Source organism: Gossypium raimondii, chromosome 11 (genome assembly GCF_025698545.1).
Source record: "Gossypium raimondii isolate GPD5lz chromosome 11, ASM2569854v1, whole genome shotgun sequence".
In the NCBI taxonomy this organism is placed as follows: Eukaryota; Viridiplantae; Streptophyta; class Magnoliopsida; order Malvales; family Malvaceae; genus Gossypium; species Gossypium raimondii.
In genome coordinates this window covers 10,182,670-10,254,758 of record NC_068575.1, presented here as the reverse complement: position 1 = coordinate 10,254,758, position 72,089 = coordinate 10,182,670, and the positions used below count along the sequence as shown (strand labels likewise).

The window sequence follows — 72,089 nt, the reverse complement described above, 5'->3', positions numbered from 1 at the left end:
AATTGACATCAGTTTAATTCAAACGTTCATCACTTACCCCAACCCTCAAACAATTTCGGCTACGATTCAACAAGAGGAGATCCCCGTTCTTCACGATTTGTTGTTGCCAAAACCCAAAAATTAAACTAACGAAAAAGAATAACATCTTTAGAACAACATTAAAAGAAAGCCCCCTCTTAACTTGAGCAAAACCTTACCACCACTTACAATAACGCATGTAAACAATGAGCTGAAAGCACCAAAATTAATAGGGGGACGAACATAAAAAGAACAAGAAAAGAGAAATTGACAGAAAAGTGGAGAAACAAAAATCGACGTCAAATTTTTGAAGAGGATGAGAAAAAACTAATTAAAATTTGAAAAAGAAAAATAAAAAGATATCTAACATATCCCCTATTTTTCTTCCACTAACCCACTAACTCACAATCACCTCAGAATCTCGGTTACTTCCAACCTCTAATAGACACCAGAAACAAAAATTAACACCCTCGCCAACGCAAGGGTTCGAACACAAGACCCCCACCACACCAACTCCTTACCATTCGAACCAACAGGCTCTTTCTGATAAAAATTAACAGATAATTTTATATAATCCCACTCAACAAGGGTAAGGTTTGGATCTAAAAAAATAACAAAATTATCAAATGTGATTCTTAAACCCAAGACCTCATACACACACCTAGCACACTTAACTACTGTAGCAAATACACATTTGTGTCAGATATTTACAGATACAGAAATAAATTATTCAGGGCGTTACATGGGTCTTCTTTTTTTGCTTGGAAAAAACTCTTAATTTATTAATTTTTGGTATTTAACTATTTTGCTAATCAAGCTAATCCATTCAAGCGTTGTTGAATCTCTGTTGTGCTTTGGATAAGTGTGTTGTTTGGTTATTTTGACAAGATTATTGTTGGGTATACGTTAATTGAGTATTTTGTAATCTTTGGTAATTTTGGTTGTTGAGTAATCTTTCAAGGGAGGTGATTTTTGGTTTGACTTTTTGATTTTATTGTTACTGGTGTTCTTCTAGGATAGGATTAAAGGGCACTTGGTGTTCCTCTGGCGACTTAGGTGTTGTTAAGTTGCTGATTTCGTTCAGGAGTAAGTGGTTTTTACGTCAAGGTTAAGGGTTGTTCATTAATTAGTTTGTGTCAAATGCTTATTTCTGTATCGATATCTAGTTGTTAATCGAGGAGATTTGATGTCATATATAGGTTTGGGAGTGCGCTTTTTTAGTGGATTATAAGATTTATCATAAGGTGTGCATTTCTACGTCGAAACCCTACAAATATATCTGAAAAATTTGGAAAAAAAGCCCAAGAAATTCAAAGATGTTCTTCGTCACACGGCCGTATAGTAGACTGTGTGGCAGACTATGTGCACCACATGCCCGTGTCTTAGACCGTGTGCAATTACATGGGCCCATGTAAGCCACACGGACTGGTCATCTGGGCCATGTGAAGCCACACAGGCGTGTGTTTCATTTTTTTTGGAATTTTCATTTAGGGTTGACTTAGCCTGTAATTCGTAATTAAAACTTCGTAGGGTCCATTTTGCTTTAAAAAAACCTGAAATGAGATATATGTGTTGATACGTTCGGTATGTGAGTTACATGTATGATATATGTGTCGATAATTTTGAAAGCATGACTAATTGTGTAAAGTATATGTGACATTCGTATTTTGTTATCTGTTTTAATATGATATCTTACTTGACTATGTGATATGTATGTATGCTATTATGACTTTGCATAAGCATTGGGGTGGGTTTTGATTATGGAGGAAGTGTTTTCAAGCAGTATTACTGCAATTTTGGTGGTTAAACCACAATATATGTTTAGCAGCTCAGCTGCACATTATGAGTGGCATACCACCACGACCAGTGTGATTGAATGGATGAATTCATGTAACCATATTTGTGTGGTTGGTTGGACTGAGTTGGTGTGTAGCAGACAAGGGTAGGATTTGTTCTGATATGATATGACATTTTGATATGATATATATTTTGGAAATATGCTACTCTGATTTGATTTATGTTTTTGGTATTGTGTCATTCTGATTTAATATTCACATATGTGAACATTATAAGTAAAATTATGTGTTGGTGTTTATGTTTGTGTATGTTATAAGGAAATTCTATTTTGTGGGCCAAGACACACACTAGGCTTCTAGCTCACTCGATTGTTTAATACGTTTTAGGTAATCTTCTAACTTAGGACCGGACAACGTGCAAGAGCTCAGGTTGTTTTCTCAGTTAAATAAAAATGGTGATTTACATTGGTAATATTTTTGGACTTTTGGGACTGTAATTTTTTTGGGGATTTTTTTGGTTTTTTTAATTTGTCGATATTTGATATTTTCGAATGTAAAATAGAAAAATCACACGAGTTAACAAAATGGATTTCAATTTTCAAAATTAAAACTTTGGAAATTTTCGCTTCAAAGATTAATAAATCTCTTAAGTGTTTTACTGTAAATAATTAAATGGATTTTAGCGAATATTTGCCTTAGTTTTGGAAACAACATCAATATTTTTTTTAAAACACACGATTTTGAATTCAAATTCTGGGTTGAGATAAGTGATATTGGACTTAAGTTTTACTAACATTTGTGAGAGTTTTACCAAATTTTATGTTTTCGAAATGCACACTAAGTTTGATTAAATCGTAAGTTTTTAAACGGGTTAATGTTATTCCTCAAGATTCGGCTATAGCGTCTAGCCCAGGTTTGGAGTGTTACATAAGCCAACTGATAATCATCAACATTAAGTGCATTTGGGGACTGTGAGAGCCTCATGGCTATAGTTGGGTGTACGACATGACTAATAGGACCATGCCTTCATCGGTATTGTATACAACCTTGATTCAATAAATACAGTCTCTCGTTTGCTATGAACCAAGTCATATAACTATCTGAGGCTAGAAGTAGTCTTGGTTGCTGAACTTAGTCACCACCAATAGACACCGATCATTCCACATATTAACCTCGGATGGTACAATCTTCAATCCAAGGTTTATCTATTTCTCCTAGTCACTTTGTGCATATCATCCATGTTGAATAGATTAGAAGGGGCATATGCTCAAACCCAAACTAACGCATAACATGATCAGGGTGCTGCCACTCTCTTATGCTACACTTCACTTCTAGCTTAAACCCACGTTGAAATAATTCAAACAACCTCTTCATCCACATACGGCATCCATTAGAACTGTAAACCATAATTTTTTTTTTTTGTAAAAAATCACATAAAAATAATTGCTAACTATAATACTATACAACATAAACATAGACTATTTACCTCTTCTTTTGAATCTTAATCCAATTCCATCTTGTATGCGACCACCTCTTTACCTTAATTATTGCGCCTAATGGGGAAAATCCAATCACTGTAGCAACATTGTAAATATGTTAAGGCATGGTTTATAAATAAATACAAATTTTAAAATTTTAAAATATATTTAAATAATTCAATACTAACCATATCACAAGTGGGAATTGATAGACAATACTACTCAATGGAATTAAGAAATGTATTCTAATATATGTCTAATTCTGCAATAACAAAGCCATCCAATCCTTGATAAAGTAGGTTCATAGTTAAGGACATCTTTCGATATAAATGTGCCAGTACAACAAATCCCTAACTATATCCTTCTACAGTAGATAAATCATGTAGTAAAAACAGGTAATAACAACTAATCCTATTGCCAAATTTATCAGGCATTAGTATGGTCCTAATGAGCTTCAGAATTAATGTTCGGGTGGCATATTGCACATCTATGTCCTCCACAACCACTGGTAAAACTTTAGGGAACTTGTCTAGCCATGTATGTACAATGAATGAACCAACGATTTTACCCTCCAGAGGAATTGCTCCAATTAAACCATCATAAACAGTAGTCAAGGTCTGTTTAGTATTCCCTACTACGACCATCCCATCAATAGATAACCCATGTATGTTTGCGACGTCTTCGAAAGTGATAGTACACTCTCCCCACGATAGGTGAAAAGTATGTTTCTCCGCTCGCCATCGTTCCATCAACGCAACAATCAACTCTGGGAAAATTGTGCATGACCTCAAGTTTAAAACACATCTGAACCCGACAACATGCAAATATTCACGTATTCCATCATCTACCAAACCTAAATCAAGCTGAGACTAGCCTTGATTACAAAGGATGTGATCAACAGGATGTCAACTTATTTAATCAATCAATTCAGTAAAATTTTAAATTTATTATTAAAATCTTATAACTATTGAATTAAACTTATCGCATTCTGCATATCATTAGACACGTGCGACAATCTTATCAATGTCATACCCACAGCCTATTGTGCATAAACCAAAAAACATTAGAAATAAATTTCCAAACCCTATACTCTAAACATATATATCATAATACCAAATTCAATAACATACTACATTCAATAATTACTTAAAATACACATTTTCCATCACACACTTAATCACTTAACATAATAACCTTTAACCAAAATTTTTGTAACTTAGAAAAACACTATGGAAATTTATATACCAATAAATTTGTTTGTAGAATATTTTCTCATATTTACTACATGTATATAATAATATTTATTTTATTTAAACATATAATAACCTTATTTCATCATTATTCACTGATTACTAAATAACTACAATAATCACATTCATCAATAACATATGATTTATACACATTTTCAAATGACAATAAACATATAATTGTTAACAAATTATAATTTAAAATAAAATTATATCGATTGGTGAGACATGTACCTTATTAATTCAATTATTCTAAACCTTAAAAAATTAAAATATGTTATCTACTAAATTATATTGAACATAAATTCTAATTGAAAAATATTTTTTCTCAAAAACTAACTTTTTTGGATTGTAAAACAAAAAAATGGATTTTTTTGGGATGGTTTTAGAGTTTTGAAAGTGGTTTAAGTTTCAAATTTTGGGTATTTTTGGGGGAATTGGTTGACTTTTTTTTTCTATTGATTGTCGATTTGGGAGATTGAGGAAGTGGGGGAGAAAGGATTTGGGAGTTTAGAAGTGGGGGTAGAAAAGGATGATGTGGCGTAGGGGATAAAGAAGTGGGGTATAAAGGGTATTTATAGGATGAATGGGTGGGATGACTTCTATGGGGATGGGTGGCGATTGGCTTTAATTGCACACCCATCCCCAAATCATCAGTCGCCAAGATGATTTGGTAGAACTCGCGTCGCCAAGTACCCTAAATTGGTATGTTGATTGTCGATTTAAGATATCAAGATGCCATGTCTGTTTCAGACACATTAGTTGCATTAGTTTCAACCCAAATTGTCAGTACCATGTCGATTTGGGATTTCCATGCATCACACATTATTTTGGTAAAATATAACCCATATCATTCTAGTAAATAATCATTTTTTCTATATTATTCCAGAAAAAAAAAGGAATACAAATCATGTTTGTTTTTTCATGAATGAAACTTCATTATAAAATACTAACTAGAGATACATCCAAGCCCACGTGGAGGTGTTTCAAAAAATTGGGTACTACCTTCGTTATTAACAACCATTTTAGCTAGACTATCAACTCCTTTATTGAAATCTCTAGAAATGTACTGAATCAACCAATGAGTCAATTTAGGCACACGAAGATTAATTCTTCTAACCAAAGCGGAATTTGACACCTTTGTAGCACTCCCCTGAATAGCTTGAACCACCTCTTGACTGTTAGAGACGATTAATACCCTATCGAAACCCCTATCCATAGTTATCGTTAAGCCTTCCAAAATGCCCCATAATTTGGAATCGAGAACTAAACATATACCTACACACCTATTATACCAAAGAATCCAACCACCCTAACTATCATGATGAATTCCCACAATCGTGGCAAACTTAATTTCCTCTTTTACTGCTCCATCAAAGTTTAATTGAAGCCAATTCCCAAGCTTGGATATTACTATTATTGGAGCTTGTTGATTGAAGACATTTACCTTAAGAGTTGAAGTGTATTGTTTAGCCCAACTGAAGGAGATTTTAATTAACTCCTCGATATTTCATGTTGTGTTTTGGAAAATAAAGAGGTTTCAGTTTTTCCAAATACGCCAAGCTACCATACTAAAAAACATTGCTAATCTACCTCGTCTAATTTCATTTCATGATAATTCTGAAGGTTGCTTGAAATCCAATTATGCAGAACACTTCAAAAAAAAAAAGGAAACATGTTTGTTCTCTGGAATAATATGTTTCCAAGTGTCCTTAGCAGCAGGACAATCACAAATGTCGTGCATAATGTCTTCATATTCATTGCCACATATACCACAAGAACCATCTAACCTAATTCCTCTTTTCACGCGCTCAGAATTAGTAAAAATATGCCTTTTAAGAATGAGCTAAATAAAATATCAAACTCTATGAGGGCCTTGAAACTTCCAAAGTAATTGCCATATGCCATTCTTAAGATTCCAGTTCTCTTTCCTAATCCTCCAATATGCGCTCTTGATTGAAAAGGAACCATTTGAGTTTCTTGCCCAAGTAATCCTCTCCGAGCCAACTTCTAACTGAGATAAAAGAATACCCATAATACGTTTAACCACGTCCTTCAACACCCATAGGCGAAATAATTTGAGGTTCTAAAGCCCATCATCCGTAACCATTTCACTCAACATGTTTTCCCCTTTCATATTTGAATGATATAGAATATGATTTAACAATGGGCTACAATTTGGGATCCAATGGTCTCCCCAGCAATTGATGAATTACCATCTCCAACTGACCATAAAATATTCTCTCTTAGCAATGGTCATTATTTAGAAAGACTTCTCAAAAGAAAAGAACAACATTCTTGAGTTAAGGATTTAGGTAGACCATTAAAGATTCTATACTTCAATCTGAGCACTCAAACCCATAAAAAATCCAAATCGAAAACAATATTGAATCTAAGTTTCATTAAGAATGAAGTATTCTGGTATTCTAGTCTCATAAACCCAAAGCCTCCATTAGACCTTGGTTGAAAAATAGACTCCCAACTAACAAGCGTCATCTTCCTTTCCCCTTTGGATGTTCCCCAAATAAATTGTCTAACCAATTTCTCAATCTCTTCACATAGACCTTTCGGTATCCTCATCGATTGCATGAAGTAGCTTGGTATCGTTAACCACACAGACTGAGCAAGTGTGGCCCTGCCAACTAAAGATAGTTCCAGTTTTACAATTTAATTCGAACCCGATCAACAATGCACCTCAAAGTACTATTAGTCACTCTCTTATGAAGGAGTGAAATTCCTAAATAAGAATTAAGTTTTTTTACCCTATTAAAATCCAGTATGTCACAAAGGATCTTCCATGATTCTTCACTAACTCCTTTAGAAAAAAAGATGTTAGATTTCCCTGCATACACCCAGTGGCCAGAGAAATTATAGAAATCTTTTAGAATTCCCTTCAACAATCTAGCTTGATTTTCGTCTGCTTTTCTAAATATGATCAGGTCATCTGCAAAACACAAATGAGAGATAGCTAGACTTGAGTGACTAAAGTGGATAGGTTGCCACTGGTTCTTTTGAATTGTCGAATGTATGATGTGGCCAAGCTAATCCATACATAAGAAAAATAAATACGAGGATAAAAGGAACCCCTAGCGAATGCCTCTGGCCGATTTGAATTTCAGGGAAGGAACACCATTCTAGAGAATCTGCATAGTAGAATTAGAGATAGAAGACATAATAACATTAATTACGAGATCAGGATTACCTTCAACTTTAAGAGAAGCCTCAATAAAATCCCAACGAACTGGATCATATGCCTTCTCCAAATCAATATTCACAGCCATCCATTTCCTATTTTTTGATTGCTTCTTATCGAGTGAATGACTTATTGTGCTACAATGATATTATGTGTAATATTGTGACCTGCTATAAATCTCGCTTGTTCCTGCGTAAGCATTCTCGGAAAAACTAACTTAAAATGATTAGTTATGATCTTCATAACCAATTTATATAAGACCAAGCACAAGCTGATGGGCCTAAATTGGGAAAAATTTTCAAGGGCATGAACCTTAGGCAAAAGAACAACTAAAGTGTTGTTTAAATTTGAATCAGTTTTTTTTCCATCAAAGATCTTTTTAACCCAACTACAAACGGAACTACTAACGTGCTCCCATTGGCTTTGGGAAAATAAGGAATGAAAATCATCACTCCCTGGACTTTTAAGGGTGCCATGTCAAAAAGAGCACATTTGATCTCTTCATTTGTGACTACCATACCCAAAAACTGTACGTCCTCTTGAGATAAAATAGGAAAAAAGTTAGGGGTAACCTAACATAGGTTCTAAATACTCCCAGTAGAGCTGCTGGAAAAATTAATAGCCTTCATCTATAAGGCCTCATCATCGTAAACCCAATCCTCTAAATCATTCTTCAGAGCTGAGATTTTATTATGTTTTCTTTGTTGAAGAAGAACTTGGTATTTTGGTCTCCCAAAACAAGCCAATCGCACCTGGCCTTCTGTTTCTAAAGTGGCTCCTCATAGTGGAGAACTATTTCTAAACCCTCCCTAATATTCATTTCATCATTGGATAATTTTTCAAAATTCAATCTATCCATCGCTTTCTGAATACTAGTTAATTTCTATAGAAGAATTTTTTTACGAGTGCCAACATGCTCATATATATTTATTCCAATTCTTCATGTTATCTGAGAGCCGCTTAATTAAGGCCCTCATATTACCGTTAAAATTCCAAGAATCCTTAATGAATTGAAAGAACTATGGATGTTTAACCCAGCCAGTAAGGAATTTGAAAGACCTACCTTTAATTGAATCCATATCCTGCCTTAAGGAAAGAAGTAGAGGTCGATGGTCTAATTTAAGCATAAGAAGATGTGTCTTTGAACTGCTCGAGAATTCTGAAATCCACGAATCATTACAGATAGCTCTATCAAGCCTTTCAAGGACACCACCTCTCTTCCAAGTAAACACTGAACATTTAAATCTGATGTCATGAAGATTAGTTGATTTAACAAAGTTACCAAAAGCATAACACATTTTCCCTTCTCTTCTCCCCCTATTTTCACTGGGAGATAGGATGGCATTAAAATCTCCAATCACCATCCAAGGAACATCATCATTTGGTAGCATCGGATTTAGGCCCTCCCACAAGAACTTCCTATTTTGCTTATTTGGGCTACCATACACAAATGTAACTAAAATAGGCCTTCGAAAGGAGTTGTCAATGATCCGAATAAGGACAAATTGAGGGTGATTATAGACCACTTCAACTCTAACTGAATCTTTTCAACTAATGCAAATACCACAAAAAAAATTCAATGGCCTTAACCCTATGAGAATATTAGAAACCCAGGTTAGCGATAATCAAATCAATTTTGCCACCACTAACTCTTGTCTAGAGCAATCCCATAATATTTGGTTTAAATTCCCGATTGTATTCTAAAAAAATTTGGTGGAATTTACTACTGGCACATCCCTAGAAATTCCAAGAAAATATATTTAAATTCATAAAATTAATAAAAGAAAGGATAGACAACCAACCTCTACTAATTAAAATCAGTCTTATCACTCTATTGCAAGTTCGTTGAAACTGCTGAAGCCTTAATAGGCCTAATATCAATCTAAGAATTACTGAGTGCCACCATAGAATTCATCGAGTCTGAAAGCAAGACTTTTGTATTTTTGACTGCCTTAAAGCGCTCTCCATGATCCTTAATAATTTTATTAAATACCCTTCCTTTTCTAGTAACAGTTCCTTTCCCATTTGATGCACGCATTTTAGTGTTTGAACCTTCTATATTAAAAATCCCTAAATCACCACCCCTAAAAAGGTAGTAGTATTGTCTCCAAGATTATCCTTAAAAACCACTGTTGTATACTTCGACGGGTCAAGCATATTAGAATTTAAAGAAATCTCCAATTCAATTAGACCTTTAAAGGTAGGGTTAAAGTGTGACGTGGCATTTAAATGAAAATCTCCTACATTAATAGGCCTTTCCTTACAATTATTCAAATTCTTTTCAATGCCTTGCTCCATCGTTATGGTTTTAATAGACGTAGTAAATAGCCTATTCCCAATGGCCTTCACCAAATTTAACCCTTGGCCTAACGCTAGCTGAACCCGGACCAATATAGCCTTGGCCCCGACTTCTATTTTTCCTTTCCAACAGCTACCCTGGTATGACTCACTCCCAAAACTAATTCCACCACATTTAACGCCCCAACTTCCTTAGAAAAATTTTGGCCTATTTTCCTAACCCAATCAAGCTCTCACGGCCAACATTGCCTAGCCCCACTTCCTCATTATCCAGCCTGTCATTCTCGTTCCCTTTCTTTTAAACATTCCCCCTTTCAATTTTTTTAAGGAAATCACCTTTTTTTTGAAAATTAATCCTGAGAAATCTGCCCTTACATCTTCTTTTCCCCTTTTCGATTAGTCTCCATAGAAAGTGCCATAAATTTAGACCATCCTTTGCCGCTAATCGAGAATTTAGTCGCTAGTTTATAAGTTTCCTTCGCATTCCAGTGAGGACCATCCAAGGCCTACACTTCACTGAGTCAACCATTGGACTTTTAGCCGTCGATTTTGCCCCTTTCAAACCCTCATTGCCACCAGTTTATTTTTTTTATCCCTGTTCAATAATGAACAAAGCTCCTTCACGTGACCATATCGTTCGCAAGAGAAGCAAATGGAAGGTAAGGATTCATATTCGATTTTTTGAAGTCTGTCATTAATCATAATCTAGGATATTAAGGGTTTATCTAAATTCACAAAAATTACCAACCTTGCAAAATATCCCCTTAGTTGATTATCAGTATTGAAATCGAGTTTTGCAATCTTACCTATTAAATCACCAATTTCCTCAAGAATTTTTTTGTTGTACAGGTAATTGGGCAGGCCTTGTAGTCGTATCCACGCCATGACCATCGTCGGGAAAGGTTGAAACAGGTTAAACTCCATTGTCCATGGTTGAACAATAAAATATTGACCGAAGACGATTTAGGGTCCTTGGATAAAATCTTTCTCATAATCTTATTTGTTTTGTAATTTTACGAGAAAATACTCATTTTCCACATCCATGATTCAAAACATTTTTAAGGTCGTCATAGACTCAAAACCCTATTTAGCATAGTGGTATAACCAATGCTATGTCCCAAGAGCTTAACTACTACAGTAGTTTCCATATCCTTTAAAAGAAACTTTTGAACCCTATCTGAGAAATAAATCGCAACGATAGCATTTATGGAGGATTTTGTAAAATCTCCTTCAACAAAATAAAAAAACTACACCACCACTTTCCCTTGGATCTTTTTCGAAGTCAACTAGCGCTCAATCAACCCTATTAACATGCCAATCGTATCTTATCCTATGTTCATCTGGGCTCTATACACATATCAAAACATTTAATACAATTCATTTCATTACTCACGTTTTGTACTGTTCTAATCATAATTCACAATATAATTGCATACCATTAATTTAGTTCACTTGATATCATAACAATATATATATATATATATATATCTTTTAACAATCTAATATCACTTTGTATAAATCATATACTCGTATAATAAATTTTACCATCATTCAATCTGTATACTTATCCATATTTATCACATTTTTCCAATGTAGCTCTTTTCTCACCTTTTGTACCAACTTGTAATCAATTTAAAATATACACTCAAACATAATCAATTCGCAATTCAATCAAAAAATATAAAATCACATAATTATACCTTATGAACTTACCAAATGAATTCAACACTAAATATAAAGTCAAGGACTATTCCATGATTTTTCCTTTTCCTCGTTTATCTACTCGTTGTTTTGAATCTTGATCTATACGATAATCCATTTCACATTATCAGCTCCTATCACTACAAATCATCTCATTTCAAGTATAAAACTTATTTTGTTCCTTTTTCACAATTCCCCTAAAGTTTTACATTTTATTCAATCTAGTCTTTAAAACCGAAACAAGTATAACTTTAACATTTGGACTCCGATTTTCATTCCTATTTCAAAAAAATCCTTCTACAACCCTCTAAATACTTAAAATTAAGAAATTTCATATCAAAATTTACATTATTACATTTTAGTCCCTAAACTCAAAACTGGCCAAAATTACTTTACAAATTAGTCATTAAACACATCTAAGCTTATAATCAAGCAATTAAACATCATAAGCTTGAAATTTCATCAATGTCAACTTTTAAAATTTTTAACAGTTTTGAAAACGGAGATATGAGTTAATTGAACCTAATTGCAACGAACTCAAAAACATAAAAATTACTAAAAATGGGATTGAAAAAGCTCACCATGCAAGGCCTCTAAGCTTGGACGAACTTAGAGTACTCAAAAAAGGAGGTTTGGTGTTGTATATTCTGTGGAAGATAAAAACGAAGATGGTGATGTTTTTGTTTTCATGTTTTATTATTTTATTAATAATAAATTAACATAATTTTAACATAAAATAATTAAAGAAAGTAAGCATTAACCATCCACCACATTAAAAAGGGCATAATTGCCTTCTAAATCCTCCCACTTTGACCATTTAAGCCTTTTAACTAATAAAAAATTAATATCGATCAAATTTTACGATTTTTATAATTTAATCCTTTTTCCTTAATTAATTATCAAATCATCAAAATTTCCAAACTAAACCTCAATTCACCAACATAAAAACTTTGTAAATATCTAATAATAATATTTACGAACTCGATTTATGAAAATGAGATCCCGACACCTCCTTTTCCGAAGCCACTAACTTAAGATACAAACCACTTGTACATTGACTAATTGACCAAGTAATAAAATCTATCAAATCTTGATTCACTATATTACTATATTTGACTCATAAATATTAAGTAATAATATTTACGAACTCACTCGTCGAAATTGTGGTCCCGAAACTACTATTTCCGACACCACTGGAAAATGGGTTATTACATTTCATAAAGTTAGAATTTAGTTTCTATATTTTTATTTTTAGGAATTTATCCCCTTTACTTTTCAATTTTCAAAATTCAAGTCCAACTATTAACTCTGTTAAATTATTTTATTAAATTCAGGTTCATTACAATGTTATTTTTTTATTTCAAAATGTCACACCAACAAATTTAACAGTGTTAGTAATTGGATTTGAATTTTGAAATCTGAAAAGTAGAGGTACTAATCTTATAAATAAAAGTATAAGGGCTATGCATATTTTAACCTTTAATTAATTTTATGTAATTATTTTGAAAAATATTTTGTATTTTATCATAAAATATTGAAAAGGGAGGAATAATAGTGTTTGAATCTATATCATCTAGATGCTAGACCAAAACTGTTATCATTGTTTTAACCAAGATAATATACTAATATTTTTGGAATTTGAATGTCATCTATAATTTTTGTTCTATTTCAAACTACCATCTTTTTATTGAAAAATATTTAACCAACTTTTTATTTGAAAAAAGAGCGACTAATAAAACGTAAATAAAAGAAGAAGAATTTTGATTGTAAATTCTCTAGTTGATTTCTTTTTCCATTAAAAAAATTAGGGTAGTAGACTATTGCAATTTTTATTTAAATATACATATTCTCAAAATACATATAATTCAACATTATTTTATTAGAATAGGTGTCAAGTAAGTTTTAATCCATTTGTAAATATGTTCATGGATTGAATTTTATTAACACATGAATCATCAAGTCATTTTCTTTAGTCTTCCTATTATTTAGCAATATTTTTTATTGTTTTATTGCTTGATTTTATTTGAATAATTCTCCACTAATATATGATAACTCATTGGTCATTTCTTTGTATTTAATTATTGTTCTCATCAATAAAAAGGATAAAAAATTTCTATTATTCTCATTCTCGCACTTATGGTATTAGAGCCCTTCCAATCTCTTATAAAAAGTCGATTCTTTTTTCTCCTTTCTCTTATTACTCGTATACCTTTAAACTTCTTTTTACTCTTATTATTTAATAGGTGCGGTGTATTTATAAGCCAATTTGAAAATCTTAAAAAAAAAAAAGTCTAAACTCAACACTCATTGTCAAGGTACTATTATTTCTATATGCCTTGATGTTAAAAATTATATTCTCTTATATTTTGTTAGGAACTTTTGCATTCAGAACCTAACTTTAAAATCAATGGGTGTGGAGGTTTGACCAAAAAACCCTAAACCTGAAAACTAAACTTTTATCTAATCTTTACACCCATGTGTGTCAATGAACAACTAATAAACCCTAAACCCCTAAAATCCATAACTCAATACCTAAAATCTAAACAGAAATACTAAACCCAAAACCGTAAACTTTATGTAATTAACTTTAGACTTTATATAATTTATTACATTAATTCAATTAAATTTACATTTTATCAGATATTAAATCAAGCATTATGTATGAATTATACCAAAGAAAGCTTAATAGCATATCATTTAAATTATGAGTTATGCAATGTTAAAATTTGATGAATTAATTGCACTACTTTTTTTTTTTTTTTGGTGAATGAAAAACACTATAAGAAAACTACCTAGAGATACATCCAAGCCCCCATGGAGGTATTTCAAAAAATTTAGTACCACCATTATTACCAATAGACATTTTAGCTAGACTATCAACCTCTTTATTATAATCTTTGGATACGTGCAGGATCGACCAGTGTGCCAAATTAGCCAATAATATATTGATTCTTTTAACCAAAGTGGACATCGACACCTTTGTACCACTCCATTGAGCAACTTGTACTGCCTCTTGACTATCTGATAAGATAAATAATCTATGAAATCCCCTATCAATAGCAATCGCCAAGCCTTCCAAAATGCCCCACAATTCAATATCTAAAACTGAATAGATGCGCACAAAATAGTTATACCCAAGAATACATTTGTTATATCTGTCACGAAGAATTCCCTCAATTGAAGCTAAACTAGAATCCTCTTTTACCGCACCATCAGAATTTAACTGAATCCAATTCCTGAACTTGGGCAGAACTGTTATTGGAATTTGCCAGTTGGAAACATTTACCTTTAGTAAAAAGGTATATTACTTAGCCCAATTGTATGAAACTTTAATCAAATATTCAGTACTCCACATTATACCTTGGAAGACAAATAAATTTCGAGTTTTTTTATTAATAGGGGGTAAGATTTTTATGTTAAAAAAGGTAATAAGAATTTTGAGGCGGATCTTTACATCTATGAATGTCAATATCACTATAATTTTATATTATTATTTTTAAATGATAAGAACAAAATTCCATCATAAAATTTTTAAAGAAAAGTTTGAACTCAATACCCATGTTTATTGAGAGTTGTCTAAAAATGTTCTCGATGACTTTGACACTTATAGATGTAAAGCTCGTTCAATATTTAAAATATATTTTTAAAATTAATCTTAAAATATAAATATTTTGAAAAATAATAAAATATAATATTAAAATAAAACCTTTTTTTAGAAATTGGTGGCTTGATTTGAAGTGAAAAAATATATTTTGTTTTCCAGTTCTATAGTTTAACAAATTTAAACTAAATAAGCTTAATTTAACACATTTTCTCTCAATTAATTTATCACATTCTAACCTTTTTAATATTTATATCATCATTACATAGAAATTATTTTATGAACCTTTTCCACCACATCATCCATGGTCTCGTTCAATTAAAAAGGACACATAATCTTTTTTCCTCATTATATATGTATATTTGGACTAAGCTTCTAAATCAAAGATGATTTGTCTTCTTTTAATTGGATGGGACCATAAATGATGTGGTAGAAAAGGTTCATAAAATAATTTTTCCATCAATATAAATAAAAGGATGGCCTTAACTATCTTACCCTTTGCCACGTGGCTTACTAGTTATTTTATTTTTGACATTATAATAATTTTGATTCTTCCTTTATAATAAGTTTAAAACTTGAAATTTAATTTCAATATTTCAAATTTTGATATAATTTTATTTCTTTATTTTCTTAAAGTCATTAGTTAATCAAAATAATTAATATTGTTAATTATTCCGATTAAAATGTGGCGTCAATCTTTTCTCAATAACCTTATTTCAAAAATATATATTATGATGAGTTTGAATGAGTACTTTTTAAGAAAAATTCACATTTTAATTAAAATAGTTAAAGGTGTTAATTAATTGGATTAATTAATGTCATTATTGTAACACTCCATACTCGGCCTAGATGTTAAGACCAAGTCTGGAAAGCTACATCGAATTATTTCAGAAAGTCCAACTTTTAACTATTTAAATTAACTGTCATAAATCATTTAAGTAGTTCAACCACATAGAAATCCAAACTTATAATTAGAAATCCAAGATAAAACACACTATAGTATAAGTTTAATTAAAACGGTAAGAAACTAGATAAAGATGATCGAGCTTTCGCTACACTGAGTCGCCTAAGTCGATGGATCACCTAAAATCCAATCAAACAGACAAAATGAGTTGATAGACACAGTGTGTAACTTATAGTTTTTATTAAGCATAAATTATAGAACAGATCTTCAGTTCCTCATTATTCAAGCAGATCTCTGAATTAGATACAGAAGCAGAACATAATATATCAATTTCAAATACAGATTACAACAGATATAGATGTAGATTTCCTACTCCCAACTGCTACACCATCTTCGTCCAGCCCTACACACCAAAAAGGGTATAAAGTACCCATCCATCCATTCACGCCATGTAGTGGTTGTATGTCACGTTCAAAATGTCGCAGACTAGCTGTTAGAACAGAATGTGATAAGTCGCTAGAATCAGATACATATATATAGCTTAGCCACCAGTCTTGGCAGATTATTAAATTGCCCACACTTTTTCCTTATTCAAACACCCAATGCAGATGTAAATTTATAGATACAGATATAAGCATACGGTGTTACAAATTCATATTATACTCATTTAATACAGAATACAGTTACTCGCCAGTCTACATATCGATGATATATATAACATTTTGTACAAAAATAGATTATCAGTTGATGGGCTTTATAGCCCAAATCGAACCATACGGACTTTACGGTAGGCCTACGTTCAACTGGAACGATGTTTACGGTTTTAATGAAAAATCTTAGATTTTGGCCCACACGCCCCTATGGATTCACACAGCCTGGAAGGCTGGCCCATGTGGTCTACACGGCCTAGCACACGTCCATGTGGCTCAAAGTAGTGAGTTACACGGTCTAACATATGGCCAAGTACACGCTTGTGTGACTCAAACACCAATTATCTCTCACATGGCCTAGACACATGCCCGTGTCTCTGGCCCGTGTGACTCTAATTCCAAAACAATGAGTTACACGGCCTGGGCACACGCCCGTGTCGTTGACTTGTGTGATTCTAATTCCAAAATAGTGAGTTACACGGCCATGTAGGGTCAACAGCCATGTTTTCTGACTTTCGTAAAACGCAAAAATCGGGGTTTTCGTTACACACCTAGTACGGTTTCATCATAGAAGCAACCACGCTAATCCTAAAGCCTAAAAATAACATTCAATTGTCGAATCAAACAATTTAGTCCCAAACAAATCGATAACCACATCCAAATTAAAATTATGTCGAATAACTTTGACATGAAAGTCCAACTCAGAAATTTAACACTTACCCCCATACGTAACAACGAAACACGATCATGATTCGATTAAGGAACTTTACTCCTAAGGTTTTCGCCTAAAAAAGAAACCAAATGATTATTTAACAGAAAGTTCAGAATGAGATGATTGTATTTCAACCTCGACAAGAACAAACAAAGTCAGGCAAAAATAACAGAGAATAACAATGAAACTTACTCCAATACTTGTCATGTAATACCCCCTACCCGTATTCGTCGCCGAAATAGAGTATGAGGCATTACCAGATTTTACCGAATTTTTTTTTTCAAGATAGATTTATCATATTCATAACATAATTTCATCACATACCAAAACCAAAATTTGTTAGCCATACTAATGGCTAACCATACATTCATTTCACATTAACATCTAATTTACTAGCTTATACATGCCATTGATTTCCAAAATAAAGTTCCTTTATGTACCGAGATCTCGAGATTGATAGTGTGATATGTCTCCGACCAGGGGAAAAAGAAACAGGGTAAGCACTTTGTGCTTAGTAAGTTCATGCAACAGGAATTATACTTACCATACTTATACATCCATCATTTAATAACACAAGCACACATCCAATTCACATAAACATATATCTATCACAGACAAACTCAACCTCATACAAATTCATTACAAAGATAAATGATTGATGAGCTCATCAATTCCATGATTTCCATTTCCTTGTTATTTTTCCATATTTATCCCGTTGAACTACTTGGAATTTCGATGGATATTCAGGGGTACACCTAAGTGTACAAATCCGGGTCCGTCAATTCATATTCATGTGCGCACATGTCCATTTCAGAGAGCACACTCCCGCGAACCTCATCCTTATAGCGGGATTACCAGTCCAGGCTAAATCCCCTGTAATATAAACTCAAAGAGTATTGTCGGGATTACCAGTCCAGGCTAAATCCCCTGCAACGACAATTACTCTAATGAGCTTGGATCCGAATTACAGTCCAAAGCTAAATTGAGACCTAATTCGGATTACCCGTCCGGGCTAAATCCATTTTCCACATATTCTTTGGAGGGCTATATCAGGATAGGATCACCCGTCCGGGCTAGATCCTTTTTACCGTCAATTCCTTTTCAGAGATCCATCGAATTTTCCTTTCATTCAACCGGGATTTATTTCCTCTTTTCATCAAGAATATCAATACTTCATCAATTATCATACAATAAACATCCAACTCATATTCACATCAATAACAAACATTTCAAGCATTTATGAATATAATTCAAGTTACACGAACTTACCTCGACACTTGTTCGTAAACAAAAATCTACTAATCCCGAACTTTTTCTTTTCCTCGATCTTGCTTCGTATTTGAATTTTCCGGATCTAAATAAATAAATTTAATCATTAATCTAATACATTTCATGTTCATATGTAACTTTCTCTACAATTCCATTATTATTTATAGTGCATTCAAAGCTGCCTCACTCAGTCACAGTCACTAAATTATTTATATCTTGAGCTACAGAACTCTAAATTAAGATCCGTTAAATTTTCCCTGAAACTAGACTCACATATCTTGTTACCATAAAAATTTTAGAATTTTTGGTTTAGCCAATAAGTACATTTTATTCTTTAAAGTTTCCCCTATTTCACTATATGACAGTTCTGACCCCTTTTCACTAAAAATTAATTATCTCACTGTACAGAATTAGGATGATGCTTCCCTTTATTTCTTCAGAAAATAGGCTCATTAAGGATTCTAAGCATATAAATTATAACTCATAATCATTTTTGTATAATTTTTTAATGATTTTCCAAAGTCAGAACAGGGGAACCCGAATTCATTCTGACCTTGTCTCACAAAATCTATTATATCTCATGATTTACAATTCCATTGCTTACATCGTTTCTTTTATAAGAAACTAGACTCAATAAGCTTTAATTTCATATTTTATTCATCCTCTAATTCGATCTCTACAATTTTTGGTGATTTTTTCAAAGTCAGAGTACTGCTGCTGTCCAAAACTGTTTTAGTGCACGGTGTTAATTACCATTTTTCCCTTAAACTTTCAACAATGATAATTTCGTCCCTGCTCAATTAACCTCTCAATTGAGCTGATTTTTCTCAATCAACACTTTATTATATCACTTTAAACTACCTTATAACCTTTGGAAATCAGAATTTCAGCACTAAACTTTAATTCCAAACTTTTTCACAATTAGGTCCTACAAATCAATTGCTATTTGAATTACCTAATAAAATCATCTCACAAACAAATTAAAGCTTCAATTTCATCCTATTTCATCATAAAATTCCAGCACATATTCATAACAACTTTCAAATTCATTCATAAAATAAAAAACTAATGAATTTAGTAATAGGACCTAGTTGTAAAAGTCTTAGAAACACAAAAATTACATGAAAAAGGCAAGAATTAACTCACTTGGTGCAAAAACCAGCTTGAAGAAACCCTTAGGACGTTTTTGGCTGATGAGAGTGCAGAAAATGTGAAGAGGATTCTAGATATTCCAATTTGGTCCCATTTTTATATTAGTGAAATTTGTTATTTTCCCATTTTACCCTTATTTCATCAATTCTCCTGATTTTTCTCAGCGTATGCCGCCCAAAATATCTCCTTTTGGGGTTATTTTCAATTTATGTCCCTCCTCATTTCACAATTGAGCTATTTAATCCCTCTAGTAACTTTTACACCTTTTTCAATTTAGTCCTTTTCCCTTAATTGACTACCTAACATTAAAATTTTCTAACGAAATTTTAATACCATATTACTAACACTTCATAAATATTTATAAAAATATTTTTGACTTGGTTTTACAAGATCGAAGTCTCGATATCTTATTTTTACCTAATTTCTTCAATAATTTCTTTTTCTAACTAGCCGCTTAATCAGTAAAATTTTTCTATCGATATTTTTATACGATTTTTCCTACCATATCAATATTCATGCAAAAATATTAAAATAAATTTCTCTTTAAATCAGATTTGTGGTTACGAAACTACTATTCCGATAATTTTGAATTTGGGCCATTACATGTCAATCTAACGAGAACCAACCCAATTCCGCAACAATCCAATGACAATTTATCACAAGAAAAAAAAAAGAAAAGAAAAGGAAGAATGTTTAGAGAAGAAGAAGATAAGAAAACAACAAAAAAAGAAAAAGAAAGTTAAAACGTGAAAAGAAGGAATTTTTAAAAAATAAAATCGATTAACAAAAGAAAAATTAACTGACTTCACGAAAGAGTGTAAAAATATGTTTAGAGACTTGAACATGTGACCAGAGAGAACATAAAAACTTAACCATTCAACCAACAGACTCTTTCTTGACATAAAATCACACGGAATTAAACTTAAGTCAGAGGTTCAGGAATAAGGGCTCAATCAAATAAAATAACAAAATTTCCAAAAGCGGAATTTAAACCCTTATTGTCCAGCTCACAGATAGGGAACTTAGCCACAATTACAAAACTTAATTATAACAGGATTTAGCTAACAACACTTAAGTTTTTAGTGCATTACAATTATAATAGTATAGAGACCAAAATTTACCTAAAAAGATTATAGGAACTAAATCTCAAATTTAAACATATCAAAACCATAATATAGCCAAAGATGATCTATACTACTTGTTGGGATCGACCCGATTAAGCAACAAGTAAAAAAAACAGTGGAATAAATTGAGAAATTAAACACACAAATTTAACGTAGAAAAACCTCTCCAAAGAGGATAAAAAAACCACGGGCAAAGATAATTTTATTATAATGGCAAAAGAATGAATAGTACAAAAGATGAAGATAAAAGCTAAACCCCGAAAACAAAGAACCCTCAAAATGTAAACACAAAATTCTCTAAATGTGTTATGAGTTCTAATCTCTAACGGGTGTATTTTCTAAGGTTGTAAAAGAGCCTATTTATAGGCTAAATTCATAGGTCAAATAATAATAAAATAATCTAGACTAATCAGAGTTTGATTGAAATAAATAAACAGAGTTTAACTGAAAGATTATTTCTCAAATTTGACTGAAATAGGAGTCATACTCAATACTAATACATACCAAATAAAAGTATCTGATTAAATCTCAAAATTAAGCATAATACGATAACATGATGAAGTCATTTCATACCTAACACAATCATCCCTAATCTGTGCTATTATATATAAAAATAAATGATATGGGCATTTCTCATGTTACACATGTTATCACCTTCTATTCTTTTAGATTATACTCAATATATTATGTTTAAATTTTGATTTAATCTATATACTTTAATTTTTTTACATAATTTGATATCTCAATTTTTATAATATTATTAGTTAATCTGAATACTTTATTCTTATTAAATTGCTAACATGAATTTTAATAATTGTTAATATTGTTAAAATTCTCTATTAAATCCATGTTCATTACAATACATTTTTATTACATGACCACTAAATGTGTTTTATTTTAATTTTAATATGTTGCACCAATAAATTTAATAGAAGACTTAACTAGACTCGAATTTTTAATGTCGAAAATAAAAGAATTAAATTTCAAATGTACAAATAATGCATATTTTAATATTAAAATTTTTATTATATAATTTGATAAAAAAAGATAATTAAATCAATGTGAGTAAAAAATTAAAATAAGGTAGCCATATTTAAAAGTTCATTTTTTGCAAAGTAAAGAGAAAGATATAGTAATATTTTGGTCTTTAATTTGTAATCATTTTAAAGCATTGAATTCAAATTCAACAAACTTCATTCACATGAAAATGATGGCATTTTCTCTCTTATTTATTTATTTTTCATAAAATGGTGGCCTATTTATAGGTAAATAATCTTCACCTACTCTTACTAAAATTTAAAATCATTTAAAACAAAGTTGAAAATTAACATTATTCTCATAGTTGTTCTTCACTGCATTTAAATCAAATCTATCCTACCACTTTTATCACAATAATTTTTCATTGCATTTATAAATACAACATTCATTGGTTTATCACAATAAAAATTAAATATAAGGAAAAATTGGGCATACATTCTTAATTTAATTATAAAAAGTTACGTATTACAAGAGAACTCACTTTAATATTTTATTTAATTTTTCGTTTCTTTTAATTATTGAGTTTGTATTATTTATCAAATCATTCAAAATGATTAGAAAAATGAATGTCTCTTGACTTTGTTAACGTGACATCTACACGGTAGTCCATGTGTATGCTATGTCAGTAAAGTTAATAAACGTTAACATTTTATTTATTTTAAGGTGATTTGACAAATAATATAAATTTAAATAAGTGGTAAATGAGCATTTATAATGCTAAATCGAAGAGTAGTTAGCATTTAGCAAATTAGAGGAAGCCACCCTCCTATTAAAGCTATCCCTCAAAGTTGCAAATGGCAAAGCCAGATATATATCAAGTTCAAGCCCTTTATTTTTTTTAATAATTTCTTTTTTTTTCTCTAAAATTCTCAACACAAAAATGGTGTGTTGGGGAGATTTATCCTATCCTTGTTTGCTTATATTTGGTGTTTATCACAAACTCATGAATTCTTTGTTTGTCCGAATATTAAAAATCAAATTCACAAAAAGTAAATCCACCATTATTGATTCAAATATATGATTGGATATCTTATTTGACGGTAAATATTAAGTTTGAACAAATACTTTAAGATTCTAATATGATTTCATTGGATCTAACTTATTTTCTATTAACCAAAAATAATAGCATTGTCACGATTATAAAATCATAATTTTAATAATGTACCTAACCCATATATACATGTGTGGCTCAGTTTTAAAAGCTAATTTTGTTTTTTTCCCTTTGATTTTGTACATAAATTAAATTAAAGGTTGGTGAATATTAGAATATGTGATCAATAGAAAATGGGTACTTAATGATTTTTAAAAGAAAAATATAGAAAAGGAAAAAAAAGTTGGCTAGATAACTTTTTTAAATCTTCAACTGAATTAGAACAAAGTTGGATAACATTAGAGGAAGAGGGGGATAAGATGGGAGGTGCCGGAAGGGAAATTGATAAAGGTGAATATTATTGCAACTGTGGGAGTTGGCTCGTTAGTTGCTGGGGGTGGGGGGGGGGGGGTGGCAAGTGGCCAAGGACAATGGGGGACATTGGCTGAGGGGGTTCTTCCGTGAGTTAGGGATTTGTCTAGTGCTGGCAGCAGAGTTATAGAAGGCTTTTAAGGGAGTTAAATTAGTACGGAATAAAAGGGTTAAGAAGATTATCTTAGAGATGAATTGTATAGAGACAATTAACATGTTGAGTGGCCAGATTCGATATCAAAATTTATCATGAGAATAGATGTTAAATGAAAAGTCTTTGACAAATCTTACTATGTGGTGCATGGCATTGTGGTGACTGAGACTCTCAATTCAATGATAAAATTTTTCCTCTTGAAAAAAAATATTTAAGAAATATGGAGTTTTTATTGGTGGTTAGGTAAAAGGTTGGAGCTTGGTATGGGAGACACAGGGAGTTAGAATGTTAGATCTTACACAGTTTTGACAAAGTAGCAGTTGTTTATTTGGATTATTTAATGTCCAAATTGTAACATATGTATGTGATAAAAACTGGAACATGAAACAGGTTTGAGCATCAAACTTCAAAGGTGGGGTCATTGTTTTCTAATGAATTAAATTACCTTGAAATTTTTAACATTTTCTTTTCTTAAGATTTATTTCACTTGTTTGTCATGTTCTTTCATGGGGGTGTTTTTTTTCATTTTTTATGCATCCCCTCAAGAAAAAGTGGCAGGTTTTGCCTAAAAAACTCGTCTTTTAACTCAAAAACTCTCTCTTTGCTCCTTTTCATGCGAGTAATTCATCATTTCTTTCATCTTTCTTTTTCTCTCTCTTTCCCTTCCCCCCTCCTCTCTCTCTCTCTCTCTCTCTCTCCAAAAAGGCTACAGAAAAGTTGTTTTTATTTATTTATATTTGTATGAAAAAACCACAAATTTTCCCCTCATTTCTTGCCCAGTTTACAACGAGAAATCTTTGTTTTAACAAGGAAAAGGAAGAAAATAAAGGATAACATAAACACAAAATAAATTTATTCCTTTTTTATTACAATTTTTAATCTTTTGAGTATGAATGGTCTTTTACATCTTGAAGAACCAGATTGTTCTGAGTTTGTTGAAGTTGATCCAACTGGAAGATATGGCAGAGTATTCATAAATTAACTTTCTTTTTCCTTTTTTTTTTAGTTTTGAGTTGAAGTTTTTGATTCTTATACCTTCTTTGTATTGTCCTTTTTCCTTTCTTTCTTTTGTTTGCAGTACAATGAAATCCTTGGAAAAGGAGCTTCAAAGACAGTGTATGGTTCAAAACTCAAATATTTTCCCATTTTTTTTCAATACCCAATCTATATTTCTTCATCATATTTGCTTCTGTGCATCCTCTTTTCTTTTTCTTTTTTACAGAATTTGAGCTCCATTTGATATTTCCAATGAAGTGTTTTTGGGGGGGCATAACATATATGGTTGATGTTTATTGCAGTTATAGAGCATTTGATGAGTATGAAGGGATTGAAGTTGCTTGGAACCAAGTCAAACTTTATGATTTTCTTCAAAGCCCTGAAGATCTTGAAAGACTGTATTGTGAGATTCATCTCCTTAAGACATTGAAGCACAAGAATATTATGAAGTTCTATACTTCTTGGGTTGACACCGCCAATAGGAACATTAATTTTGTCACTGAAATGTTCACTTCTGGAACTTTAAGACAGTAAGAAAAAAACATGTCCAAAATCTGTGTTTTTTAATGTTAAAAATATGGCTTCTTTTGGTGTTGTTTATTAGATGTTTGATGTTCTGTTTATGATGGGGGATCCCCTTGCAGGTATAGGCTAAAGCATAAGAGAGTGAACATTAGAGCAGTGAAGCATTGGTGTAGGCAGATCTTGAGAGGCCTTCTTTATCTCCATAGCCATGATCCCCCTGTGATTCATAGAGATCTTAAATGTGACAATATTTTTGTCAATGGCAACCAAGGAGAAGTTAAGATCGGCGATCTCGGCCTTGCTGCGATTCTCCGCAAATCTCATGCTGCTCATTGTGTTGGTATGTTTTATCTTAACCAATTTTCGGGTTAACTTGAACTGAACTTAAACTTTGGTTGACTCAGAGAAATGATTTCAGTACGAAACAATAGACTGTCTTATCTTGTTTGAGAAATATTGAACTTTTCGAGTTGGGGGGGAGGGGGTTGATTCAATAAAATGGAAAGTCACCATTTTTGGGGCTTGCTTTTTCCTCAGGAACACCAGAGTTTATGGCTCCAGAGGTTTACGAAGAAGCCTACAATGAATTAGTTGACATTTATTCGTTCGGAATGTGCATTTTAGAAATGGTTACTTTCGAGTATCCTTATAGCGAATGCACCCATCCGGCTCAAATCTACAAGAAAGTTATCTCTGTAAGGGCTTTTCACTTTGCTTGACTTGCTTTCTCGCTTTGTTTCATCTGCTGGAATGACCGAATTTTCATTAACCCGCGTTCTTATTTTTAGGGTAGAAAACCAGATGCTTTGTATAAAGTTAAGGATCCGGAAGTCCGACAATTTGTTGAGAAATGTTTGGCAACTGTGTCTTTGAGGCTATCTGCGAGAGAGTTGTTAAATGACCCTTTTCTACAGTTTGATGATTGTGAATATGATTTGAGACAACTAGAATATGGGAGGGAACTTGATGAAGTTGGTCCTCTCATTAGGCTACCGTATCTCGAATTTCATCACAATAGTAATTCTTATAGTAACGGATACAAGAATGGTTATGGTTACGAAACACCAAATGAATGGGGCTATCATCCTGCTGAAATTGAACCAAGTGGAATCGGGCTTTTTGAATATCAAGAGGATGAACATGCTGCAAATGTAGACATAAGCATCAAGGGGAAGATGGGAAATGATGGTGGTATCTTTTTGAGACTTCGGATTGTCGATAAAGAAGGTTAGGAACATATTTCATCCGTTCTTGTCAACTTTTTCTTTGTGGAGATCTGACTTGAACTTTCTCCTTTTTTTGTCAACTTGCAGGTCGTATTAGAAACATATATTTCCCATTTGATGTTGAAACTGATACAGCATTGAGTGTTGCTACTGAAATGGTTTCAGAATTGGATATCACTGACCAAGATGTGACTAAAATAGCCGATATGATCGATGGAGAAATTGCTTCCTTAGTACCTGGTTGGAGACGAGGGCCGGGAATTGATGAATCACCGCGCTTTTCGAATCAGAACTTTTGTCACAATTGTGCTTCGAACCGTACATCTACCGGCTCCCTCTTAGATTTTTTGACACATAATGGAGGTGTCAAAGACTCGCGAGTTCTTCAGTGTTGTAGAACTGGATGTGCTTCAATGCATGGCCGGTTTGAAGAGATTACTTTTCAAGTTGAGGAATCCGAGCATTGTGTGACAGATGGTGCACCGAACGAGTCAAGCCAGTCGGACAATTTGCATTACCAGGAAATATGGGATCAGCACGAAAATCATGAACTTAGACAGAGAAATTCAGACAAAGAGTTTGATAAATCAGATCAATCATTCTTGGCAAATGGTGATAAAGAAGTTAGAGAAGAAAAGAAAATCCAATCTCCTAACAGAAATTCAATCCAATGTTTGACAAGCTCTCGGTCTTTCTCTGAAGTTCATTCATTATACTGTGATCTCTCCGACAATTACGAGAATGAAGTCCAACAGGAACTGAGATGGCTTAAAGCAAAGTACCAGATGGAATTAAGAGAACTTAGAGATCAACAACAATTAGGAATTGTATCAGACTCTTCAAACTGCAGTAACAAAGACAAGAACAGAAACAATGACATTCCGCCATTATCGACTTTTGCCCCTAACAAGCATTTTAACTCAGATTTCCATTACAATAAGAATAAGAGGTGCCCCGATTCAGCTAACCGAGGGGGCCGGTATCACAAACCGGCAGAATCTCCAAGAGTTAAGGAGATGGTCACTGCTCAAAATTTCTGTACTGGATCACTGCTTCCACAATCTCTTCATAGAACAATTTCCCTTCCAGTTGATGCTGTTGATATATAATGTAAGACTCTGCATTCTTTTGAACATTTCTCTACATTTTTAGAGGCTGAAATAATATGAAATCAACCCCTTTTTATTTTTTGGTCCATCAATGTTCAATCCAATTAGTTTTTCTCTATAATATCATACAAAAACCGACATCTTTGCCGTCTTATAATGTTGAACTTCCAGTGATGGAGATTCGGTTTTAGCTTTTTGAATATATAAACATAATAGTAACTCAAGAGCCTAAAACACAAAGGCATTGCATGTTGGAATTGAGTGGATGAATCATGAAGCATATAATATTGCCATCTTTCTAGCTGGCCAGGCCAATCATGTGCCAACAAAAAGCAAAAAAGAGCTGGCCAATGACAAGTTTTCCAGGAGCTTTAACATTTGATGCTAAAAAGTGTCCCATTTAGATCTGGCAATCCAATCCTTTCTTATTATGTTGGTGTATTTTCTTGTGTCATAATCATCAGATTTTAAGATAAAAACTTTTTAGTATGAGTCTAAACTTTGCATGTCTTGTGAGCCTCTTGTTATATAAAATTTAAGGTAAATATATATAAATATATTATTCATGTGGTATGAAGATGCCCCATGGTATCAATGATTGATTGGGAGTTTCAAAAGGGCAGTAAATTAGATGGGACCCCAATGGGGGGGGGTATGGAGGATGAGATTGAGAATCATGTTCCATCCCATGCATTTGCATATTAAATCTCTTTGAGCTTGGCCCCACTCACCTATCATCATGTTCCAATGAACAGAGGACATCCCTCTGCTGACCTCATTATCCTATCTTTTCATAAAATTTAAACACCATATACAAATATAATTAAATATGTAAATATATATATATGTAAATGTGAATAGCTGGATGGAGTATTAAAATTGAATAAGTCCAGAAATAATGAATAATGGTGGCCTTACAGATTGTACAGATGTTGGTACAAGCATTGAAGTGTGAAGATGGGTTGGTCAAAGTTTTCAAAGCACTGTTTTTGATTTAATAAATTAATGGAAAGGTTGCTTTTATGCCTCCAATCCAATAGGGGGGAATTATCCCTTGTCAAAAAAGTAATTAATATAATTATAATTTCAGAGGCAAAGTGGAGACCAACTCATTGATTTAAGAGGATTTACCAACTTTTACTTCTTTTTTTCTATTTGAGAATTCAGTCAAAAATATTAGAATAATAATTTAACAAGTATATCGAATTTTAACTCGATTAGTATGGATATTATTATCAATGTAGAAGCATATGAGTTTAAGTGCGTTGAAACGCATTATACTCCTATTTATGGGTTGATAAGAGGCTATGAGTAATTCTAAATATTCTTTAAGAAAAAACAGATATAATCGAACATATAATAAAACTATTAAAAAATAATAACTTGACAATAATCACATTTTTAAATCGTCTTTCCCTTCTTTTGAACGTTTAAATTGAGATATTCTAGAAAAGAAAAAAAAAGGAATCTTGGAATGGGCCAAAAGAGATTGAAAATTTTGGATGAAGGCATGTTACAATATTATTCACGTGGCTGAAATTAAAATGGATAATTTTCCTTATTTTACTACTCTCTTTTTTATTACTTTTAATATTGAAAATTTACTTTTGGATAAAAAATGGAAAAATAAAGAAAAGTATGCATTAACATGTAATCTTAATAACTTTTGCATACTTTTTACTGTATCTTTTATCCTTTTCATATTGTGTTCAAAGCAAAAGCAAAAGGTAAAATCATGTATTTGGAATACGGAGGTGTATTTAAAATTACATACAATAAATAATAAAAAGTATGATTTTGAATTAATTAGTAGTAAAAATGAAATATGCACAATATTAAAATGAAAAAATAGATTAAATTGAGAATAAAACGAAATTTATACAAAAAAACATTATTTTACAAATAAATTGATTTTTAATAATTCCTTATTGAATTAAGACCTGATTGATGGGTCACACAACTCATTAAACTGCTTAATCAATAATATAGATTCACAAATATATAAAAATGTGTATAAAAATATACTTATTAAAGTTCCAAATAAAAAAATTGCATTAATTTGAATGATAAATAAAAAATTTTACATGCATTGCGTTCTATGTTTGAATTTTATTATTGACAATTTTTTATTGATTTTTATAAAAATATAAAAGGATAAAACACTCACATAATCATATAATTCACTTAGAAAATAAATTAATTTTAATAATTTCCTAACTAAATTAAAAACCGAGGTGACATTAACTCAATAAAAATAAATAATATAAATTTATATATATTAAAATAATTAATAAAATAGGTCAGACGATGATTTTTATCGAAATAAGTCAAAAGCTATGGGTAAATGGTCCCTGAGGTCCATTGAAATTCCGATGTGGTCCCTCCATTTTAAAATTATATTTAAAAGTAATGTTACTTTTTAAAATTCAAAAAGAGATTATTCAAAATATCAAATTGTATTATTCATTATTATAGTTATCTTATTTTTTTAAAATTATTCACTGTTTAATACTAACCGCTTTTTTTGAAAAATATATTAATTTTAAAAATATTTGTTAATTTAAAAGTAATTTATTTAAAATGTAAATGTTAATTGTTTAACAAGTAAATTTTAAATTTTCATATTTTAAGAATGATTATATTTCAATTTCTTTTAAATTTGCAATTCTTATAACATTTTAAATTAAAAAAATATAATTTAGTAATTTTAAATTTAAAAAATAATAAACTATTTGATTGATAAGTAAATAGGATGGTTCAAGTGAGAAACGTGAAGTCATAAGAAAGGCAGTCAGTCAATTTATCATAAAGTATTCTTATACCACCATTGCCCCATAAACAATCCAATTATATGGCTACAATGTACTGTTATATAGAAATCCATTCCTGGTCAATGGCAACTAATATACTGAAATGATGGCCTCATCCTTACAAACGTTTATCACAAATAATATGTTTCTAAAGTGGCAATTGAAAGTGGAAACTTTTATAACCAAGATCACCAATGACCAAAGAGGCAAATATGAATAAAAACAAAAAGAACTTATTAAAGTCAACTCCGGATGAGCCTAAAACCTAGCTTAGTTGTATCAGTATATCCAAATCCTAACATCTGCAATCCCTTTCCTTTTATCTCTAAGGCTAAAACTAGTAAAAATACATACAAATTTTGTACTAAGAGTCAAATTACATTTCCTCTTTTACTCAAATAATAAGTAAATTAATCATTGTATGTTATATCAAAGAGCAAATTGGTCTTTTCTATTAAAAGAATTATCCATTTCTACTATTAAAAACTAACAGTTGGTAGAATACCCAAATAGTTATACATGGCATGCCACGTGTACCTCATTCAAATGTGTACATCAATTTTTAACAATAAAAATGAATGAAATTTTTAACAAAGGACCAATTTGCTTTTTGATCTAACATCTAGGGACTAATTTGCCATAGAGGAACAAGTCAACAATAGATGTGTATGTAGATAGATAGAGGAAAAAATGAAGACATACAACCAGAAACTTGTACAATTCTGACCACTTCCAACTCCAAGATAATAGGACAAAATCAATGTAACAAATGCACTGATGTTATGGTAATGGAATTGTATCATCTGAACAGTAGTGAATGTTAGGCATGACGGCAAACACTTTTAAAATATGAGTCAACTTCTAGTCACTGTCATGTTCACAACCAGGTATACCTCCTAATCATACCATTAATTAACAGGCAAAGCCTCATTCCCCTTAGGAACTTGAAATATCCTGTGTTTTAATCCTTTTACTTTTATGATCTAGGCACTAGAGTAGTTTAAAAGCCTTAAAATGCACCGTGCATCACCAAAAATGAATGAAACATAGATTGTGAACATTTCATAACCATCTGTTTAAGATCACAAAACCCTTTGAAAATGATAGATATCAACCTTCTAGGTTATAATCTTTATAAAAGCCCTTTATCCTAATAGCAATTCTGGTATAAATCCCATTGCAAAGACTATGTAATAAGAGCTTTTAGGAAAAACTATGTAACCAAAGGGAGGTGTGAAATTAGTGCTAGAATCATTATGAAGTGAATGATTATAAACTATGTTACTCGGACTTGGATGTGAGTGTTGGCAGGTATGTATCCAACACAGGTGTAGTCCATTTGCTACAAGTTTTTCAATGTATTTGGAGGTTCCTTGTTGGCTCATATCCCATACCCATGTCACAAAATATGTCAAACATGGATACTTCATGAAAAATGATGAGTCGGAGGAACAATATATCATAGAAGGCAAGAGCACAGCTATGAGGTAACAAGTACAGGTTGTGATTGAAGTCTTGGAGTAGGACCAGAAAGATAAATAGGAAAATAAAAAATTAATGCTTTCAAGCAAATATGTGTCCTTTCCCTTTACATGTTCACTAGACGACATCTACCTTTAGACAACCAGAACCTCAGTATAACAGTATATATTTATTATATACAAATAAACACAAGGATTTAAGAAGCAGTTCCGATTTATACCTCTGATGAGAAGATACAAGGTGTCTAGTTCTAAAATTTTATAGAGGCCTCAATAGTGGGTAGTCTTCAAGTAGTTCTTGCTCTGATAATGTGTCATTTTCATTCTGAGGTGTCCACAAGACCTCAACTGCCTGAATGATAATCAAAGAGATGTTAGGAATGAGCAATCCCGAAAAGTCATAGTTGGGGAATAAGACAATTCATACCAATATTTTGCTTGAAGGGATGGAGGCAAGTTTTTGCAAGGCTTCCTTTAAGTCACCACTTCCATTGATGGGGGGCAATTTATGCATTCCTTCAGCAGCCACCAAAATTGTTATCTGAAATTTCAGAAATTGGATATAAATTAAAGAAAATAACAGAAACAATTAACTTGAAACTTGAGTTATAATCCTTATTCCATCTGAAACTCAAAAAGACAACTCTATCATAACTATGCCGTTTCATAGTCTATTCATCCAGAATGATGGATTTATACTCTAGACAAATGAAATTTTAATATCAGAGTTCAAAGGTTAACTAGAATGCTGAAGAAATTTATCCCTTAAACCCGGTTTACATCAATTTTAATGGTAATTTGTTACTATCCTAAAGAAGCAATATCTCTCCATACTTCCATGCAGATAAAACATAGTATGTGGGTTCCTCTAATGCTTGCATGATACAACTCACTGAAAGGGTGGATGCTATGCAAAATACACAATATCCCAGAATGATGTCTTCAATACATTGCACCCAATACATTTGCAGAAACTATAACTTAAGAAGCGAGGTCTTACCACTATGTACTCATTGCTAAATCCACTAGCTTTCTGGCTGCTTGTACTTTGCCTTTTAATATTGTTCACATTCACTAGAGTCTCTTCATCAAATTTACCCCGTTCTTCAATAGAGAGCTGATTGAAGCGGTTTTCCCCATCGTCTATGCTCCGTTTCACATCTACCTGACAATATATGATATGTAAAAATTCATGCATACGACAATCAAGTTGTGAATTTAAAGGAAGCTCATAAACTAGAACTACAAAGAAAAAGGACTAATTATGACAATGATATACTTTGAATGGAACTCTTACAATAATAGGACCCTTAAGTCACATGGTCAATGAGGATTGCGAAAAGAATGACAGTCCTAGATATCTCCCCATAAGCCCATTTTTATAAATTACAAAGAGTGGTGAACATCTTCAACCAAGACCTTTCAAACTACAATTTATCATCGTTGAAATCCTTAAAACAAAATACTTACATCCACAATAAGAGCTCCTAAAATAAACTGTCACAGATAGACACACATCCAAAGAGAGAGCCTCACTGTCAGCCATTCAATTAATGAAGTATGCTGAAATATGTCTACCTATATAACTATCAACTTACATATATTTCAGAGTGTGGCAGCACTCAAAATAGACATGAGCGAAGTCTACAATTGAATTAACTGGAAATTTATCCAAGAAATCCTTGAGCTTATAGAATTTAGTCAGAAATGGGTCCAAATCATTATGCAATGTATATCCACAGTCTCATATCAGGTCCTTGTGAATGGAAGCCTCTCAGAACAATTTAAGCCTTGTAGGGGTTTATGTCGGGGGATCCCATCTCCTTATCTTTCCTTGTTGTGCCAAAATGTCCTCTCTCTGATGCTAAAAAAGGCTGAAAATGAACAGCAAGTGAAAGGGGTCAAAATCAGTATGGGAGCCTAACCTATCATTCATCCATTATTCACAAACAATACCTTTCTTTTCTTTAGAGCTGATGTTCAGGCGTGTAGAGCCGTCAAAGGTATTCTCAATGGATTTTGAAGGCTTTCAAGGAAAAAGATTAATTTTGAAAAGTCTGAGCTCTTGCTGAGTCCTTCCACCAAATCAAATGCAAGAAGATGGTTTAGCGGAATCTTCAATGTTAAAAGGTCAACCCAGCAAATATCTGAGTGTGAAGTTTGATGCCATTAATAAGAAAAGGGAGTTCTTTTGATCCATTCTTGACAAAATTAATAGCAAGCTTGCATCGTGGAAAGTTAAATGTTTGTCTCAAGGAAGAAGATTAACCCTCGTCATATCCATTTTAGCCCCTTACCCTTATTTTACGTTCGCTTGCTTCAAAGCTCCAAAAAACATCTGTGAAAAGATTGACCAAGTGGCTCGATCCTTCTGGTGCGGACATGAGATTGGGCAAAAAAACTTCATCTTTGTAATTGGGATAAACTTTGCTCACCTATTAATGAAGGTGGTCTTGGTATACACCAGACTTCTCCTAATGCTCTCGTTACTAAGATCTTAAAAGTCAAGTATTGTCAATCACAAGACTTGGAGCTTGTTTGTCCTAAACTTTCGGTTTCCTACAACTAGAAAGGGATTCTTAAAGAGGAGCGATCTCTGTAATAAAGGCAAAGATATCCAAATTTGGAGTGGGGAACAATGTTGGGTTCAAACATCCCAAACGGGAACTCAGTTGAATACAGCTAGAACCAACTATTCCCAAGTTCATATAGGCAGCTTGCTAAAAAGTAACGGTAAGTTGTGAAATGAGCATAAGATCAGATAGGATCTCAAAGATTATGCGGTTCACAGCAAAATCTTTCTCTTATTTTGGTGGGAAGTACAAACTAGTAAGAAAGGACAACCTTGAAGGTAGATTTTCAGTTAAAGGGGATACAGCCTGCTATGGAATCTAAAGAGCGATAAAGCAATCATGGTAGGATCAGTAATAAATGGAGAAGGTTGTGGAAGCTCAAACTTCCTTTCAAGTTCATCATTTTTCTACAGAAGATTTGCAACAAATGCTTGCCAACCAAAGACTTAAGAAAAGAATTATAATTTCTCACAACACTTTGTCCCTTTTTTCTCTGAGGATACTGAAGACCTAGAGCACATATTTATTTCATGTTCTTTTACTAGGGTTATCTAAACTGGAAGCTCTCTCACTCTAAGAATTAATCTCTTTTTCCTTAAACTTGTTATCAGAATAGATGGATCGATGGCTACACGTTAAGGATATCGATACTCAGGAGACTAGGGGGTTCCATACTACCTTCATGTGTATTTTGTGGGCTATTTAGAAAGTGTGAAATGATACAATCTTCAACAAAGGAAGTCCTAATCCCCTCAATGCTCTTCGACATGCTAACTATATGATTGCTTTCATAATGAAAGCTGAGAAATTTAATGCAGGAAAATTCTTCTCCTTATAAAGGAAATACAACCTAGCTTATATATTAGGATGACTGACATTTCAGTCCATTATTCTAGGAAAGATAATGATAGGAATCTTAATAAACTAAGAAAGCAACTAATTAGAAATTAATAATGACTAATCCTATTTGTCTTAGGAAACTAAATAATAAATCCTAATCTACCAGATTACAGCATATCAGTAAATTCCAAATATATACAAGCTATTTTGGCTCTTTTCTACACTCCCCCTCAAGCTGGGGTGTATATGTTATACAATCTCAGCTTGGAGTTGAATTCATCGAAGCTGATTCTTGGAAGAGCTTTGGTAAGAATGTCAGCAAGTTGCAGTTGGACAATTCCATTGTTGACCTTCTTGAAATGAAATGTCTGTCAATTTCCACATGCTTGGTTCTGTCGTGATGAACTGGATTTTTAGCAATGCTTATGGCAGATTGACTGTCACTATGTAATTTTATTTGGTCCTTAAAATCAACCTTTAATTCTCTTAGTAATCTCTAAATCCACATTCCTTCGCAAATGCCCAAAGCAAGAGCACGATATTCTGATTCTGCACTACTTCTTCACACCACAGACTATTTTTTGCTTCTCCATGTAACAAGATTGCCCCAAACAAAGGAGTAGTAACCACTTGTTCATCTTCTTTCAATCAATTCTCCAACCCAACTTGCGTCAGTGTAAACTTCTATCTCACGACTTTCACTCTTTTTGAAGAGTAAACCGTGGCCTAGTGTCATCTTTATGTATCTAAGAATCCGATTCACAACCTCTAAATGTTCCTTATGCGAATCATTCATGTGTTGGCTAACAACACTAACTGAGAATGCAATGTCTAGCCTCGTATGTGAGAGATAGATCAATTTGCCCACTAGTCTTTGATATTGCCCTTTATCCACTGGTACACTTTCCACATTTAACTTCAGGTTGGGATCCATAGGCGCCTCTGTAGGTTTACACCCAAGCATGCCAATCTCATTTAGCAAATTTAAGATATACTTTCTTTGGGATATAACAATCTCTGCCTTAGATCGAGCAACCTCCATGCCTAGAAAATAACTGAGAGTGTCAAGATCTTTAATTTCAAATTCAGTAGTGTTGGAATCCCTATAATTAAGGATAGAAATCTGATGGTATTGGAATCCCTATAATTAAGGATAGAAATCATTGTGATCTCTTGTAAATAGAAACTAATCTCGCCATCGATTCTTAGGAAATTACGATATCAATTATTGATTCTTAGGGATTAGGATTTATTTCCTTTAAAATGATTATTTTCTCTTTATAAAGTCGTAAACTAAAGCAAGAGTAGCAATATAATGTAATTTTTCCTCCGAGTGTTTTTACATGGCATCGTGGCTTTAGGATTCATTCGATCCTAATTTTTTTCTCTAATTTCCTTCTTAAAATTCCTTGGTTTAGTCCTCCAATGGGTGATATCAATGAAATTTTCTCTAAACCGAGACATCACAGATAACTCGAATATCAATCGTGGAATCACTCAAGGTGAAATTAATTCCTCCACTATCTGCGATGATGTTTTTGATGTTCGCTAACCAAAACATGACTTGAGACTCTCCATAAAATACTTGGTACTCCCACCACTCATGGATCTCTAGCCATTCAAGGTATCGCCTCAACATTGCTTTTGAATCTAATAATCAATCTCCTTGGATACTCGATTCGAGCGCCCCAATCACATGACAGTAACTCCACGTTGTTTCAAACCTACACTCCTTGTCATAACAAATCCGAATCCGCATAGTCGACGGTTCTTACTCACCGTATTGGAATAGGAGAAGTACAAATGATGAGAGTTTTCTCTCGATAAAGTCCTACATGTCCCAAACTTGTCCTGTAATTTACTTTCAATTAGTAAACTTACTAAAGATGAAAATGTTCTTGTTGAATTTTTCGCAATTGGTTGTGTGATACAGAATGTAAATCGGGAGGATGATTGGCACTTGCTAAAGTTGATGATGGACTATATATTTGGAATAAAACAATTACACAAGGGGATTGGCTCTATCCATCGCAAAAGAGGACACTATTATGTTATGGCACCGTAGGTTAGGACATCCAAACTTTGTGTATTTGAAAAACATCTTCCATTGTTATTTCAAATAAAAGTATTAATTCCTTGAAGTGTGAAATTTGCCAATTATCTAAACATACCCGTGTGCCATACCCATTAAAACCACATATTCGGTCCCAACCTTTTTCGTTAATCCATAGTGACCTATGGGGAGCCAGTAGAGTGAAAAATATTACGGGGCTAGATGGTTTATAACATTCATTGATGATCATACTAGGTCTCATTGGGTCTATCTACTCAAAGAAAAATCAAACACCCAAAGTATTCCAAAATTTTCACTCAATGGTTCGAACCCAATTCAACTCTACCATACATACCCTCCGTCATCGACAATGGGAGAGAATACTTCAACTCGTCTTAAGTCCATACCTTTCGACCAAGGCATTATACACCAAAGCTCTTGTCCCGACACTCCTCAACAAAACGGGATCTCCGAGAGGAAAATCGTCATCTTCTTGATGTGGCTCGAGCCATAATGTTCACTATGAATGTTCCAAAATACTTGTGGGGAGAAGTCGTCCATCGCTCGCTATCTCATAAACCGAATGCCATCAAAGATCCTCAATTTCCAAACACCTCTAAATACTCTTTTAAAGGCCTTCCTCTATTTCATGTCCCTAATCTTCCACCAAAATATTCTATTTGTAAAGCTTTTGTCCATAACCATCAACCAAATCAATCCAAACTTGATCCTCGAGCCCACACCGTATCTTCATTGGATATTCCCCACACAAAAGGCTATAAGTGTTACTCACCAACATTGCGCCGAATGTTTGTCTCTCGAGATGTTACCTTCTTTGAAAATGAACCATACTTTGCAAAGATCTCATCTTCGGGGAGATTTTAATGAAGATGAGACCCTTAATACTCTCCTCATTATACCTTTGATCCTACTACTACTATCCTGATTTAGTTGTTTCCCTATCTGACAAGAATTTAACACCGTCCTTCCCAATGACAATACCTCCACCAAGTACAATGACCACTTGATCAAGGAAAACAAAGAATACTGAGTTTACTCCCGACGGAATCGTTCTCCTGAAACCCGTCTACAAGAAGTGCAATTACATCTCCAACCGAGGATCGTTCTAAAGCGAAGTCCCACCTCCGTCACCATCCATCTATCTTCCAATTGCGGTTCGAAGGGTACAAGGAGTCGCACTCAACATCCTATTTCTCGGTTTGTATCCTATGGAAATTTATCTAAGTCTTACAAAGCTTTTGTGACTAATGTTGATTCTGTAAAAATTCCAAAAATATAGAAGAGGCTCTTGAATCACCGAGTGGAGACAAGCCGTGATGGAAGAAATGAAGGCCCTCAAAACAATGAAACATGGGAAGTCTCGGATCCGCCTAAAGGGAAAAAACCGTAGGGTGCAAATGGATTTTCACTACGAAATTTAAACCCGATGGCAGTATTGACCGATACAAAGCTCGACTTGTGGCTAAGGGATTCACCCAAACTTATGGTCTCGACTACAACGAGACGTTTGCACCGTTGCCAAGCTAAACACCATTCGGTCCTGCTATCTCTTCACGCCAACCTTGATTGGCACTTGACTCAATTGGATGTAAAAATGCTTTTCTCAACGCGAATTAAATGAGGAGGTGTATATGGATTTCCACCGTGGTTTGAAGAAAACAAGAACCAAGTGTGTAAGTTGAAGAAGTCCTTGTATGGTGAAACAATCTCCACGAGCGTGGTTCACCGATTTGCAAAAGCTATGACTAGCGAAATTACATTCAAGGACAGGTGAGACCACACCATGTTCTACAAGCACTCGGAAGAGGGTAAATCTGCATCCTTATCGTTTATGTTGACGATATAATAATATGAGAATGACTCGGCGAAATTTTGAGATTGAAAAATTTCTTGGTACAGAGTTTGAACTTAAAGACTTGGGGAGTCTTAAATATTTTCTTGGTATGGAGGTAGCAAGGTCGAAAAAGGTATCTTCATTTCCCAAAGGAAATATGTTCTTGATCTCTTGTCGGAAGTTGGTTTCATGGGCAAGAAACAAATTAAACTCCTATGGAGTTTAACCTCAAATTGGGAACTAATGAGGATGGAGAAGAAATCGATGGGGAGATATCAACGTCTAGTAGGAAGGCTCATCTACCTATCTCACACCCGCCCGCACATAGCCTTGATGTGAGTGTTATTAGCCAAGATATGCATGCCCCGAGGAGAAGCACCGAAGTCGCATATAGAATACTAAGATACCTAAAAGGAACTCTGGTAAAGGCACATACTTCAAGAAGACTATCAACCGAAGCGTGGAAGTCTACACCGATGCGCATCAAGGTTACATTAATGATAGACGCCTACAAGCGGCTATTGTAGTTATGTTTGGGGTAATCTCGTGACGTGGAGGAGCAAAAACAATCTGTGGTAGCACGCAGCAGAAGGCAGAGGCGAGTATCGAGCACTATCTCATGGTATATGCGAAGGAGTTTGGATACAAAGACTTATGGGAGAACTAAAAGTGCCTTTTACTGCACCTATGAAGATGTATTTGTGACAACCAGTCATTGTCAAGATAGCACATAATCCTGCATCATGATCGGACCAAACATGTGGAAATAGATCGTCACTTTATAAAAGAAAAGTACACTCGGAGAAGTATGCATCATCTACCTACCTACTAGACAACAAGTTGCGACATGTTAACCAAAAGTTTGAACGAAACATGTTTGAAGAACTTAGTGGCAAGTCGGGTTTGATTAACATCTACACTCCAACTTGAGGGGAGTGTTGGAATCCTATAATTAAGGATAGAAATCGATGGTATTGGAATCCTATAATTAAGGATAGAAATCATTGTGATCTCTTGTAAATAGAAACTAATCTCGATTCATCGATTCTTAGGAAATTACGATATCAATTCTTGATTCTTAGGGATTAGGATTTATTTCCTTTAAAATGATTATTTTCTCTTTATAAAGTCAGTAAACTAAAGCAGTAGCAATATAACAGAATTTTTCCTCTGAGTGTTTTTACAAGTAGCAAGTAATCTTTTGAGTTTGATAACTTCCTCAGAGTCATCTCCAATTAGAATGATGTCGTCAACGTAAACAATGAGAATAGCAATTCTGCCTTTTGATGAGGATTTCACAAATAAGGAATGATCTGCCTGGCATTGATTGTATCCGTTTTTTACTATTGTTTTGGAAAACCTGTCAAACCAAGCACGAGGTGATTGTTTTAGCCCATACAATGATTTCTTCAACTTGCACACTTGATGGCTATTTGAAGAGTTTTCTAAACTTGGAGGTATTTCCATGTAAACACCTTCAAGATCTCCGTTCAAAAAGGAATTTTTGATGTCTAGTTGGTACAAGGGCCAGTCTTTGTTTACGACTAGTGATAGCAGTACTCGAACTGTGTTTAACTTGGCAACATGTGCAAAGGTTTCCTGATAATCGATTCCATATGACTAAGTAAAGCCCTTTGACACCAGCCTGGCTTTAAACCTCTCGATACTTCCACCTGCTTTATGCTTAACTGCAAATATCCATTTGCAACTCACTTGCTTCTTCCCTTGAGGTAACTCTGTAAGAGTCCAAGTTCCATTGCTATCTAGAGCTCCGATTTCTTCCTCGACAACCTTCTTCCATGTTGGATTTTTCAAGGCTTCTTGAATTGAATTTGGCATTTTTATATAATCAATCGCTGAAATATATGTTTTATATGATGGCAGCAATTTCCCATATGCCATATATTTCTCAATAGGATGGTTTGTACGTGTTCAAACACCCTTTCTTTAAGCAATAGGCAAATAAGAATCATCAACAAAAGGAACAAGAGGCTCACGAGTTGAAGAATCCATACCAGTATGAAATTTTGAAGCAGGAGACTCCGGTTCAAGTTCTTGACAATCTCTGATTTAAGTGTCATTCTTTAGATTTCCAGTAGGTCATCTCCTTCTAGAATAGACACGAAGTTTTTGATAATTTGCACCAAGTTGAGGTTTAGTGGACTCATGGAACTGAGACTCGGATGGTGTGTCGTTTGGACCTGATGTGGAATGGAGATTCAAATTTTGAGGACTCGGAAGGGGGTAAGGATGCCAGATTGACACTTTGGAGTGAAACATTCACGAATTGAATGTTTTGAAGAATGTCCCAAAGCTGAAATTCCCTCGAGTTCTCCCCCTGAATTTCGGATTTGGAAAAATAGGATTGGTGTTCAAAAAATGTGACATCCATGGAATTGTACATCTTTCGAGTAACATGTGAATAACAGTTGTACCCTTTTTTACTAGAAGAATATCCTAGGAAAATGCATTTAACTGATTTGGGATCAAGTTTGGTTCGATGTTGTTGGTGTATGTGAACAAATGTTAAACAACCAAAGACTCAAAGTGGAAGATCAAAAGAAAAAGATTTAGCATGAGGAAAGGCTTGTAGGAGGACTTCACGAGGTCTCTGAAATTTTAGCACTCAACTAAGCATTCAATTGATGAGATAGGTGGCAGTAAGGATGGCTTCGCTGCAGAAGCGTTTAGGTACATGATTAGTAAACATGAGTGATCTAGTTACCTCAAGTGTCTATTTTTTCTCTCGGCTATCCCATTTTGTTGAGGGGTGTCAACACAAGAACTCACATGAATAATTCCTTGTTTTATGAAATATGAATCCAAGGCTGATGAAAAATACTCCCTGCCATTATCGGTCTTAAGAATCTGAATTTTGCTTTTGAATTGGGTGTGAATCATGGAATAAAAAGACTTAAAGATTTCCCCAGTTTCAAATTTTTCTTTCATAAGGAATACTCAAGTGATTCTAGTATCATCGTCTATGAAAGATATGAACTAGTGAGCCCCATTAATATTTTTCACTCGTGAGGGTCCCCAAATGTCACTATGAATTATAGAGAAGGGATGTAAAGGCTTATCTCGAATGCTAGGATAAACATGTTGTGTGTGTTTAGCAAGTTGACATATTTCACAATGAAAAAACTTTGAATTCTTATTGATGAACAAATGAGGAAGCAATTTTTCAAGGTACAGAAAATTTGGGTGACCAAGGCGAAAGTGCCATAACATGACTTTATTTTCATTTGAAACAGAAATAGAATTAGAGAAAGAGTTAGAAACACAACTTGAATCAACTTGTTCATATAGAGGGGAGTTCCCTTTGAGCAAGTAGAGACCAACACACATTTCAACACTGCCAATCACCTTCCCCAAATCCGCTGCCTGAAATTCACAAAGATTTGGATAAAATTTAGTCACAGAATTCAAGTCATGGGTGAGTTTCCTAATAAAATCAGATTACAATCTAATTTTGGAACATAAAGGACTGATGAGAAAAGAAGGTCCTTTATCAATTTGATTGATCCAATTCCTGCCACTTTTGGGAGTGATCCATCTGCTATTCGTACTGTATAAGGGCTTGAATATGGACTGAACTTATGGAATACATTGATATCTTCAGTCATGTGATCTGAAGCTCCAGAATCAACTATCCATGGTCTTAATTTTCTGGTTGTTGCAATATGAGCAGAAGAAAATGTACCTTGACGTACTAGCATGCTTGTATACTGTTCGGTAGTGGGTGATATCTGTCCGAGTAATTTCTGCAATACCTCAATTTTCTCTCGGGTGAACGGATTGATTTCTTTGCTAGTGTTGTTGTTGTTGGAAGTGTTGACAACATTTGCTCAGCTGTCCCGATCCTGGCATGCTCGGTTAGGCCTCCAATCAATAGGCTTCCCATGTAATTTCCAGCAAGTTTCTCTGAGGTGACCAGGTTTCTTACAATGGTCGCACCATGGTCTTCCTTTTCTTTGCTTGTTATCCCGATATGAGTTGTGTATACAAGGCTGAGCCTTCTGCAACTGGGAAACTCATTTTTTCTGTCATCATCAGTTTCTTCCTACATTCTTGTCTTCTGACTTCAGTAAATGTCTCTCGGATGGAAGGTAGAGGCTTGCTGCCCAAGATTCTCCCCCTTCATCCAAATCCTTATTGAGACCAAGGAGAAATTTGAATGTTCTCTTTTGATCAACAATCTTTTTGTGTAAAGCTGCATCATCTAGACATTTCCAAGGGTATATTTCAAACATATAAAGGTGCTGCCAGTACCTGGTTATTGTGTTGAAATATTGAGAGATAGTCATCTCCCCTTGTAGATAATGAAGATGAGTTTCAATTTCAAAAAGTTCAGAGGTATTTTCGGAACTGGAGTAAGTTTCTCTTGTCGCATCCCAGATTTCCTTGGTTGTTTTGTAGAGAAGGAAATTTTCTCCAATTTCTGTGGTCATGGAGTTTATTGGCCATGACATGACCATGTGATTTTCAATCTTCCACGTGCGACACTTGGGATCCGTTGTTGTCGGAATAGGATCCTTAGCAATGAGATAATTATCCTTGCCTCTACCAGAAATATACATAAGGACAGATTGTGACCACTGAAGAAAAATGTGGCCATTGAGTTTGAGAATAGTGATAGGAAGATGAGAGTTTTCAATGATATTGGCTGAGGAATTTTCATAGTTTTTGGCTGATGGATTTTGCTCGGGTCTGGAATTGACTTCCGACGAGGAGATGGTTTCTGTATCCATGCTGTTTTAGGGTTTAGAGCCTAGCTCTGGTACCATGAGAAATTTAGTGTAGGAAAATTCTTCTTCTTATAAAGGAAATACAACCTAACCTATATATTAGGATGACTGACATTTCAGTCCATTATTCTAGTAAAGATAATGGGACAATCCCACAAAGTTAGGAATCTAAATAAACTAAGAAAACGACTAATTAGAAATCAATAATGACTGATCCTATTTGTCTTAGGAAACTAAATAATAAATCCTACTCTACCAGATTACAGAATATCAGTAAATTCCTAATAAATACAAGCTAATTTGGCTCTTTTCTACAAAAGCTTTTGATCAACCTGTCCACACTAGTAGATCTAGACTAATTGTTCCAGAAGCTCATGCTCATTTCTCAATTTGACATGTAGTCTCATGGAATGGAACTTAAGTTCATGGATCAACAAAGTCAAAGATTATCTGCATTATGGAGGAGCGGTTGTTGCAAGGGATTCGAGAGGAAATTCTATTTTGATCTACAGAAGTTTGCTCGCTCGCTCGAAGGTTAAAGCTCGAATTTTAATTCATCGTTTTGAGCCGCTCAAATAGGAGGCCAACTCTTGTAGAATTATTAACAAGGAAAAACATTGGCTCAACATCATTAAAGGCAGAACGAAGGTTGGATGGAAACTTATCCAGGGATGGCAGACATTAAAGAACCAATGCATATGGTAAAGATTTGTACAGGAGACTTCTCGAACCAAGGAATGAGAAAGGAAACAAGAGAGCTTGCAAGATAACATATCCTTTAGTTGATTGTAGCATACTGATTTATTTGGTTTCCATGCAAAATATTTGCATTATGTACCAAAAAGAAAAATGTGGCAGCATGTTAGTTTTTAGAGCATTATATGCATGCACCAGAACCTTTACGTCTACCACCAAGCATATGATGTTCATTAAACAATTCTTGGAGACTCAAGGTACAAAAAAGCATATCCGTGTATGTAATTAGTTCACCAAGGGAGACAAATATGTATGTATATATATTTCAGAAAGGTTAACTTACAGATGAATAACCAGAGATGCAATAATCAGGATGGCGAAGCAAAGCTAGTGTTGTCTCTACAAACATAAAAAAATAGGGATGTAACATAACCGGTCTGACAGATATTGAACTTGACATGTTTAAGAAAAATAAGAGAATACACAACTTAGAACCAGGGCACCTTATACATGTCATAAGTACTGCTACAGTAAAACAAAAAGAAGAAAGCAGTCACATGCCCACTTCTTGCATCGGAAATATCATTTAACCATGAACAAAATGTAATGAATGGCATCTATGCGCATTTCAATCAAACTAAATCCTTAAATAAGGTAAAAAGCTTATGCCCTTTCTTGTCATAATTGTATGCCAAAAATTTTATTAGCTCTCATGCAGTTGCTATTTACTAAAGCAGATTTCAGAATAACAAATATCATAGTTATGCTATAGAGCTATAAGACTTGTGCATGGCCTCTTAGGTTATTATATTTTCTTTATGACTAGGCTAATACTCGGAGATAGTGCAAAGATGATTGCTACAACAGTTAAAAAGGAATAACATTTTCATCTATCTTCACTTCCCAACTGTAATCTACATAATGCATAGAACACCAACACTATATCCAGTAAAACTCTAATTAACTATAGACAGATCTTAGAATGCTTTACCTGTCAACACAAAGCTCAGACCCTCAGAGGTAGAGGTATCAGCAACTTCAGCAATCCGATTAAGATCCCTTTGAAGAGACCGTCCCATACCCAACAACCCAACCTAATAATAAAAACAATGAGACTACAAATGAACATATGGTAATTGAATTCCATAAGTAATGGCAACCATTACAATTCGGTGTCCATCTCACTTCCTTGTCTAGCTCATTTCACATGACAATTATTCATACAAAATTAAGTCTTGACACTTTATTACAAAAAGGAATTCATATTAAAGTCAGCTTTAAAGATTCTACCAGAATTCACATTTAAGCAACCCTCCTCTATAGACACCCGATTTTGTCAGGGTCATTCTCAAGTCTCACTTTGATTTCTCCTAATCTGGATTGGTCCATTCTTTTGTGTCTTTTGTCTAGCATGCCGGATGTTACAACATCTCTGTATATCACATTTATTTCACATTCAATCTATGCAGTAGAATGTCCACATGTTGATTAACCGTGTATTTATCCATACATCTGAACACCACTACTTCATATCTTACTTCCACACATCTGATCGGTAGCATTCCCACTCTGAAATTGGATATTAATTTATTGATATGCATCAATTATGCAAAAAACAAAGGAACAAGTCCTTAAAACATAGTCTTTCTTTTTATCTAAAAACCAGCTTCACCATCATTACAAGGAGATCAGCATACTTTTTTATGATTAAAGAAAGCAGTTGATTCATTAATGTTCAACATCATTCAAGGACTTTATCACCTATGCAAACGTACTTAAAGCAAAAGAACAACTAAAAAGCAATAAAAGAAAATCCAAAAGCTTACCTGAAGCTTAATAACACTAGTCCTTTCGCTAGCAGTGAGCACACTACTCTCAGACCGATCAGAAAGGAACCCGGAGACCAAAACAAAGGCAGCAAACCCAACCAAAATCAAGAAAAAACTCGAGCCGGCACCAACACCTACCCCAACTGCAGGCCCCATGTAAAACCCACCACCCCCAAATGGAGCAGGCGCATAATAAGGAGCCGAATACGAAGAAAACCTCGACCCTCCATTTCTAGGCACCGAATAACTCCTCGAAGACGAAGAACTCGAAGAAAAAGACCTTCCTCCCATCCTCCCACCTGATGCAGCCAATGCTACGTTATTAGGATCATACATTAGCAACAAACCCATTAAAACCGCGGCTATAGCGGGCTTTTTTAACGCGTTCAAAGCTTTTAACATTGTTTGAGCAATAATCTCGAATGGGTTTTTGTCATTTGAGCTGGAACTCAACTGGTTGTTGGAGCCCAAACTCGAGCTCGTCAAATGTTTCCTCTGCTCCGACGAGAAGAAGCATTTAACAGTGAACTTTGCCGAACGTTGACCGTTGAAAGCCAAAGTTCCAGTGAAATTAGATAGGCGAGGAGGGGAAGGAAGAGGCAAATGAAGGGGGAAATAGTGTTTCAAGTTCAAAGTGTTGGATTGGAGCAAAGAAGAAGTAGAAGTTGCCATGGTGAATAGAGAGAGATTACGAGCTTTGGGTGCGGAGATATTTTTTTGAAGAAATGAGGGAAGGTGAGATCAAGAAATGTTTTGGTTTTGCGGGGAATGAGTTTGGGTGAATGTGATTGTGAAATTTGAGGGAGTTGTGGCCATGATAAGAGGAGGTCGATTGTGTCTTTTTGAACCTCATCTTCATTTGTAAACTCCCATTCAAAATTTTTAGGTCTCATTTTGCCTTCAACCCCTCTTCTCTTTAATAATTGAAGCCTTGTCAAAATGCATCCATAAATAATGAGGAGGGTTTTCGTTGCTAAATAAACCTATAATTAAAAATAATAATCATATTTATTTATACTATTATTTAAATCTTTGATTGAATATTGACGTCATCAGTCAACTGGACACCAACTCGATTAAATAAATTAAAAAATGTCCTTCCATAATTAAAATAAATTATATTATTCAAGGATATTTTAATTTTTTATTTTAAAAATCAATAAAAAACTACATACGATTGAATTTAAATCTATACTAATTACATCAATAAAACATTAATTTTATTACGAAATCAAAGCTTTATTTTAATACGATATTAACATTTTAATTTTATTATACATATTTTATTACCTTCATCAATTAAATACATAATTTTTACACATATGCACCTGTAATAGAATTTCTAGTTAGTACATCACAATCATATTCTAAGATATAGTGAAAATATTAACCATTTTACCAATAAAGGCCCATTTTCAACTTTATTTATGAAAATAGGCCACTTTTTCATTATTTACCGAAATAGGCCGAAAACTACAAAAACACGTCCACGTAGAAGCGTTTTAGGGGAAATTCCAGCAAAACGAGTCATTAAGGGAGCGATTTTGCCATGTCAACACAAAATGCGCTGACGTGGCAAAATAACTCCCTCAGGGACGCATTTTAGCCCGTGGTTTTCTAGGGTTAGGGCTATTTGCATGTTTAGGGTTTTAGGGTTGTAGTGTTATTGTTTTGTTAAAATAATTTAAGGTTTTATTTATTTAAGGTTTAAGAATTTTAAAAAATAAATTAAATTTTAGAGTTTTAAAAAAATAATTAATTAAATTAGGTTTTAGGTGTTTTAAATAAATTAATTAAATTAGGGTTTAGAATTTTTTTTAAAAATAATTAAATTAGAGTTTAGTTTTTTTAAATTTAGGTTAAGGGTTTAGAAAAAATTTATATTGACAAGAAGGATTTTGTTTTTTTTTTCTACAGTAGTTTTAGAAAAATTAATTTTGAGAAGACGGTTCTGAAAAGATAATGTCAAAAACGCTTCAAGCAAAATGTACTGTTAGCAAAATTATTGAAAAAAGCTCCCACGTGGACGCTCTTTTTCTACAGTAGTTCCTGAAAAAATAATTTTGAGAAGACGGTTCTGAAAAAATAGTTTCAAAAACGCTTCAAGCAGTAAGCACTGTCAGTAAAATTATTAAAAAAGCTCCCACGTGGACGCTCTTTTTCTACAGTAGTTCTTGAAAAAATAATTTTGAGAATACAGTTCTAAAAAAATAGTGTCAAAAACGCTTCAAGCAGGATGCACTGTCAGCAAAATTACTGAAAAAAACTCCCACGTGGACGCTATTTTTCTACAGTAGTTCCTGAAAAAATAATTTTGAGAAGACGATTCTGAAAAAATAGTGTCAAAAATGCTTCGAACAAGATGCACTGTTAGTAAAATTACTGAAAAAAGCTCTCATGTGGACGCTCTTTTTCTACAGTAGTTCTTGTTTGCCATTAGGCTATAAATAAGTCAAATTTTATTCTCATGTTGCATAAGTTACAGCAAGAAAAATTAGAAAGGCTAAGCAGAATAAAAATTGAATATGAGTGAATGTATTAGTGATGTTATTTACTATGATGGTGATGTCCGTGACACCGAGAACGACGTTGTTTTTTTATCGGAGAACACAACGCGACTGGTTTTTAACCAGAACATAGATTTGATAGAACTTCGTAAAAGACTTAGGCGTAAAATCTTCGAAATGACGCCAATGAGAGTTTCGTCTATTAAATATCGATTTTGTGCTTCAGTTGGTCCCGTGACATACAACTTATTTGATATCAAAGGTGCAGACTCATCTTGCTAGTGGATCACTCTATCTTGAGTTATATGTGCAATTTTTATTGTCAAATGAAACATTTGCGAATTAAACATCTACTGCTGTTCGAGAGGAATACACGACCCTTACGTGATACTCCGTTAGTGGGAGGCAGAACACGGAAGTGCCTGTGTTTAGTGGAAGTATAGAATACACAACTCTTGCACGACACTCGGTTAGTGGATGGGACATGCACCTTAGTGGGTCAATGTTCAATGCTGGAAATACGTACTGGGTAATGACATCAACTTCTAATGGTTGGCAATCCACATCTGATTGGGGACGTTTCAAGAAGGGATGATGTACTCCCTACGACGTCCACCGGCGAGGGGACCTCGTACGTTGCAGATGATGGTGGGTTGGATGATGAGTCCAATGTGGATCTACCTCGAGAGCTCGGCCCCGATGGTGCAGAAGTTGTATTATTTTCTAAACTGAAGCCTGAATACGGTGAAGGGGTTCTGATTAAGAAGAAGAATATCCGCGATTCAGGACGTATTCGCCTCTAGTCCACATGCATAATATCGATCTATCGAAAGATGATACGTTAGAGTTTCTAGATCTACCACATAGAAGGCAAACCGTACAAGTTCGTCATTTGATTCGGGTGAATTGGAAGTTGGTAAGGAGTTTTCCAGTAAGGATAGTTTTCTTAGTGCATTGAAATAACATAGCATCATGAACGGGGTTAACTACCACGTGGTTAAATCCAAATCTGATAAGTTCTAGGCCAAGTGTGTAGTGCAAGACGGTACGGTTCATAGAAAATCATGGCTTCGGTTAGGAAGAAGACAGGCTTGTGGGAGATAAAAAAGTATAAAAGTTCACATACCTGTGTTGCTGGTACAAGTGTTTAGGGTTTTTGAATAATACTGTTATTACTTAATGTTGCATTATTTAACGTACTTCGTTGACAGGTGTTTCACAAGATCATCCCAAGATAGATTTAGATATGATAGCTAGCTTAATACTACCGATGGTGAAGGCGAATCTTAGGGCTTTTGTGTCGGTCTTACTTGCTAATATTCGTAACCAATTGTGGTATATGCCCTCTTACCGCAAAGCTTGGATAGCTAAGCAGAAGGCATTAGAAAAGATGTATAGTGGGTGGGACGCTTCATATAATGAGGTGTGGCAGTGGTGTCAAGTGCTGGAGAGGTACAACCTAGGTTGCATAACAGACATTGCAATGGGCTCTGCGTACTACGACCACTTGCTCCGTGGATGCCAAGTGTTCAAGCGTCTATTCTGGAGCTTTAAGCAATATCGGGACGCATTTGTGTACTGCAAGCCATTAGTACAATTTGACGGTACCTTTATGTATGGTAGATATACCCATCAACTACTGCTAACTGTGGCACAGAATGGCAGTGAGAGAATCCTTTCAATTACGTTTACAATAACATCGGAGGAGTCAGGTGATGACTGAGATTTCTTTCTTTCTAGGTTAAGGAGGCATGTCTAACCCTAACCTGATATATGCGTTATATCAGATCGGGGTATTGGAATACTAGCTACAATTAAGCGACAGGAAAGCCTATGGGATTACACACACAATCGGTATTATCTAAGGCACGTTCCGTCTAACTATTACGGGCAATATCAGTCTACCACTAGACGATAGCAAGTGACCAACATGGGTATTTAATCTCTATTAATATAATTTCGTTTGTAATATTCGCTATCAGCTTATATTGGCAGGGTACGATATCAACAATGATTATTTTCATGAGATGTTGGCAATTTTGCGGTCAATTAATAAACAATGCGCAAACTACCTCTGTAACATACCTTTCGATTAGTAGGCACAAACATACGACGACGGCCTACGATATGGTCATATGACCTCAAACCTGGTTGAATGTATAAATTTTATTCTAAAAGGAACGCATCATTTACCAATAACCTCAGTTATGTGAAAGACATATTTCTATTTGGTGGCACTATTTTCAAAGCGAGCAGCGAGTTATAAAGGCCAAATGTAGGGAGGCCATGTATAGTGTCGGAAGGTATTGCAAGAAATTAACAAGGCGAATGCGCAAGCCAACATCATGCACATAGTGTGTCACGATCGTGACAACTTATGGTTTCATGTGATGGAGTTCGATAGACTGAACCAATGTATTACAGGCGGGCAATATCGTGTACACTTAAAAAATAGGACTTACGACTGTGGGACGTTTGACGCACTTCGTTATCCATGCGCTCATGCAATTGTAGCTTGTCAGAATCTTCGTTTGGGTCCCATGAGCTATGTCGACGAAGTGTACAAAATAGAATACATGTACAATATGTGGAGACACGTATTCTCACCGGTCCTAGATGAACGTAAGTGGCAGTCTATATCGCTTGCTCCGTATAAGTTGTTACTGGATAGAGAATTACGTCGCAAACCAAAAGGTCGACCTTGCTCGAGCAGAATACATAATAATATGGATATCTGGGAAAAAATAAAACAATAGAAGTTGTGCGAATGGTGTAGAAACTCTGGTCATACAATTTGAACATGTCCAAATTAAAATAGTTGATAATTGATTAAATGAAACTATGTTGCATTATTCCTATTGCCTTATTCAAAAGAACTTCTATTTTGTTAAATAAGACAAAATATAAAAATAATTTACTATTAAAATATTCAAAGCAACTTTTATTTTATTAAATGAAAACAATATAAAAATAGTTTATACAAATATATTAAAAAATTGATGTATATGACAGTCGGAATCAGTGTCACATGGGAGTAGTCGACGGTTACGCGCTGGATTCCTCATTGGTTCAGCTTCTGGTGGGGGTTGTGGTTGCTCCGGTGGGGGTTTGATTGTTCTGATTGTGGGTGTTAGGAGGATGACCCACATTGATAGAATAAAAAATACGGAGGTGTCTGCATCACTCACGGCAGAGGTGTTTGAATCCCATGAGGAGATAGGGATTGGTAATGAGATGAGCTTCCCGACGATGCCTCATGCAATCCCTCCTAGGATGATGGCCTATATATCATAGGTTGAGTCAGAGTCATCGAGAAAGGAGATGCACTGGGCCATGCATTCCAACCTGGCATAAAGACTAGGAAAATGAAACATATAAGGGTTAGGATACATATAAGGGCTAGGATACGCACCTAACATAATCTGAAGGGGATGTGGTATGGGTGTCGTTGCTTGAGGCATTGGGCCCGGTGATTATGTGGGTGCTGTTGATGGGCCCGTGCCGTCATCCCTTATTCTTGGATTTAAAGGGCTCCGTCGTTCATTTTTGACACGGATTTGCTGACGCCTCTACACTTTCGACACAAAATATGGTTTATCATGGATCTTAAACAATGGCATATAATCCGGCGCGCACGCTAACTCTGGAACGATGATCGGTTCGCAAGTAGGTATATGATCGTACTGATTTTCCCAATTTTTGATATATTCTGAGAATAATACCGGCCAATTTGTTTCAATTACCGTAAGTCAATTTTGTGCTCATCATCAAGCACCTCAGGTGTCACAGGAATCGGTTGTCTGAATCTAAATAATCGCAATACTCTATCCGTCTGGTGCATCTCGACAGTAGCATAGTTGACCAATGGAACTTTAACATGCCAAATGTTCAAATTTTGAAAGAATTCATTCGGAATTACTGCCCAAATTGCTGGATCCTTGTATGGTGTCCATTAAAACAATATGAACGTGATAAAAATATTAGTTATATACACATTACACAATACACAATACTAAATATGAAATGAATATATTATGTATATATTTTATTTAATACTTACATGCGCTTCCAACCGTTGGTCTAATAGAAGCCGTATATCTTCAAGAGCGTTAGGTATTCCAACATAACTCGTTGAATGGTTCTACCTAATTAAATAAATTTTTAGCATAAAATTATATTTTAAATTTATGTAATAATTGTAAAATCTAATATAATTCTTACATCGTTATAAGTGAAAATGTATATGGGTGGTTCACTCGATGACGTAAAAATGGAAAGCAAAACCGAGCTCATGATTGTAGTAGTGATAGGTAACCTCCAATTTTGGCTTTATTTGGTGGTGTCACCCCGCATATCTCTATGTACAATGTTGCCAACACGGCAGACCACTAACTAAGTTAGCCAGCTACTCTAAAATCAACGAGTTTCAGCATCCACCTCAGATGTATGAGGTTTCGTGATAAGTCCGGCATCAGATAACCTCTAATCATCTCAAAGATGTATGCCCGAGCATATCGTATTCTCTCTACTTCAGTCAATTTATTTCCCGGCTCCAGAAATGTGTCTCGTAACTAGCCCATATAGATCCGACCTTCGTAAATATTATCTAGAATCTCACCCAAAAGATCGTAGCATATGACTTCCCAATCAGTAGATTAAACGGACCCGGTGAGTACAGACCCATCCACCGACAATCTCAATTGTAACTGCACGTCCTCCAAAGTGATGGTACACTCTCCGCATAGAAGATGGAATGTGTGCGTCTCGGGTCTCCACCTCTCTATTAACGCGCTAATAAGTTTCGGGTCCAACTTGTATCCCTGACCTATATTGGCCACGTGCCAAAAACCCGCTTCCCTCAAGTAATTTTCTAACAACAGTGATGGATAACTAGACATATTACGAATATAATATTGTAAAACCTGATCTACAGACTGTTATAAAAAATTATAAAATATAAATTAATTAAAATTACATAAATAAAAAAACATTAAATAATATTCAAAAATTAAAATTAACCCTTACCATTTTCATTTGTTCGACGGAGATATGTTTATGATCGAGATGAATTAATTTCCCGACCATTGCTAACACGATCAAATATTTTTGAAATTATAAAAAAATAATACTAATTTAGAAAACAATTTAAAGGAAATAATTAATTAAAGAGAGCTTTGAGCAATTTAGGGAGAAATTTAAGAGCTTTTTTGAGAAATTTGGAAGAAATTTTGTGTGAAAAAAAAACACGGGCTAAAACGCGTCCCTGAGAGATCGATTTTGCCACGTCAGCTCGTTTTGTGCTGACATGGCAAAATCGCTCCCTCAGGAACGCATTTTGCTGGAATTTCCTCCTAAAACGCTCCTACGTGGACACGTTTTGTAGTTTTTGGCCCATTCCGGTAAATAATAAAAAAGTGGCCCATTTCCGTAAATAAAGTTAGAAATGAGCCTTTATTTGTAAAATGGTTGAAAAAGTTCATGAAAAATTTCAACTAGATTTAGGGTTAAATAAATTTTACAAGGGTCTAATTTTTCTTCCAATCCCTATACTATTTAGATTTTTAAAAATTAGTCTCTTTGCTTTTAACCATAGAATTTAGTCCCTTTATTTATTTGATTTTAAATTTAATTTCTAAAATTTTGAATATAAGTTATAATTGTACTTTAATTTTAAATCAAACATTTAAATTTTAAAATACCTAATATTCAAAATTAACAAAAGTTTATTAACAGTGTCATACCGAATGCAATTTAATTTTTAAATAAGATAAAAAAGGACTAAATTCTTAAAATTAAAAGCAGAAGGATTAAAGTTTTAAAACTTTGAAGAGTGAAAGGATAACGAGGCAGAATTAACCCTTTTAAGAGCAAACTCAAGTATTTACTATAGCCAGTTATAGAACTTAACGTTAAAAAAGGGAAGCCCCATTTAAAACCCAAGATGCAAAAACTAAAAAAGCCCAAATTCAAAACCTAAAATAAACCCTAATCAGTGTTAAGTCGATTCCATTGGAAACCCTATAAAAACTTGTTTTTTCGCTATTGCTATTCTCTCTCCTTGAGCTACTGCCGCTGTTTGTAACTTTTGGTGCTTCCACTGCGCCAAAACCAAGAAAAGAGGAAGATATTTGCTTAACCATGGCGGACAAGGCAGTGACTATTAGGACAAGGAAGTTCATGACGAACAGGCTCCTTTCCAGGAAACAATTCGTAAGCTCCATTTCCATTTTTTTCCCGCTCATTTCCTCGTTAACCAAACAATGGGCAACGTTAAATTTTAAGGCTCGGAGCTTTTTTCTTTCGTAATCTTTCACATTATTTTCCATTACTTGCTTTCAGTAAGGTTTAGTTCGGCTGTAGATCTGATCAAAGAAAGAAAATAGAAGAAAATAGAAGAAAATGAGAGAAAATAAGTATTTGTTTTTTGTTAGTTTTCTTGTAGGATGCTTAATTTAGGTCTTTCCTTGATTTGTCATTTGAAAACAAGTGACTTTTTTTGTTCTTAAAAACTATGAAGCCTGCAATAAGGTAAAATTGCTTTTTTGGGAAACTGAAAGTCAGATGAGCTTATATCTGTTTGAAATTATTAACTTGGAAGTTGAAACTTGTTATTCATTTCTTTTGTAGATCATTGATATTTTGCATCCTGGGAGGCCCAATGTTTCTAAGGTAAATGTTTAATGCTTCTCAATAACATTGTTTTATTGTCTTAACTTCCAGAAATTTGGACTGCTTGTGTTAACATATCTTTGATTTGTCGATCCTGTATTGTTAGGCGGAGTTGAAGGAGAAGCTTGCTAGAATGTATGAGGTGAAGGACCCAAATTCGATCTTTGTGTTCAAGTTCAGGACTCATTTTGGAGGTGGTAAATCTACTGGATTTGGTTTGATATATGATTCTGTCGAGAACGCAAAGAAGTATGAGCCCAAATACAGACTGATCAGGGTAATTTCTGATGTGTTGTATTTACATTTCCTCTGGATTTTTTAGTGGTGTGTCTGTTTTATTAGTAACTGCATACTGAAGTATTTTTCTCCACATAGTTTTGTTTTTGGTATTCTCAAAAAAGCAATGTTGTGATACTAGTGAGCACGGAAGCAATGTTACCTTTTAAAAGTAACAAGATGGATTTGGAAGTAGAGCCTTTGTTATAATTTGTACTTGAGTACTGCATGGTTATGAAGAAGACACGATTGGGGGTGACTTGCATTTTAGGTTACTTATTGTAGCATTTACGTCAGTGTAGGTCATAAGCATTAAATTTCATCAAATTGCATCATTGAATTTCTATTATTAATAAATTAAGTTGTACTAATTCTCATGTAAATGTTGGCTGAAAGAACATGTGGAAAAGCATAAAATCCGGAAGTTGGTTTTGTTTAGAGAATAAGTTACTTATGCATGTTAAGATGGCTTTTAAATTAAAATTATTTAATTGAGTTTGCATAAGTAATCTAATATATTAATAATAGGAGTTCAGTGATATAACGTGATGGAATTAAAGGGTTGAGATTTGTATGATAGTTAAATTACCCTATAATGTAGTATGTGACTATGCTGCTTTGACTTTTCACTCCTATATCTGACACATACTTGAATATGGATATGAAGGCATGACCTTCCAAAGTCCTTCAAATTTATAAAAAAATTGAATATACTTTGTATTTGATACTCACTCCTTAGTCCAAGCAACATAGTTATGCAAGGCATTGAACCAGGGCTTTCATCTTTATGTCAACATAAGTATGTAATGTTACTTTACCTTCTGGGTTTTCTTGCAGTTATTTTCTTTTGATTCCCTATCACATACTTATTGTCTTTTCATTGTTATTAATTCCTTTTGAATTGGTTTCTTTTAAGGGCATCAAAGGCACAATGCAAGACACTAATTATTTGTGTTGCTATTTCAGAATGGACTCGACACCAAGGTGGAGAAATCAAGGAAGCAAATGAAGGAAAGGAAGAACAGGGCTAAGAAGATCCGTGGAGTAAAGAAGGTAAGATTAAATTGTTTCTTTGTTCTTATGTTAGTTTACCTGGAACTGATTTCACTTCAGAAAAATTTGATGATCGATGAGGTCAATTTTCTGACCATTTTGCTTGTTTTATAGACCAAGGCCAGTGAAGCAGCAAAGAAGAAGTGAGCTAAAAGGGATGAAAGAAAAGGTGAAATCTATGTCTATCTTAGGGTCAGTCTTTTTCAACAGCTTTTGTTTACTAGCCTCGCCTCAAGTGTTTAGGTGTCCTTGAACCTGATTTACCATTTTGTTTTCGAAAGTGGATTTTGATGTTGTATTATCTGATTGTTCTAATTTGAGTACTCTTGCAGTGCAGAATTTTGAAATTTTTAGATCATATTCTTTTTTTGGAGTAATTATTTGATGATGTGAAAGATCACACAAATTAAGATTTGTTTTCATTGGGTGCCGTTGTGTTGAAGAGAACCTATGGGTGCCTCTTGAAGTTGTTGAAGAGTGAGATTTATGGCTTGCTGAAAAGTGAGTGCATGCGGAAATTTATGGTGTTGAAAAGTAAGGCATGAAATGAACCCACAACTTCTAGGATATAGAGCAGGTCATGGGATGCTAGTTCAAGTAGTGTTTTGGGTTCGAACCACTTTGTGCTCTTCAAAGCCACACCAGGTGCTCTTGCTTTTCAGCAGCCATGGTTCAGCCCTACAAAGGCTACAAGAGGTGAGAGTCTACTTCAACGACGCCCAAAGATGTTATTTTTTGTGGATGTTAAATTGGTAATGCTAATGAAAATTACTTTGTGGAATTATCTTTTCAGTCCCTCCCTCCCAAATTTATTAATCAATTTGGTCTCTCAAAAAGTTTGAGCAATTTAATCTGTCAATTTCGAATGTTAACATCTATGTACAATTAATCTTTATATTAATATTTTTGCCAAATTTACGCAAGTTTAATTGGTATAATAAATTTAGCTCTTAAAGAATATGCATTTTATTTATTTTTATAAAGTTCTTTTATGTATATTGTTTTTGGGTTTTAAGTATCAGGATCAAATATATCAAAATTATTTAAGGAAAGCAATAATTGTTTTTAGTCGATAAGTTTTGAAATATAGAGGGGTCAATGTGTTTAATATTGAAATTCGACAGAATCATATTCGTAGGGGGAAATATTTAGCTTGTAGGATTAGATTTAAGTGTTAATGTCCATTTACAATTTTATTTTAAAACGACTTTCTAGTTTGTTCAACCTAAAGGCCAATCAGTATGGGCGTTTCCTTATATTGTTGGAACTCTTCCAGCTTTCCACCATGTTTCGTGGGAGCAAAGAACAATCTTGTCATACATATGTTAATTTTTTAATATTTAGTAATATAACATATTTTAATACATATATGAACAATTTTATCATTCAACATGTCAACATTGGCATATGCGCATAAAAATGGAAAGAGCTACTTAATTTTTTTTGAGTCAATTCGAGTTGAATTTTACAATTTAAATAATATATTAGTATGAAAATCCTTTTGGTCGTATATAAGGGAAGTTAAAATTTTAATTCTGTTTATAAAATAATAATTTTGTGACCTAAATAACTTAATTAATAATTTAAGTTTATTGTATTTTTTCTTGTTTTTCTTTGACAAATATTTTCTAATAAATACGGCTTTAAATTTATGTACTCTAACATGTAATTATTGTACTGTAATAATATTTTAATTTGACATGTTCAATTTTTTTAATTTAAAACTTGAACAAATTCACTTAATTCGACTTGACTTGAATTTTAAGTCTATCGGTTTGATTCAAAAAGATTTTTGAATCGAGTTAGGTTAATAAAATAGGAGTTGTCAACTCAATTAAGTCAATTTTTTCACTTAATTGAATCCGATATTGCTTCCAAGTTGAATTTATTATTATTTTACATGGAAAAGAAAAAGAATAATGATTTAAATTTAATAATTGGTAGAACGTGGGTAAATGATAGAATGCCATGTTTGACTTCACGCCTTCGGTTTGGCCATCTATCTTTTGCTTTTATTAATTTATTCTAATGTATTGTGTGATCACGTTTTGGTCGGTTCTCATCTGGAAATCACATTCTGAAATCACCGTAAAATTAATAATTATCACTTAACTTTAAACACCAATTAATACTTTATTTTACTACCAATATGTAGATTCTACCCTATTTAATTACGTAGTACTTTTCACTTCAATAATTAAAAAATTGTATTCAAAAAAATCTCTTGTTATTATGTTGATGTGGGTTGGAAATCGACCCGTATAAGCAATGAATAAATAAAATAAAAAAGACCAAACACACAAATATTTACGTAGAAAATTCTTACAAAGAGGATAAAAATTACCGACAAATGAGGCTTCGGCTTTTCACTAAACGAGTAAACAAATGAGAATACAATATGGAGAAAATAAACCTAAACGTACAATCTCAAATCCCAAAGATAAAGTCTTAATACGAGAACAAAATTCTAACCATAATTACTATGAAACTCATATGTGACTACATATTGTCACCTTATGACCCATTTAAATAGGCTTAGATTAGTGTTTTAATCATACTAAAATATCCCTAGAATAGCAGTTCTACTTGAAGTTTAAAACGTGATTGCACAACTTGGAGAATCGCCATGATGTTGTGACGTCCCATGCATGCTTGTCACGATGACGCCATCACGTTTGTTTGGGATTTCATCGCGACGTTGCCTCTATTCTACCTATTATTTGATAAATCATTAACGCCTTTTTAAATACCTACAAAACGTCTAATAAATACGAGTCACATTCCAAATAATATGAAGATAAAGCGATAAATATAGATTTGATTAAGAGATAAAACATTTGTATTATTGGCTCTAAAAAAGAGTTTGGTTTCTTTCTAAACAAGAATTAAGAGAATCATATCTTTTTAGCAAAAATAAAATAATGAAAATGTTGTTAAGACTGTACGATTTTATTTAGATAAGCTCTCCTTTTTTTTTATCGGTTTAATTATATGCTTCATTTTTCTACTAGCTTTTAAATTGTTAGAAATTAATATTTATATTTCTAATATTATAAAAAACCCAACAATTTATATGGAATGACTTGTAAATTTTAAAGATAAATAATAAATTAACCAAAATTAATAGTTTAAGATTTTCTTATATTAACATAAATCAAATATTTCATTTAAATTAAATCGAATCGATATTGTTGCTATCACAACATGTAAGAGGACATAAATTTTAATGTGCTTAAGTGTATGTTATCCTCTAATTTAAGAGTGTATGTAATTGAAATTTTAAAATGTTTAAGAATTTTAGAATTAAGTTATTGAGAGGCTTGTTTTAGAAAAATTAAGTTATTGAAATTTTAAAAATTTTAAAAATAAATAATACAAAAGGTTCAATATAAATATAAGTATAGTTGTAAAAATACATATAGTTTTAATAAAACAAAATTTTAAAATATATATTAAATGATTAAAAACACGATTTTTGAAGTTTACTTTTCTATCTTTGAATGAGACCATATGTACTAAGTAAAATAAAATTATGAAGAATTTTAAAAATTACCTCTTTTAAGTGGAATTATTCTCAAATTTTGAAATTATCCAACATATTCAACAGCTCCTACAAATTTTGGTGGAAATTAAAACCCTTGTGAAATTACCTACAAATTTTAAAATTCTTCCATATATTTACTTCATTTTTATAATTTTGAAAACATGATACAAATTAAATCGATCCTACAACTTATAAATTAATAAATTAATATTTATGTAAATACAGTAAAAATAAAATAATTTAAAACTTTTTAATATATTTATTTTAGCTTTTAGATTTGACCTTAAAACAAAATAGAAATAGTTCAAAAAGAAGTTAGTGGTTGAGAACAGCCTAAAAATAACCCATCACAAACAACTCTAGAGACTCCTATAAGTGCTTTCAGAAAAAAAAAAAAAACCATATAAGAAAAAGTATATTTTTTTCAAAAAAAGGTGCATTGAAAGGAAAACAAATAAACTGAATCAGCCTCAAAATAAGAAAGAGATTCCCATTTGTCTTTTATTATATTGCATGTGTTTTTTCTGCAACTTGGAATTTTCCTTTTCCCTTTCCTATGTAACTCTTTATTTTTAATTTTCTCCTCCATGAGTCTTATTTAATATTTAATAATATATATTACATATAAATATACATTCCTATATAATTACGTGAACAAGCCTTGCTGGTTCTCCTATCTTTCTCTCTCACATTTTATCTTCTCTTTTTCCCATTTTCTGTTGACTACCCCCATTTGCCTTTCATTAACCCAGCTTTTCAATTTTCTTCTCTGTTCATGGAAGAGGCAAAGGGTATGCTTTTCTTTCTGGGTTTTGTTTTTTGTTTTTATATTTTTTAAGATTTTGTTTTCTTGATCTTTAATCCTTTCTTCTCTTTTTCTTTTTCATCTTTCATGAAAATTTCATTGTTACTTTTCCAGAATCTGAGATAACTGAATTTTTCCACTTTGCTTTGCATTTCTAGTTTTAGTATTAGACAGATCAATTGAATTTGTGAATGCCTGGAAGTAAAAAAGGAACTCACTTTTTCCACAATTTGTTTTAAATTATAGTTTTTAGGTTTTATGCATGCATTTGAAGAATATTATGTGTCTCAAATTTCAATCTTATTTTGTGAATAATTAATTGTAATATTAATGTTTCTTTTTATTTTTATTTAAAAAAAAAACAGTGTTGGAAGCTAAAGAAGGAACCATTTCCGTTGCCTCTGCGTTTCCTGGTCATCAAGAAGGTAATTGTCAACTTTTCATAGGATGTAATGTTAAAAAGCTAATATTAAATGGCCTCTTCATAGTTGCTACCATTAGAATTATTTCGTTAGATTCAAGATATTCTTTTCATTCATTGAATTTTGCCTATTGTTTTAGTATAGTAATGGAGATTTACTTCCTTCAATACACATATCTTATAGTTTATTTTTTTAGCTGTCACAGTTTATAGATCAGACTGATGTTTATGATCTGGTATATTGCTTGGATATGCTGTGTTAATCTATGTTACCTGGGGCGAGTCTGAACATATGTCGGACATAGGTGTTAGACTCGGGTTTAGGAAAAACGAAAAGTAGAAATAACATAGGTGTTATGCGATGGCTTTTAGCTGTGTCACAGTTTATGGATCATACTGATGGTTATCATTGATGATGTGGTATACTGCTTAGATATTCCGTGTTAATTTATGTTACCTGGATTTGAGGATGACCGCATATCAATGTCCGGGTATGTGTCGTACATAGGTGTTGGACACAGGTTTGGGAAAAATAAAGAATCTATGTCTGAGTTTATGGATCATGGTGATGGTTATCAGTATTGATGATCTGGTATGTTGCTTGGATATGCTGTTTTGATCTATGTTACCGGGACTTGAGGATGAGTTCATATCCATATCTAGATATGTATTGCACATAGGTGTTAGCCATGGGTTCGAGAAAAACAAAGAGTCTGGATGGCATAGGTGTGTTATCCAATAGTAGGTTTTTTAGTTATCACAAGTTATGGATCATAGTGAGGGTTGTCATTATTGCTTGGATATGCCGTGTTAATCAATATGTCATAAGTATTAAAGACGGGTTTCGGACAACAGGGAGTGAATGATTCAAAGATACTTGATTAACGATGTGGATATCTTCAGAGAACCATCATGCGTAATGTTTGTTAGATGGTTATGAAAATGCTCTTGTTTCTGTTTATTGTTCAACCAGCTGTACGGGATAGAGATCACAAATTCTTAACACAAGCAATTGGAGAAGCGTATAAAGGGGTTGAATGTAAAGATGGAGGGCCGTTTGGTGCAGTTGTCGTTCGCAATGACGAAGTCGTTGTGAGTTGTCACAACATGGTTTTGAGAAACACTGACCCTACTGCACATGCAGAGGTTACTGCTATTAGAGAGGTCAGATCAAAAGAACTAAACAAACCAACAAAACAGTTTAATCAAATTTATCGATCCTGTCCATATGTTTACTTGAAATGATTGAAACAGTTCCAATTCCTGAAAACCATGAAATGTTACGAAAAGCTTTATTTTTTGTTTGTTGATTGTAAGAAAATATGATAGCTTGAATGGAAGATTTACATATAAATATACAGTAGCTTTCCTTTGTGGGGTTTTTCGGCATCATTCTATGATTTATTTGCAATTGTTATGGCTTTATTTTGTTTGATGACAAGAGTTTGCTGTATTTCTAGCAGTCATGTGATAGTCAATAATTTTACACGTACGTTAAATATAGTGTGGAAATAAGACTAATTCAGCTCGATTCTCATCGGTGCCTGCTAGAATTAGCATATAATGATTCTTAGGTTCTCATATAAATGTATGAGAAATCCATGTTTTCTATTTACTAATGCTTGGAACATAACATACTATGTCAGGCATGCAAGAAGCTGAATCAAATTGAGCTCTCGGACTGTGAAATATATGCTTCATGCGAGCCTTGCCCAATGTGCTTCGGTGCTATCCATCTGTCGAGAATCAAGGTCCGATGCCAAACCTTACTATTTCTTAACGTATATAATCTTTGTCATTAACTCAGGGTTGCATATGTTGAGATTTCAACCCCGGACATGTTGGATTTCACTTCTTAAGAGTGGCTATATGAAACCGAAATGGTGACATGTGTTTATTTTGTAATGGGAAAGCAGAGGCTGGTTTATGGAGCGAAAGCAGAGGCAGCCATAGCAATAGGATTTGATGATTTCATTGCGGATGCATTGAGAGGTACTGGGTTTTACCAGAAGGCTAACCTGGAGATCAAGCAAGCCGATGGAACAGGTGCTGTCATTGCAGAACAAGTATTTGAGAAGACCAAGGAAAAGTTCACCTTGTATTAATTTCTCTTTCATTACTAGAAACACAGTTTGAAGTTTATGTTAAAACTGCCCCCTCTTTGAAGTTATCAATAATAAGTAACGCATTGTTTGATTTCATAAAATAAAAAAACCCTATAAGTATAATGATTAAGATACGAGACCGAAAGAACGGCCATTCCAAGCCTAATTGTCCCATCAATGGTGGTCTGGTCTGGTCTAGTCCCCAAAAGTAAGTGGCAGTCTAGCTGGTGGGCCCAAGGCTATGACTAAGCCACATTTGGAGGCACTTTGGGTTGGGGAGAGGGAGAGCCTGTCTTAGTTTCTATTATTATATTACTCTAAAAGGCAGCATTTAAAGTTACTGAAACTGAAATTCGTTAAAATTAAGTTTAATCTCATCAATGCTTTAGTTGAATGCCCAAGGTTTTATTATTTTTATCAGTACGATCTTTTTGTTGATTAGCATTTTTAGGTGTTAAATGTTACTTGGTATTTTTACGTAAATGTGAATCAATCAAAATTTTAATATGCATAAATAATTGCATGAATAATTTGAATATTGTTATAAAATAAAGAGATGGAGAAAATAAAAAATAAATAGTCTCTATTTATAAGCGTAAAAAGTATAAAAGAAGTAGAGATTTAATTCTAATAACTATTACAATTTAAAGTACATTAAAACTTTATCTTGATCATGATGGACATTCACTTAATAAGATGTTCATAACACCTTCACCTTGGATTTCAATTGGTAGATAATGTGCCTCGTTAAACCTTATTAGGAAAACCCTGTGGGATAAAAACCTAATGAAGGAAAAAAAGTGCACAATCTATAATACGCATAATATGCTGCATCATTAAAAACCTTACTAGGAAAACCTAATGAGACAACTTTGATTAAGGGAAAAAGAGTGCAACGTGTATTTACTCCCTCTCATGAAAACATCACATATTTTCTCATATTCTACGTATTCAATCTTAAATTCTAGTTTTTCAAATGACTATTTGAATGTATTTGCTAAGCATTTATATTACTATTCTTTTAAAAGTTATGAGTGAGGAAATTTTGAGGAAATATATTTTGATCTCTTCAGAGATTCAACAATAATCATAACAAACTTTAATCATGATTCTTTTATAAAATGTAAATAGGTATTTTGGATCATTTTATAATTCTCCTTCAACTACTATTCACTAAGTCAAATTTACCGTATATGTTCAAATTATTTCAATTTATATAAATGAACAATTTCTCGAGAATTTCAATATGCTTCTAGCATCCTAAATCCTTCAAGGATTTTAATATAAACTTTACTACATAGTAATTCATAAAAGGTTGTAACAATAACTATTAGACGCAAGTTAAATCTTTTATGAATTGTCAATTTAATAATATATCTAAAGGTTATTGCATCAACACAAAAGAATATTACATCTTTTCATAATAAATGCCAGGACTTAGCAAAAAACTTCATATTTTTATTCCGCTTTTGCAAAACTACTTCAATTGCACCCTCACTGGCTTTATACCTTTAGATATTTGGACTACTGGTCCAAAAACTCCACGAATTTAATTGTACTTGAGATGCATCTTTCTATTTTGATCAATTTATTCCATACCTATATTTCTCAATAGATTTTGTAACACCCCTAACCCACACCCGTCGCCGGAATAGGGTTTTGGAGTCTTACCGATCAAACAAACATAATTTCAATGCATTTCATATCATATAGTATTCAAGTCAAAACCAATCAAACTCATACATATTGTCCCTTATTCGAGCCCTCAAGGCCCAAATTATGTGTTAAAAACAAGTTGGGACTAATTTGGAAACTCAGAGAATTTTTCGAAAAATAATAAAAATTTTCAAAGCTGCAGGGTTCACATGGCCGTATGCTAGCCATATGTCTCACACGCCCTTGTGTTTGGCTGTGTGGACTCAAAATGTACCTTAGACAACAAGTTTACCATTCCCGACAAGCTTGGACAAAAAAATTTTCGAAATTTTTTCGAAAACATCAAAAATTTTCAAAGAAACATGGGACACACGCCCGTGCCTCTGCCCGTGTGAAAATACCTAAGCATTCTATTTTAAAATTTTAAAGTTGCAAGGGACACACGACCAAACCACACGCCCATGTGTTAGCCGTGTGTCTCACACGGTCTAGTCACACGCTCGTGTGTCTGGCCGTGTGGACTCAAAATGTACCTTAAACAACAAGTTTACCAGTCCCTGCAAGCTTGGGAAATAATCAACTCAAAAACCATTCATTTAATCAATTCAAAACACGATCAAACACATCCAAAACATGTCAAAACAATCATCCTAGGTGCCTAACCAATGTACCCTCATTGGTACCACAATTATATCATCAAATTATATCATCAAAATATCATTCAAGTCCAAATTATAAACATATCTAATTTAATTCATTTTAGTTAGCTTATGAGCACTTAAACACCAAATTAACATGCCAAAATAAAACTTCAAACACAAACACATGTATATATATACCAAACCAATATTAACCTTATTTACATTCAATCCACAAAATAACTATTAATTAGACACCCTAGGTACATGCCAACACATTTCAAAAGGATAAATATCACCACATTTGAGATCGGGATCGTTGTTGGATGTTGATTCGATAATCAAAATTAAGTACCTAACCTGCGCACGGGAAACAAACCGTATGCTGAGTAAAACTCAGTGGTATTTCTATAATCCGAATATTTAAAGACAAGATAATATAATATAATATGCACATTTTAATTATAAGCACAATTGAATATTAAGAACCACATTTATTCACACAGTGACATTAGTCATCCAATATTCAATTCATAAATACATCATTCATACCATACTCAATTCTCATCATTTGCTATATAATAGCTTTTCACAATATGATACACATATAATTTAAACAACAATATTGTTCATTCCATATCCAATTCATGAATACACAATTCATATGTCTCAATCCATATTTCAATTCACTGTCCCATTTTCATTTCGCATACAATATCATCTAATATCAAGCATAGTGCCATTTCAATTAATTACCCCTATTAACACGACTCGAACTCGGACGGATACACGGATCCAACTAAACACACTAGTTTGGCACCCAGTGCCTCATCGGATAATTTGAAGTAATAATTTGACACCTAGTGTCTCATCGACTAAACCGAAGTAAATTGGCACCCAGTGCCTTATCGAATTAATCCGAAGTAGTAAATTGACACCCAGTATCTCATCGACTCAAAGTCGAAGAAATCCCTGAACTCTTCCAATCTTATGGCATGCCATCTATATTGGACTCAGCCCGATATAGTTAATAGGGTTTAATTTCACAATTCAAAAACAACCAATATCCAATATCAATTTTTCATATAATCACATATACATATAAATTCAATTCAATATCAAAATGCCAAATACTCACCTCAATCACTTACCATAAACATTTAATCAAAATACAATAATTAATAATTAGATTCGGATTATAGAAATACAAACCAGAAATTCCGAGCTATTCCTCGTCGACTTTATCTTTTCCCTTTTTAGTCGAGGGTTCCGGAACGATGTTAGCTACGAAATTAAAACAATTAAAAAATTATCAATACAACACAACACAATTCAATTTCATATTGAATATTTTAATTTTAATCAATATTTTCCTAATTTTCAATTTAGTCCCTAAATTGAGACTAATTTTATTTCTTCACAACCGATCTTGTATTTTCATACAAATTCCACTTTAGACTAGATTTAACTCCTAATTTCACTTAAATCCCTAAATTTTGAATTTTCACAATTTAGTCCCTAATACTCAAAATTTACAATTTATTCTATAATTCAATCCTTTTCATTTCTAACTTAAAATCTATCAATTTAATCCCTAATACTAAAATTATTCAACATAGACAGCATTTAAAAATTCAGTAATTTCTAAAATTTTAACATGTCGGGTAGTATTTAATATCGAAATTCTAAAACATAAAATTACAAGAAAAGGGACTAAATTGACTCACCAATTAAGTTTTGAACTTTGAAACCCTAATTTCTCCATTCTTTCTTTTCTTTTCTTTCTTTCCCTTCCTGTTTTCGTTTCTATGCTCTTTCTTTTCTATTCTTTTCTTTTATTTAATTATTATAATATAATATTATATATATACTTAACTTTTAACTTTTAACTTTTAATATTTTAATATTATAATACATATATTTTAACTTTAAAATTCATAATATATATACACTTATGCCGCCTCAATTATGACCATTGGCATAATTGCTCCTTTGGTCCTTTTAATTTTCTTTAATCTATAATTTAACTTTCACCATTTATACAATTTAGTCCTTTTATCTAATTACTCTTAATTCAAACAATTTCACCTAACCAAACCCTAATTAACTTCACAACTAACTTCGTAAATATTTTTAATAAATATTTACGAGTCCGTTTTACCAAAATAAAATCCCAAAAATGTACTTTTCGACACCCATGACTATCGGGTCGTTACAGATTTATTCAAAATCCTCCTTTTATTTCATTATTTCAATAATAATATTTCATGCAAAATCATTGTCGACCAATTTTATTATTCGGTTCCACATTTTCTCAAATTGACATAACTTATCGAGATATCTTATTTTCATTATTTTAATCTTTAGTTTCAGGTACCTAAATCTCTTTTGGACTTTTACTTATTAGTTATGTCTAGGGTCTCTTCTGAAGCACCCGCCTCCACTAGATGACCATCTAGAAGAATTCTCATCTTTGGAACCGATCAATCTATTATTTATTCTAACTGATTGTCCTATTGGGACTTTGATTCAAGTTAAAATATTAGATGGTATATAACACTTGGTTATTCTTATTAAGTTTGTAAATACATCTAATAGTTAACTTGTAATGAGTTATCCTTATTGAACTTCTAGTTTAAATTACTCCCCCTAACTCATTACAAGTTATTATTTCTCTTCCCCTAATGTCGAGAAAACTATCGAATCAAAATTGTAATCACAAATCATGTTATAATTGAATATCGAATACATTCAAAACATCTAATAATATAAATAAATTTGTAATTAATATATATTCCCAACTTTCTTTGTGGATTTACTCATCTTTATGCGTTGTGGTGGAGCAATTGAAACATATACACACATACAAAAATTCAAAGATGAGAAATATTTAGCTCTTGATCAAAAACCAATTGTAATGGGCATTATTTATAAGTTATTGGCTTGATGCATACAACAAGTAAATCAACATAATCTCATATTGAAATAGGAAGTTTAGTTCTCATAAGTAACGGTTTAGACATTAATCAAAGGTGTTTAATTAATAATTTCTCTAAACCATTATGTACAAAATTTTACAAAAGTTTTTCAAATTCAATCAATAAAATATTGAGATATAAACTCATCAATATTAGCAAGATGAATTGACTTAATTGCATGATCTGAAAGTAATTATTTAAACAAGTAATCTTGCAAATGACAAAGTTGCAAATTGATAACACATATGTGATTATTTTGTAGATGCATCTACCAAAATCATATAATATCATTCGTTTCAGAAATGCAAGACATTAAATCTCAACTTTAGCTAGTGTGTTTCTAACAATCAATTTTCATTAAGAACAAGCAACAAATGAGGATTCTTTAAATTAAAGAATCTTCTGGTTCTTTAATGAATGTCCATATGATTTCTCAATTAATTTTCGTATCATATATGATCTAGGATAGTCTAATTGGCCATGCCAAGTAGTAAATGCATTTGTATCAGTAAACTTCTGGTTTACTTTTATATGCGTTTCAATTGTACTAAATTGTAACAAATTGATAATTTTACTATCATTCCTTTTACTTTGTATCCACATGTAAGTGCTATTGTGACATTTACTACTGGAAATGTCTAAATCAATGTGAATATTATAATTTCACTAAGTCAACAAAATAAATATAATTTCCACAATTATATACAATATTTGCTTTAGGAATATGCCAAAATCTTCAAATATCTAAAAAAAAATTGTAATTTCAGTGCATCCAATCATAACGAGCTTTAGATAGAATTATCATATTTTATTGCTCATAAATAGATCTTTCACAGTCAAATATTTTGTTTCCAACCCTTAATGGGGATGATGACAAAAGAAGACCACAAATATTATAAAATAAATATAAATTAATAACCCAATCGTCTATTTTTCATCCTTTCAAAATAGATATTTATAGCAATAATGATTCATATAAAATATAATATTTTCTTCATTCACTATCTTAATATAAGATCCATTTTAAATATCTTCTAAAACCAATGGATTAACCATCATAAGATATTAATATATTAGCTCTTCTAGAGCTTTCGACTAATTTTGTACTATCAAATATTGGAATAATATTTGCTTGTTTTAGTACCAAATAAGATAAATATTTTCTATCTATAATTATAGAATTTATTACTACATTCTCATATCCTTCCTCAAAGAATATTAATGAAACAAAATATTTGGGCATATGGCACATATGTGGCCAATAATCTTTCATATCACTTTGATAACATAAATTATCTTTACCATTTGAAGATTTATATTGAGAACTCTCATTGTTCTCTTATTTATTATTATGTTCCCACTTTTAGTGGTCCATGATTATATATTTTATTTTCTTTATGTTTACATTCACTTCAGGGATGCAATAAATCTAGTAGGATAGACTTCAAAATGCCTCCGACTTCAAAATGCCTCCATTGACTATTTATTTCATAATCACCATAGCAAAATATGTGTGGATTTCAAATTAAAATCTATCTATTCATGTTGTCATGATTAGTCTCCAATCACATCCTCAATTACAACAACAATCATGTTCTTTATATTTTCATTTTTCATAATTGTTATGTACTGCTACATTCACTTCAGGGAATGAAGCAAAACTAATGGGAAGAATTTCATAGTTTTTCATTAGTAACTTATTATTTTGCTTAGCCACTAGAAGGTATGATATTGTTCGAAAATACTGTTAAAGTCATTTTCACAATATTGCTATCGCAGGAGTGCATTAGATATTTCAATAATATAATGTAATGTATTCCTTCGAGGAATATATATAATACAAATACATGAGTATCTCATGTTATTTATATATATGGTTTTATTGTAAAACACATGAAGGTTTTATTCAACATATATCTTCTTGATCTGAAAAATAATATTATATTTTATAAAATTTTGCATCACAAGTAGCTAAAATATAAGCTCTTAAAGAGCTTTTTACGTTTGATGCAATATTAGCTCTTCAGAGCATATAATCATTTTATTGTATAACCTTAATGAATGCTTAATTTATTTTAAATAAAATTTTATTTATTCATATAAAAATAAAATGAATAGGTATAAGTAACAAATAATAAATTCATGTCACTAATAAATCATTGTGGTTAGATAATATATATTTTAAATATCATACCACAAGAAAATACAAAATATTATAATGTCAAATTAAAATAACTTTACAACTATAAAGGTTTAAACATAAACATTTTATAACCTCCACCTCTTATACATGATTTCATTTCAAATTTTACAATGATATGAAATTATCACATACATGATGAATATCACAATGTTCAAGACAAGTAAGTATTTTTACTCACATTCCATAATAATCATATATCTTAATCAAAATCAAAATTAAACCAATCAACTCTATTAAAAATGAAAAAATATTTATCTCCACATAAAAATCCCAATAACTAAATGCATGAAGGATTTTATAAATTCATAGAGATATGGATAGTGATTATATAAATTGAACTTTTAAAAGAAATCAAATCAAATTTCAAAAGACGTTGATTAGATTGACTTACGTTACCATGGATGAGAAGTAATGATTATAAACATCCTTTGTAATGAAGAGAAAGAGATCATCCCCAAGCAAATATCAAAATCGACTTTGAGAGTGAATCTTATTTCTCAATTTTATATAGATAATGATATCAAATCTTCCACCATCCTTAAGAACAAAAAGTAAAATAAGTTAATCAAAACAATGATAACGATAATAACGAAAAAAACTAAAAATAATAATCATAAATGAAACATTAAATAAAAGAAACTTCTTGTAAAAACGTTGCATCTTGCCGTCAAAGATATTGAAAATCATGAAGGATAA

General features: G+C 33.0%; 5 protein-coding genes across 7 annotated transcripts; 3 read left to right on the top strand and 2 right to left on the bottom strand.

The window, feature by feature from the left end:
* Positions 1 to 16,450: 16,450 nt before the first annotated feature.
* Positions 16,451 to 24,219, bottom strand: LOC128034733 (uncharacterized). The gene is made up of 4 exons (XM_052623569.1): positions 24,173 to 24,219; positions 20,014 to 20,089; positions 18,868 to 18,952; positions 16,451 to 16,726 (listed from the first exon to the last, which is right to left on the bottom strand). Exons 1-4 carry the CDS (start codon positions 24,217 to 24,219, stop codon positions 16,569 to 16,571), a joined length of 366 nt encoding a protein of 121 aa, XP_052479529.1. The 3' UTR covers positions 16,451 to 16,568.
* A 118-nt stretch (positions 24,220 to 24,337) lies between these two features.
* On the top strand, positions 24,338 to 27,741 carry LOC105804718 (probable serine/threonine-protein kinase WNK9). The gene is made up of 7 exons (XM_012637422.2): positions 24,338 to 24,764; positions 24,876 to 24,913; positions 25,096 to 25,323; positions 25,438 to 25,658; positions 25,856 to 26,013; positions 26,107 to 26,545; positions 26,632 to 27,741. Exons 1-7 carry the CDS (start codon positions 24,687 to 24,689, stop codon positions 27,651 to 27,653), a joined length of 2,184 nt encoding a protein of 727 aa, XP_012492876.1. The 5' UTR covers positions 24,338 to 24,686; the 3' UTR covers positions 27,654 to 27,741.
* A 4,257-nt stretch (positions 27,742 to 31,998) lies between these two features.
* On the bottom strand, positions 31,999 to 47,402 carry LOC105804719 (uncharacterized). 3 transcript variants are annotated; one of them, XM_012637423.2, is made up of 6 exons: positions 46,536 to 47,393; positions 45,701 to 45,803; positions 45,053 to 45,108; positions 32,945 to 33,109; positions 32,372 to 32,485; positions 31,999 to 32,296 (listed from the first exon to the last, which is right to left on the bottom strand). In XM_012637423.2, the coding sequence occupies exons 1-6, from the start codon at positions 47,208 to 47,210 to the stop codon at positions 32,204 to 32,206; spliced, it is 1,206 nt and encodes a 401-aa protein (XP_012492877.1). In that variant the 5' UTR covers positions 47,211 to 47,393; the 3' UTR covers positions 31,999 to 32,203. The 3 variants fall into 3 exon arrangements, with proteins under 3 accessions (XP_012492877.1, XP_012492878.1, XP_012492879.1); XM_012637424.2 differs by lacking the exon at positions 45,053 to 45,108 and having other exon boundaries at positions 32,945 to 33,105; positions 46,536 to 47,399; XM_012637425.2 differs by lacking the exons at positions 45,053 to 45,108; positions 45,701 to 45,803 and having other exon boundaries at positions 46,536 to 47,402.
* A 7,681-nt stretch (positions 47,403 to 55,083) lies between these two features.
* Positions 55,084 to 57,401, top strand: LOC105804720 (40S ribosomal protein S24-1). The gene is made up of 5 exons (XM_012637426.2): positions 55,084 to 55,255; positions 55,673 to 55,714; positions 55,821 to 55,991; positions 56,957 to 57,043; positions 57,158 to 57,401. The coding sequence occupies exons 1-5, from the start codon at positions 55,184 to 55,186 to the stop codon at positions 57,188 to 57,190; spliced, it is 405 nt and encodes a 134-aa protein (XP_012492880.1). The 5' UTR covers positions 55,084 to 55,183; the 3' UTR covers positions 57,191 to 57,401.
* A 3,814-nt stretch (positions 57,402 to 61,215) lies between these two features.
* Positions 61,216 to 63,963, top strand: LOC105804722 (guanosine deaminase). The gene is made up of 5 exons (XM_012637427.2): positions 61,216 to 61,378; positions 61,758 to 61,817; positions 62,787 to 62,977; positions 63,460 to 63,564; positions 63,730 to 63,963. The coding sequence occupies exons 1-5, from the start codon at positions 61,363 to 61,365 to the stop codon at positions 63,916 to 63,918; spliced, it is 561 nt and encodes a 186-aa protein (XP_012492881.1). The 5' UTR covers positions 61,216 to 61,362; the 3' UTR covers positions 63,919 to 63,963.
* The last annotated feature ends 8,126 nt before the right edge of the window (positions 63,964 to 72,089 follow it).

Excerpts from the sequence above, each read along its gene's own strand:
- LOC105804719 (XM_012637423.2), bottom strand. The coding sequence starts at position 47,210 with ATGGCAACTTCTACTTCTTCTTTGCTCCAATCCAACACTTTGAACTTG. Across the intron at positions 33,110-45,052 it reads GCATCTCTGGTTATTCATCT|GTAGATGTGAAACGGAGCAT; the intron begins GTAAGTTAACCT and ends ATATATTGTCAG. Across the intron at positions 32,297-32,371 it reads TCCCTTCAAGCAAAATATTG|GCAGTTGAGGTCTTGTGGAC; the intron begins GTATGAATTGTC and ends ATTATCATTCAG.
- LOC105804718 (XM_012637422.2), top strand. The coding sequence starts at position 24,687 with ATGAATGGTCTTTTACATCTTGAAGAACCAGATTGTTCTGAGTTTGTT. Across the intron at positions 25,324-25,437 it reads ACTTCTGGAACTTTAAGACA|GTATAGGCTAAAGCATAAGA; the intron begins GTAAGAAAAAAA and ends ATCCCCTTGCAG. Across the intron at positions 26,546-26,631 it reads TCGGATTGTCGATAAAGAAG|GTCGTATTAGAAACATATAT; the intron begins GTTAGGAACATA and ends GTCAACTTGCAG.
- LOC105804722 (XM_012637427.2), top strand. Across the intron at positions 61,818-62,786 it reads GTTTCCTGGTCATCAAGAAG|CTGTACGGGATAGAGATCAC; the intron begins GTAATTGTCAAC and ends TTGTTCAACCAG. Across the intron at positions 62,978-63,459 it reads AGGTTACTGCTATTAGAGAG|GCATGCAAGAAGCTGAATCA; the intron begins GTCAGATCAAAA and ends ATACTATGTCAG.
- LOC128034733 (XM_052623569.1), bottom strand. The coding sequence starts at position 24,219 with ATGACCCCACCTTTGAAGTTTGATGCTCAAACCTGTTTCATGTTCCA. Across the intron at positions 18,953-20,013 it reads CAAGCTGGTTTTTGCACCAA|ATCCGGAAAATTCAAATACG; the intron begins GTGAGTTAATTC and ends TTATTTATTTAG. Across the intron at positions 16,727-18,867 it reads GTTTACGAACAAGTGTCGAG|CTAGTCTGCGACATTTTGAA; the intron begins GTAAGTTCGTGT and ends CTGTTCTAACAG.
- LOC105804720 (XM_012637426.2), top strand. The coding sequence starts at position 55,184 with ATGGCGGACAAGGCAGTGACTATTAGGACAAGGAAGTTCATGACGAAC. Across the intron at positions 55,256-55,672 it reads TCCTTTCCAGGAAACAATTC|ATCATTGATATTTTGCATCC; the intron begins GTAAGCTCCATT and ends TTTCTTTTGTAG. Across the intron at positions 55,992-56,956 it reads CCAAATACAGACTGATCAGG|AATGGACTCGACACCAAGGT; the intron begins GTAATTTCTGAT and ends TTGCTATTTCAG.